Consider the following 72,089-nt stretch of genomic DNA (forward strand, 5'->3'; position numbering starts at 1 on the left):
CGAAGGGGTCGTATTGCTCGCCGTGCTGTATGCCTTCATCTACAGGGTATCCTACAGTGCGGCTTGGTCTCACATGTCGAAAAATCAGTCATTTTCAGGGCATTACGTTTGAGCATGTATTTTGGCCTAGAGTTCTGGATCGTTGCCTGAATACTTACGATTCCGGTCTATGTGTACTCCTGCTTGCCGTTTTCGTCGCCGCTATAGAAAGTACTTTCAGCCGAGTCTTGCCGCACATATACATGACATACACGCGCACCCACATACGCACGAGTACGCGCCCACACGTACGCACATACACGCACGATGCCGCACGCACAGACATATACATGACATACAAGAACACACAAACACAGACGCTTACACACTCACGCACAAGCACAGGCACACTTGTTGTGGGAGCTTTACTCTGCGTTTCTTTCACGCGCCGATCGGTAGCCGGTGGATACGACATAATTGAGTTTTGTGATTTGCCTTTGTTATTCGGTGTTCCTACTAAAAAGGACATTAAGAACTTTTAGCCTTTTCATTCTGGTGAAGGAAATAGAGCAGCGGAGCTGTACAATGTGCCGCCGTCGCTCATAGATCGCTGTAGTTGTCCAGAGGGTTGTGTTGAGATTTATTTGTCCACAGACACGAAACTGGAGAAACTTGCCCTTAACAGGTTCGCTGTAAAATTTATTTTGAGTTCCGGGTTGACAATGAGCATTAAGTTGTTGATCACATTTTCCCAGATCTGATTATACGTTTGCGAATGAAGCGGGTTGTTGAAAGTAAAACCCGGAGAACCGTTTTCTTCGAGCCCTTTTATACGTCTGCCCTCCTCGTCGCGTGTCCCGTCTGCTTCATCTTCCTCTTTCTCCAACAGATTCCCACCCCTACCGTGAGAAATGCAAGGTCCGTCTAATTTGCAAGCAAATGCAGATGTTGCATGGGCCCACGAATGACCTGCTTGCTTGCCAGGCGGATGTCTCAGGCTCTTGTTATCCCATTTCTCCACGGAAACATCTGGGAGACTCTGCCGAGTTCTCACATTAGGGGCGGTGTCTGTGTCGTCCACTATAATGACGACGTGTTCACCTTGTTTTCATGATACTTCCTCGCGAGACTTTGGTGAGCCGATGTAAGGAGGAGAAGAAATTCACGTTTCCATCGCTTTCATTGTGGCGTTATGAGTCGCTGACGGTACAGGATTTTCGTCCCAATTGACCTTTTGCAGAGTTTGGCCACGATCATGGCGCGCCCCCGCGGGAATCGCAGGAAACAGTATTGAAGGTTCCGGTACCGTTGCTCGGTGGTCCGCGCCAGCGCCAGGCCAGTCGTCGTTTCGCGTGCACCTTTTCGAAATGGCTGAGGAGCACCCTTGAAGATTAACGAAAGCTACTGTCTACAATACAGACGACCTTCTTCGTTTTTATACCTTCAAAGATGGATGAACCGCCGACGCCGCATCGGTTCCTACCGTCGACTCGGAGTCACTTAATCGTCACGAGGGTGAGGCGTCGTGGAAGTAACTGAAAAAAGGGTCGGCTTTCAAAGCAGAATGTTTTGTAAGGAAAGTAATGTTGACGAGTTTCGATCCCGACTCAATTATCCACCTTGTGAGGAGCTTGGGAGCTCCATTTATGAGGTCTGGCCACTTAAGACAAGTGATTCCGCACTCATTGAGCGCCTAACTTATTCAAGCTTATTGCGTCCCGTCTCTTGGCCGTCCCTTGTACCGCGCGAGCTCACGAGGCATCGCCGTACCCGGGAGCGGGCAAACAAATCCTGACGGGGTGAAATTTGGGCGATCTTGATATCGGGAAGGCTCGCTTGCACCGTCAAAAAGTAGGGAACGGTAAGGTAAAAACAATCTCTCATTGAAATCAGCACATTTATGAACCTCCAACGAAGTGGTCACTGCAAACAGGGGAGTTCGCGGTCAGTTGCCAAGCCGTTCCCTCAGTGTTCCGTCTCCTTAGGGCTTGAATCCATTTCTTACGATTTAATGTTTTCGCCAAAGACCGACTTTTTTTTTCAATTTTAACGTGGCGTGACGCGAATGCGTATAGCGCACGCCTGAAGAACAGAAAGCTTTATCCATTTATTTTTTCCTCGAGTATGTGGCACGTTATGATTACGTTGTACAACCTATCGTGACCGCTTACTGTATTTTAGTTGAACGCAGAATATCCCGTTGTCACGTTGAGGACCTGGCCACCTGACACGGAGTATTCACATCATGGGCTTCTGAAAAGGGAGGGAGGGGGGGGGGGGGAGGTCTTTTGAAAGCGAGGCAAAAAGTGCAGCTTGTTTGGCACCGTCCACCACCCGGAAAAGGCTGCTCATACTCTATAAAATGTCGCATTTCAACCATTTTTGCTGCTATTTGTGCAACTAAACAGCTGCGCCGTGGTGAGGCATAACGACTATGAAACCAAGCCGCGAGAAGAGCGTTGGGAGTGAAGCCGAACCAGCACTGTCGGAACGACCGAGCGGTCGAGAGAGTCACCAAAAATGGCACCTTTTCCTTTCCTCCCCGTTCTATGAGTTGGCGCATGCGCTCAGAGATCTCTGAAAAAGGTCGATTCTGGGGTTGTTGAGGCTGGTACTGACCCTGTTAACTTCGGTGGGAGGCTAACCGCTAGTTTATTACTAGACGAGATGGTGTTAGTTCTTCCAACTCATCGGGGTTCGTGCTAATGTGAGTGAGAGGTTTACAGTTTAAGGCCGCCTAGACTTCAAAGAGGGTAGTCGTGAGTTTCTAAAACGTGACCTTGTCATTACGTGAGGTTAATATGTCGCAAACAAACAAAACAAGCTCAAAAGCCTGCTTAACTAAAAGAGGAACAAAAACTAGGCTCTCTTCATAGTCTAGGTAGGAATACAAAGATAATAATGTCCTGAGATAATTCTTGAACGTTCAAAGAGAACATGCGGCCTTAAGAAGCCTTGTCACGGAATTCACGTGCAGGCTGTCGCTTTCGGACGCCATACAGGGCTCTGTCCAGATGAGATCATGCACGCGAGTCCGGACCTATAGTTTGTTTTCGTTGATTTTTCATACATTAATCCTCAACATGTGTAAAAAACGCAATAAAAAATGAGTTCAGAAAAAAAAAGTAATGTTTGAAAAGGAAAAAAACAAAACGAAAAACAGGGGTGAGTTACAACGGCATATTCGATTTATGAAGTTTATGTTTATGTCATATTTAGTGATGCTTATTATGCAAACTGCAAATATCAGAACTCTCAAATATTTTGACTTATAATATGGGATAATTAGTATTTATTTAGATAAGCACAGTATTGTGGAAGTTATATGTTTTGCATCAAAAATGCGCAAACATGGCTCCCTTGACGTTCTGTCACTAGATTTCTCAGCAATTCAATTGTCTAAAACAATTCAATAGCCACATCATTAAGATTGACGTGATACTTAATAAAACGCAAAAGATAACTTGCAATAATTTGAGGTCGTTTGATATCCCGTCGTCAAAACATTCCCTCAGCACCTTGACTGTTCTCCGTTTTGTAAAACAGTTCCATTATAAATATTCATTTATCATACTAGTGTCCTCTGTCTAGTATAATGAATGTCCCTCTAACTGTTACTATCATAAACACATACGAGTGAAGGGCTCTCACATCATAAAACCTTTACAGCTAGCATAACACGGGACCGTTTGTTAAGAAAATCGGTCACTACATCACTATAATATTTAAAAAAAATCGAAATAGCACAACACACTAGGACAAATCACAAGGACGGTTTTGTCCGTCTTTGTGTTTAGTTTTCTTCCCATTATTTATATTATCCTTGCGAGCACGCTCCCGATTCCAAGTAAAAAGCATGATAGTTTTCTGTAACACAAAAGTACCATCAGAGTAATAAATATATCCGAGGTGTAACAGAGCCCATCAAGCTTCGGTTCATTTACCCGTCTCCTGTTAGGTAATCGAGAAATTGCGCACAATCATTCTTATCCTTTCTGGATTAGGGGTTCGTAGGACTGATATCTTTGGCGGTGCGAGGAGAGCATACGCAGCCGAGCTAGTCACTAATCATTGTGACTACCCCGCGTATTAAGGCTATTCCAGATTGTCACGTCCCAGAGACACGACTTCGCAAGCCGCGGCTACTTGCTCAAGGTTCACTGACCAGGCTGCAGCGATTGGCCTCTCGACATATAGCTATGTGGACAGAACTGCCTAGAAGCGGAAAGGGTTAATACCCGCGTGACCGTTCGACGGGACGATGCGGGCGTCTTTTATGTGTCTCGCCTCTCTTATAGGGATTTCTAGACAGGTGGACGAGCGGCACGAGACGTCATTAAGTGAGCTCTAAGAGTCAGTGTAGGCGTAGGGAACCCATAGGTTGGGCATTTTGTCTCTGAGCAAATGCCTTAGTGCTTGAGCAGTTTGAAATGTTTAGCTACGGCCCCGGACTAGCCAGAATTAGGTATTTTGTTCTGTTTTCAGCAAAGAGTGAGTTGCGTTTTGAATGAAACCATATCGTTACTTTTGAATTTTATACTCGATTTTTAGGTAGTTAAGCCCGCCAATTTCTTCAGTGTAATATTTACCATCTGTGTGCACTGCCTAAAAAGGGCGTACCGTTTGATCATTTGAGCTTTGAAAAATTATTGCATTGTGCCAGAATTTAATGAATAAAATCTCGTTTTCTTGCCTCGCGCACATGTCTCACACGCTTGAGCAGGGCTACTGATTTAGTGTATGAAAGAAAACATTTACGTAAGGAATTTCAGTTTTTTTTTTTTTGTTACTTGACTTTAAAGGTTTTTTTTATATGCTGCTCACACATGCGGAGTTCGGTGTATGGCCCCGCGTACAAAATTGCATTCGTGCGCGGTTTTGTCTGGCTTCTGGGAAGACAAGATTGCTGCTTCGACTTCCTCTTTTTTTTTCTAACATAGTTACTTTAATGTCGAACGCGTAGACAGGAAGTCCAATAGAAAGTCGTTAGCCGGGAGACGGAACAAAGAGATTGCAGATAGCAGCGTGGTCGTTGCTCCCACCACCATCGCCGAGGAGGAACGCGCCGCCACAAATTGCGCTCGCACAAGCGTTCGAAGCGAGAAGCATTTGTTAGAGGTCCGTTTCAATGCCGCATTAAACGTCCATTAGCGCCAACACGAATACACCCTAATCGCAGCAAACCTTTCCGTTCACACGATAGGCTACGCCGCGAGAAAAATAACTGCGGAATGTAATACGTATTTGGCTGAACCCGCTTGAGTCGAAGTTATTAGTTTATCCAATGAATCCGGTAATTATTTACGAGCAAAGTGATGCAGTTCATTCGTTAGCGGAATTGATTTTTGGTGTGGTGTGTGGAGGGTTCATGAAACTCGAGGGATTCCAGAAAGCGGTTCAATGAACTGCATAATGAGGCGGCGTTGAAGGGACACTCAAGTGTTTTCTGTAGAAGCTTATTTTGGATGGCATAATGTTTGCTGGGCTTTAGTCAATAAAAACGACGAGTTCTAGATGCCCAGATATCTTAGTAAACTCACTGCAATAGAAATACGCGGACACTTTTTTTTTCTGGGGGGGAGGGGGGGGGGGGTGCATCCTCGCGTCCCCACCACCTTCATAAAATGTGATCACCTAAAATGGTTAATTGCGTTGAGATTACGAACGTTACCGTTATTCCTCTATACAACCGCGTTGTGCATTATATTTTGACAAGAACATCACGGCGCTCCCTGGCTCCCTGGTGTCAGCTCTATGGCGCAGAAAGAGGGACGTGTCATGATCCTTGATGATATTTGTAATAGGGACATCGATGACCCATGAGCGTGATAACGTTTTTCTTTCTCTTTTAAACACTTAGAGCCCGCAGATTGAGTTTTCATATAGATGATATCAGAGTCCTCCACCTGAGTGTTCTTTCAAGGTTTGTTCACGGATTTGTGCCGGGCTGTGGTGACCGAGTGCCTTGTGATCTTTTGTGAGTGCTCACGGCGAGAGAGCATGTGTCGGATCAGTGGAACACATTGGCACACTGACGCCGTCTGACAGATAGGCCTGGAACTGCGTGTAACTAGACCTTAGGTTTATGAATTCGGCGATAAAATTTGCGCACTATTTATGAGACATGGTCGCTCATAACGTTGTCAGAAAACATTTGAAGTCCACGATGACAAAATGATGCTGAAAAATAAAATTGGAAGGGAACACAAATTCGAAATGTGCCTTTGCTATTATATACATGGCGCCAGTAGGGCCTCTTATTCTCAGAGGTTATATCAAATTACAGCGTACTTGGTCACAGAAAAACGCAAACGTGTAAACTATAACCTAAAGGGAGACTAAAAAAAAAAAAAAACAGAAAACTTTCAGCCTTTCCACCCTGGTGAAGAAGGAAGACCAGCGGAGCTGTTCAATGAAAAGTAATGGCCGGTCGCAAGTCGGCAAGCCAAAGTGGAAAGGCTGCCGCCATCTATGAGCGACGGCGGCAACCAGATACATGGCTTTCCGCCGTCGCCCATAGACGGCGGTAGGTGTATAGAGTTCGGTGTCTTCATTTCTTTGAGGGGGACACGTCCTGGGAAATATAACCCTTAGCAGCTCGGCTGTGAAAAAAAGAAACTATTTATATTTCTGGGACATGTATTAAGTAGTAGTTTTTTACTTATAATCTGCTCTAACCCCACCATGGAGCTTAGCTAGCTAAGCTCTAATTCTTGGTTTTATTGGTGGGGAAGAAAATTGACGTGTGGGATGTTCGCTGTAATTTTCTTTTTTTTTTCTGTGATGCAGTTTATAGTCTTTTATTTGACATTGTTTTAATGTTTGGGAGACAATATATATATTTTGATGCAATCATCGCTGGTTTCAGAAATATTACGAGATCGTCTTTTGCGCTTTGGTTACAAACGATAACAAACATGGCTGCCGGTGTTTGCGGCCAGCTTTCCTCGTGCTCTGCAAAGCTCGTTGAGCTCGCCAATTTTTATGAGTGAGAGTCGTTCAGTGTTCCTCGAGGTGTCCAGAAAAGGTTATCTTCAACCGACGCAGTTTGCATAAAAAGCCTATCGCAAGTACACGCATTTGAAAGCGCTGCGGAGGCGATTGTTTTTTGTAGCTGGACTGACATGAGCCTAGCGTGTCACGTCAAATATTTTGCTTTATCTGGGTTGATTTTTTTTTCGTTTGTGCGTTTTGATGATGAATAAAGGTGTCAGTTATCGTTAAAGTGGCCCCGCTGGTCGAGAATCGTGCAACCCTCGTGATTGCGGCCAAACTTTTAGTACCGAGAGTTAAGATACACAGTTGAAAAATGGTGAGCCATTTCCAGGGGAGCAATCAGGTGTTCGCCACGTGTCAGGTTTGCAAGGTATGTTTTCGTCATTTCGGTTGGGAAGGGCGGTAGCTCTGAAGTTTTAAACAGTGCCCCTGATTTTCTAAAGCCAATATTTTAAACATAAAACATAAAACACGCGAAAAAGAACAATTTGCTAAAACACCCGGTGTATTCTCAAATGGTTATTGAACATATTGACTTTCTGGATTTTCTTTTAATGGGGCCAGAACGTACCTAAAATGGCGACGTTCCTCTCTGGCGCATTCTCTAGAAAGGTTGCAAGGGGCATTTTCATGGTAGCCATCTTCTTCGTACTCATTTTTGTTGCTACCTGTGGAAATAAATTAAGCACCGCTGACTGCATTCAGGCCGAAGATTCTTTGGTGTTAACATAAAAAAAAAAACAGCGAATTTGTTTCAATGTTAATTTATTTAAAAATATCGATCTATCACGGTGATTTCTTTTGAGACGAACGCTCAAGACTTGGATGATAAGTGAAGCATTCTAGTGGACAACTAGGAGTTCAGGTCGCAAGATATGGACTTTGACCGAAAGAGTCCTAGCTGGAGCAAAATTTTCTAGAAGTCGATATTTTTGTGTTTTAACTGATTCAGTAATTCTCACGCCAACAAACATGCCTCGAAATTTTTCGGTTATGCCGCTTTTGAATTTTTGACAGCAATGAATGTCTCTTTTTTGTTTTTCGTTTACGAGTCTAGGGCTTGGCGTCGATTAAAAGCTTTGCCCCTACAGTTTTATTTAGGCAAACATTTGAAGTATGATTTGCCCTTCATACAGGTGAACTCGTCCACGTTGGCGTGGTGAAAGCCGGTTAAAAGTTTAATCTCAATTAAGGCAATAATTGATTAACCGCTGGACTAATAGATCATTTGTACAGCCATAGTTTTATCTGGTTTTGTATTTTTGTTACAAGATAAGCTTAGCGGTGTGTTTTTATATCGAAAAATTTGTGGCCGAACTCAATTCGGTTGGTACCATTACGAGTTGAGGTATTTTGTGCTTTGTCCTTATTGGTGTATTGCACATTTAAAACGTTTTTTTTTCATATTTTGTATTTTTTGCAATGCTTAATGCTTACGTGTTCTTCATGTTACATCCGTCGCTGGTTTAATTTTTTTTGTAAAAGCTAGGTAATTATTACGCTCAATAAAAAACAAAAAACAAACAATGTACTCATTTGTTACGTTGTTTTATTAGAGAAAATTATAGTAAGGGTTCACGCAATATAATGAATATTTTCCACGTTGTATTAATCTGAGTTTGGAGAAGAAGAGAAACATAAAAATGTAGAAGAATCAAAAAAGAGATAGTACGACACCTTAAACTCACCTCTTTTAGTTTAGTTCACTTCCTTGTATAGTTTCAAACTTAAGGTTGTCTTAACCTCGACAAAAATGTAATGTCTATGCACTATAAGTGCGACAACCACCATCATACCTAATAATAATGGGGACAACCTTATCCAGCGATGTAACATAAATGGAATGCAGTAGAAAGCCCTGACTGCGGCTGCCTTAACTGTCGAGTGAAAGCAAAATACCTATTAACAATATGAAATAAATAGCCCCCTCCCAGGCAACATGCCGGAGAAACGACTAGATTTGCCGAAGTTTGTCAATCTTATAGAACTTACTTGAGCACAAAAAGTTTTTTTCCCCAGGGCGTTAGAACCAAAAAACTTTTCTTTGATTTTTTATGACTTTTCTTTGTTCCGACATATCATTGTCGAAGTGCCATGGCATGAGTCAAAGACGCGACGTATAAGCGAAACAAGCGGAAGTGAAGCGTAATTATAGCACTAGTTTGTCAATCTAGGTGAAACATTCCAGGCGACAATCGAACGACCAGAAGTGAAGCACAATACTTTCACTTTCTTGAAAATTGAGGTCAAAGAAACCAGCTGACAAGCAAGCCAGAGATTGGAGCCTAACTCTGGGCGATATGACGCACATTGAAACCAAAAAACTCATCCTCGGGTCAAAAAAACCTATTTTGACAGAAAAAAAAAATAATAAAGTCGACCCAAAGAACTCTTCAACAACGTAGGATGGTCTGGTCGGAGAAGCATCTTTCTCTTTGCAGGCGGCTAGAAAGGAGGTAATTTGCGTCAAATATCTCGCAGGCTGGTGACAGCTGCTCTTCCTTTCTGTCAGTTTCTTGAGCATAGAGGGTCCTTATCACGGGTCACCACACGACACAAGCGATCCATCAGACCACTTGACGTCTGAGTAGGAAGCACCATGCACAAAAAACGAGACAATAGTAAAAAAAAACAAAAAACTGCACGACTAGGACGAGAACAAAGGCGGGCATTACAAACGAGCCGTTATCGACATCCACCAGGTGCTCCTTGCTAATCGTTTAATTCGTTCTAAAATTCTTTTTGGTGTCTTTTCTTAGCAGGATATTGGTGTGTCCGATGTGATACTGGTCAAAGTACAGGCTAGCTGGTAGAAGTCAACCATTTCGTCGTTTACCCTTAACCTGGGTTTCTTTTTTTTTTTTTTGAAGAGCAGAAGTGCTCTTCAAAAAAAAAACCCCAGTCTCAGGGTAAGCGACGAAATGGTAGTGATACTGGTCGTTTGAACGCATATAGACAAAAAAAAAATAAGCGCCGCAATTTCGTTGTAGTCACCCTTTAAGACCAATCAATCAATCGAATAATCTACCAATCAGTCATGATAACAGTAAATCAATCAAACAGTCAATCTTTTTTGATAAAAAGATGTTGACAACTTTTGGTCTTCTGAGCGAAACGTCAAAAACGCGTATTTTTGCTTCTGCTGAGAGGATGATCACTCTACACAACGAGCACGTCGTATGTACCTCGAACAGGAAGACAAGTGATGTTGTGGCGCCGAGGTTTAAACCACATTCGCAACTCCAAAGCAGTTGCCAATGTCTCAATTATAGATTAGATTAATTACAACTTAGTCTCGTGCCATTACTCATAATCGTCATAATTCTGATCAATGGTAAAAATCTCAATCGAGACAAAATATTTATCCAGTCAAAATGTTCAGCAGATCACGTGACAGGCCAGTCAAAGTGTCTATCAAAACAAATATCCAATTAGATCAAAATGTCCATCAAGACAAAAAAAATGTTAAAACCGATCAAAATGCTCAGCGAGTCGAATCTCATTTGAGACCGAAACATCAAGATATGTTACAGTGTTTATTACAGTCTTTGCCGAACTAAAGGAAAGAAATGGTGGCCCTGCTCTAGACACTTTTGTATTTTTTTTAAATTCTCGTAGTTCGCTTTGGGCTAATATCAAGTCGCGCGTGTTCTTTCTCTGCAATTACGTCTATATATTGCCGCACGCAGGGCCCAGCAAGCTACGCTCGGTATCGTCTTTTCGGCTTTCTCCTTCCTGCCCCGGCTGGCGGGTGCTTTTTTTTCTCTTTCCCCCTCTTCTTTTCCGCTAGGTCCACTCCTCTTTTTCTCACACTCCGTGGGACTCAAACCCCTTTACATACCCCACGCCCCTTTTTTCCTTTCCCCACTCCCCTTTTCCCTTCACCCCTGAGAATTGCAGAGCACCGTGCTTCTCGTCATTAAAACCCTTTACGTTGCAAGTCGAAAACTGTGTTGTTTTGTCCGTCCTTTATGTTTGATACTTTCTAGTATTTAACATTATCAATGACGCGCTCATAAAGCATGGGAAAGATGAGTTTCTTAATATTTTTAAAACTGCGCCTCTTTGTTCTGAAAAAGAAGTGATAAACGCCACGAATTTTTGTATGTATAAAAAAAAAAATAAAAGCAATGCCAAAGCCACCCTGATTCCTGAAAAAATCCACGGATCTTTCTGGGAGTCGGAGGTTCAGACTGGTCACCTTTGCACTTTTCTTGCAGTAACGTAAATTACACCGTCGTCTCCCTCAACGAACTATGGTGTTTAGTTTGCTTTCACAAAGGGCAGTACCGTTTTAAGAGTATTGTAATGTGTAGGCTTGTCTTCTGAATTTTTATATCCACAGCTTGAGATTCGCGAAACTATGGTCTAAGTTCCAGAGCGGGTCCTTTACAGTGTTAATTGGCGTCATTATAAAAGGTAGATACCGTCCGTCAGGCACACTCGTGCTAAGCACTTTTTAGAAACGACCTTTGAGAGCTGCAAATTTTCTTTACAATACGGTAAGTGAAAGTCTTTTTCCAACGTTAGGCTACTCGACATTATAAGCCGGTTGAGGTTACAAAATATTTCGTTTGTTTCGATTCACTTGGCGTGTTTATATTACATTATTACGTTTTTAACCATAGGCAAAGTTACCGAACGTATTAATAATAGGATTTTGTGGAATTAGCTTTAAAATGTGAACATATAAATATATATATATTCAATGTGGAACGCCGTTTAACAACAAAAAAAAAAACATTGGCCGTTATCAGGTTATTTATTTTTCACTTTTTTGGTTTGCATTAAAAAAAAAAACGAGAACAACAAACATATCATGAAATTTTGTTTAGTTTGGCCGAATACTTTGAAGTCGGGGTCTAACTTCTTATACAAACATTGACTTATGCAAACACCAGTCGCCGCGACGTTTGTGCTTTTTTATTGCAGGTACCAAGCTACTCCTTGAATTGGTTACCATGCGACATCCGAAGGACAGCTTCCGTGAAGACTCGCTTTTCGGAATGAACGAAAATATTTTGTTAAATTTTTAATGCTGTTCAAAAGGTGAAAAAAGCACTACTATCTTATAAATTTGCAGCGAAAAAAGTTCGATCCCTTATGATGCATGCGGTATTTTACAAACACTGATAACTACTTAGAACCAGCGCGCGTGGCGTAACTGTGTTAGTGGGACGCAACTCGGCGTCAGCTGGTCTAGCGAAGGGCAACCATAGATAGATAAATTGGTAAATATATTGTATTTAAGCGCCTGCTAACAGCCCTGTGGCCTGGGCAGCAGTGCATTGTCCTGTATTGATACAAATATAAAACTGGAGTAATAAAAGAACCAAATTACACAAATAATGTTCCTCTGAACTAACAAAGTATTTTGCGTCCGTCGTAGACGTGTAATGCGGAAAATGGCTGGCGCATCAAGATAAAAGGTGTCTCGGCACCTTTTATACCTTTCGCCCCAATTGTATACGAAAGTTCTGCGCCGCTAATAACTCTGAGCTTCTACACAGCCGCGCACAACTTGGCGCAGAAAATACGTATATATTTCAACCCTTTTATGGTGCAACAAAATCAGGCCAAAGTCCACCAGTAGATTATTGTAGCCTGAAAAGCGACGGCGGCCAATGTGCCTATCCTTCAACTTTGCACAAACTTACGTGGATCATTTTAAATTGAATTTCTGCGTGACACCGCTAGAAAGTTGAATACTACCCCGAGAATTCAAGGTGCGATCTAACAAGTTCATAATACACGATTAAAAAACATTCGGAATTATGAAATTTTTTTTAAGCCGCGAAATGTCGCTCACGTGGCGTAGTCCCTGGCTAACAATGTGCGAGTCATGTAGACGAGGATCTAATCTAAAACCTAAAAAAACGCCAAGGTCGCCGACGGGAAATACTGGTATTATTTGTACCAAAAATAAAATTTTCGAAAACTAGGTTCGAAAACTAGGCCTTTCTTTCTTGTAAGATATATGACCAGCGTCTTTTTTAGGTTTCTTTGCGGTCTATTAGTCAAACACCATTGCTCAATGCAGCGCACGTAATTTTGTACTAATAAACTGTCATTCTAATTGTCTACCTGATGGCTGATGATGACCTTTTTCCATTGGCCAAAAGACCATCGCCAGCCAATGACCAATGCTTGGCCATGATACGTGTCGCTTGGGCAGTCACTCCCTATTAGTTCTGATAGTCAGTCTAGTCTTGGAAAATTAATATCACCATAAATGTGCACTTTGCGTTTTAAAAAAAATATCAGCTCGGTCCTCAAGGTCTATAAAATGATCGAAAAAAATTCTAACATAAGAATTCGGCGTAAAATAGTAACAGCCACGAAATAGTAACACCCAGCTGTCTAACGGCAGTATTTCCAACCAAACACACTCCTCTCACATCTCAGTGTCGTCTCGCCTAAGTGGGTAAAAGATAGACTTGGAAGCTCAGAGAACACCGTGTCCCTATTTGACAGAATCAGTGTAATTTCTGCCTGCCATATAAACAAATAATTCACCTGAAAAAAAAACAAAAAAAAACAACTAATTTTGCTAGCTTCATTGAGCCACGTCTCTGAAAGGAAGGAAAATAATATCATAGTCAAAGGCAAGTGAATGAATAAATAATACTCCACTCTTCGTCCTGAGATATCTTGTGTCCGCCTAATTTCCTTTACTTTTAACAAGTGTCCATCTAATTTCCTTTACTTTTAACAAGAAAATTTTGTTTTGTCAAAACGACTACGAGGGTGTGGGTTTGGTGGAGGCCGTCAACGCAAGGCGAGACGAGCTTGGTCTGAACGTTCTCTGCAGGGACAATCCAGAAGTCGACATACGGTTCAAAAGATTGCATCACCTCCACTCCGTGCCGGACACCTTCCACCTGGACTTGGCCGCCGACATGTTAGTAGACAAACAGTACCTGCAGCCACTGAACGCCTCGCGCGTCGACCAGTTTAAAGGATACGTTAGACGGTATTGGCTTACGAACAACGTGGTCACGGGTATCTAGGGGCAGTCTGGGAACTGTGTAAGAGTGGTAACGTTGGTGAGTTGGTGATGCAATACAACCAGAAAACGCGCTTTTTGGTTGTAGTTCGGCCACCGAGAAGCCAGGGCGACAAATCCCCTTGAATACTGGCGTAACGGGCTCCACAGCCGCCTGCCCAGCGGGCACCCCTACTTGGTATAATTCCTCCAGTCTTTGAAACAGCTGCTCCACGCCTCACAGAACCGCGTACAAGAGTTCCTGCTTGATCCTCTGACCTTGGCGAAGCATCCGCCTAAGCTAATTCGAGGCCCGAACTCTCGACTGCATCTCCAAGTGGATGCATTTGCATCTTTCCTTGGCTGCCGGTCGTCCTCTTTTGTTATGTACTGTACGTAGTTATAATGACCGAGGCGCTTGTATTGGTATGCTTGCAGCTGCCTCTTGAGTGCATATGTTGTGTGAATGTTCTGTAACTTTTTTCTATGCGCAATAATAAACTGAGTGATTTGCAATGCGTAACGCAGTATATGTTCAGTTGGCCTTAAAAACGTAAGGTAAATTCACCATGCACTCTCTAATGTGCTGCATGGGGATGCAGTGTGCTTAGGACTGCGTGTTTCGAGAGTGCGTGCTTCGTTGCTGCCCAAATTGACAACTCCCGCGTCACGCAACGATGACAGAAAGACTATAACTCCGGCGCCGAGAATTTTTGCACTATTGGCACCGAGAGGTTTCTGTGACACTCAGAGTAACGATACTTCACCTTGTACTGTTTTATGCAAGCACCAAACTCATGATAGGTGTAGATTGTACTATGACAATAGGAAGAATCACTGAAGCGCCGTCAGCGTTCTTCCCGCGTCGTATATAATAATCCATTTGATAAATTACCCAAGCAGCAAGCAGCATGCAAGGAGCGTACTCGCATGCGCTGCACCTTCTCGCCTGTTCTGTAGTAAAAATTTGAAGAAAATTACAATAAAAACTCGTTGCCGAACGCACATGCAAACAGCTTCTGTATTAAATTTCGCTTCCGATTAGTTACTGCTGACAACTCCCATTCGTGCAGCGTCTGAAAATATACTAGTTTTGTGCGCATTGCGTCGTGGGTAATTTGTGAAAGTATTATTAGAGAACACAGCCCGCCCAATAAACCGAGAAAACCGCAGTTGTAAATATCGCTCTTTTATCTATTCAAGCCTTCGGTTACTGCTGTTATTGTCATACCATATTTAAAAAAAACGTATGATTCTTGCCACAATCTTTTAACAGTACTGAGTTAATTCTCGGTAGTAAAAGAAACGAAATATAATTCGTCACCGATGTAAAAGCCTCGTCATACCGTAGGTGATAAGATAATAGCAGTTTTAATATTGACGAATCGGTAGCATGTTCACAGCGTCTAAATATGTCGATATCAACACCGGTCAGAACGTAGATCCTCGATACAAGATGTTCAAAGCGTCAAAAAGTCTAGCGACAAAACAATGATCATCGAGTCAATATGTTCAACGAAACGTAATTTCTATGGAGTCGAGATGTCCTTCCAGGTCGAATGCTCGCTGAGGGAGAATTTCCACGTAGTCAAAACGACGATTCAGGGCAAAATTTTTAACGATACAATATGATCATGGAGTCAAAATATCCAATATTGGACACTTTGTCTAGATTGACATTTTGTCTCGATTGCTAATGTTATGTGTAATCTACTGAGACTAAAAATATAAAAACAGATGTCCTTTTTTTTTTTTTTTGCTCCTGGCAATTATTTATTGCCCAGACCCTTTTCTTTTCTTTCCAATTTTACTAATATAGATTGGCTATTGTGGAATCTTCAAGAACCCAGATATAACGCTCCATGCATCTGCACACATGTAATACGTTTTTAGTCGTTGCAGAAATCTACTGCCCGTAGTGAGTCGATTGGAAGAACGCGTGACCGTAATGCGAGCACAGACATGGCGAAGAAATAGTCAAATAGAAACTGATCGAGGATTCGTTTGAGTCAGGAGCAATACCTGCCAGGCATATTCTCACGAATGACAAATCATAAGACGACAAATGACTGAAGGAAACTAAGCGTTTAATGGGATGAACTTGTGCCGAAAACAATCTAGAAGAAAGCTGGCGTCGCAAGAGTCGACTACGGCAAAACAGCAGGCTCGAGCGCTGGGGGGGGGGGGGGGGGGGGGGGGGGGACTGTGCGGCTCGGGGCTGATTCATTTGGGCCTTCCCAGCGAGAATGAAATATATTAAACTGTCAGACTCAAACTATACGTTCTAAACATGAACAAGCTAGACGGTTCTTCAACCTTCTTTAATGTTTTACTTACATAAAAAATATATATATATAAAAGCGACACGCAGTGCGGAAATCGAACCCGAGGAACGTGCGTGTCAGCCACTTTCTGCCGACTTGGTGACGTAAGTGCGCCGCAGTACCCCTGAGCCTGCTGGAAGATTATTCTTTTGCATTTAGCGCGACCACCAACTTCCGTGCATTACGACGGCCGATTTGAAGACTCGCAAAAGTTATCCGGAACTTCATTGGAAATCGGACCAAATACGCATAATAAAAACCGCTGGGCACACGTGGCACTTCACACACAGACAGACGGCTGCCTTCAAGGAAACTTGGAAAGAGCGTTCTCTCGAGGATTTCGCTATTGGAAAACGAAAAAAAGTAATCGCCGAAAACCGCGTTTTATTTTTTTATTTTTTCATTTTTTATATTGGAGTGCATCTCTTAGGCGCCCGGCCGTTTCCGGGTTTCGCTCTGCATACCCGCAGCGACACAACACAAAAGTCCGGCCATCTCTTTTTTCTAGGCCGCTTGCTATGCCTCCAAACCCGCCTGCCAGTGATGTCATGACACTAAAAAGCGCGGTTATAGTTGATTGTTCATTTCGAAAATCGCTTTCGTTTCACAATTAAAAAAATATTCTCAATTTATTGATACTAAGTAGCCTGTCGGAAAGGACAAAGGGTGGGTATGTGCAATATAGTTGGTGTACTAAGTCGTGTTAGATTACAGCATTTTCTGGAGAACTTCTTAAACTGTCAACACGCAGATGAGTGGGCAACATGCGAACATAGTCAAAAACCTCGCAGCGGTAGAAAAAACAGAGACTACAAGAATAGTGTCTGACGCAATGTTATATATAGGACTCTGTTTTGCTTGACGCTTTCGCTTTGTCCCTTCTCTTCCGGTTATTTTTAGTATTGTAGTGTTGTAGTGGACAACCTTTCAGAGATTTCCCCAAGGTAAGAGTCTACCTACAAGGGGACGGAGCTGACCTAAATTGGTCATTCATTTCGGGAGGAACCAGTCGAACATAAAAAGGAAGGAAGGAGATGTCCTCCCTACCTGCCTTCCATCCTTTATTTCTTTCCTTTTTCTTTCCTTATTTCTTTCGTTTTTCCATCCTTCCTGCCCTCCTTTCTACGTTCAGCTGGTTCCAACCGAAATGAGTTGATCGTACACGGTACTGTAATTGCCTCCGAGCAGCATTTTCTCGCATGCATGATTATGTAATCTGATCGTTACAAACAAGTTATTGCTTAGGACACAGTTGTTCGACAAAACAGCCAAAGCAGTAAGAATTTTCCAATAAAGCTCTCTCCCTGTCGCTCTCTGTCCGTATATTGTTCTTTGAAGGATGTTCGGTTAATGTCCTGCCGCAAGAAAATAGAAACAATAAGCTGCGTGTAATAGTGTTCCTCTGTTGCATACGCCGCTGTTTTTCTTTTACCTTCTAATAGACTGTTTAATTGTTCACCTTAACAATATACGACACGAGCCATCTGAGCTGGTTTCTAATGCGCAATTTTCTACGTAGATAACTGTCACCCTCCAGATCTACCTACCCTCCCCCCCCCCCCCCCCAAACACGCCACAGATACACAAAATAAAAGGAAGCAGAAATCCATTGTGTCGAAATCGCGTACCGCACAGTAGACCCTGCAACACGCTCCAAAGTATAAAATTGAACTATCCGCAGTATGGAGCAATTCACGAACAATAATCTATACACCAAGAAACGAATACATTTACTACTGCGAATATAAACTAAGAGGTCACAATGCACGTTAGAATATTCAAACACTAATGGCGTTAAATAGTAATTTTAGCAAGAAAATAAAATAAAATCGATGTAAACCAGTATACTAGCATTTCATAGTTGAAGAATAGATACAATATTCATATATAGTCGAAAAAGATATTTTAGTAATGTATCGTGACTGTGATGTTCTCAGGGGAGATCCATGTGCACTCAATAACTGCCTGGCATTCCAGTTTCGTAATAAAACTCTCGCAAGGTAAATAGGGTCCTTTTTGAAGACAAGGCCGAGGTACTATCCACATAGAGAAAAGCAGCAGCCGGCACCGCTAACGCGACACCCAATGCCTCCTTTTTTTTTCTACTTGCTGAAGCAAAAAAGGAAAGCAACAAAACAGAAAGATAGAAAGAAAGGTAGGAAGAAGGAAAAAGAAAAGAAAGAACGAGATGAAGATTCTGCCGGGAGTCGTCGCGTTATGGCAGTCCTTGGTTCAGTATCTCGGTTGAATGGCTTCGGAGCAGACAACATCGCTACGAATTCCCGGGAAAACCATCCCAGAACGCTTAAGTTTCCTGATCGCGTGCAAGTATAGAAGGCACACCGTGCCTGTCCCCGTGACTCTTCCGAGAAAGGGGCGTGAACACACGTTATGTGCTCACTTCTCCGTCTAGTCGAAGACTCGGGGACTGCGAGGAAGCCCTCGATGGAAGCTTCTTTTTCCTTGACCCAGATGAAAAGATTCCTCCACGAATGGCGTACTCTCACGCGCACAGTCGTCCCTTGCGAGCACGTCAAGCGCTTTCAGGAGCGCCAAAAAGCACGCCAGAGAAACGGCTGTCACCTTTGAGAGCTACATTTGTACTTCTCAAGTGGGTGTGTTCAATATCTCCATACGTTCAAACCCGACCTCGAGCGGACCTTGTGCTGGATTGCAAACACTAGAGAGATTTGATGTAACTTCGCCCCGGGGACGGTGCGCTGATCAATGCGGGTGTCTCTCCCGGTATTCAACTCGCCCGTAAAAGGAATTTAAACGTCACGAGACCATCCTCACTGCAGAGAAGTACCTAGCAGTCCGGCTGATTCAGGTAAACAGACGTGAGGTTTGCCTGGTGATTTTCACTAATTTTCCCTAAAAACGACGATTCGTAGAAATAGCTTAACGCACCGCTCCTAAAGTATGCAAATGCTCCTTATTTCACTTACATTTTAAAACTTTTCACTCTCACTCTCCGTGTGACATCGCTGCTTGGGGATGATCCCTATGCGAATCCATTGAATAAGACATATACGCAACGCGCTTTTATTAAAGATTAAATCGTTACTCGCACTTATGCTCGTTTTAACCGCAAAAACTGTAGTAAAAAAAAAACGTCCGGCCTCTTGCGGAGCATAACTAATTCCCTCTTTATGTACATCATAATATATCTACGTGCATTTAGATTAGGGTCATTCCACGCCAAACCGCACCGACGAGGTGGCTCCACCTCCTCCGATCTTCACCGAAAAGTAGTCAGCGGCCCCATAAGTAATCCGACAAAATATTTCTTCTAAGTATTTGTTTGTTTTGTGGCGGCCATTTTTGAAACTTTAAGAAAAGTGCCTATACTATAGGTCATTTCAACATTTGTGCAAATAAGTAGAAATTTGAGAAAATTATTATGATATCGGAAGAAGACTTACAATATAATGCTTCTTGTGTACCTTTATTATCATAATAAAATAAAATATTTTAAAATGGTTTTAAGCCTAAGAAATTTAACACACATCATGCCATATTCATAGAATTATTAAGTCAACTTAAATCTTAGGCAGTAATTTGAAACTTTCTTTTTATGAACAGCTTTCATTGTTATTTTTTTTTTTTTGAGAGCACTACATCTTAGGAACTATTTCTTTTTATTTTAAAAATACATGAACTACATCAGTTTTCGTAAATAGGCAATTTTCGGAGCAATAAAAAAAATGTGAGCCCTCAGTCTCGAACAAAACATATATATCAAAATATAGCTCCAAGCTTCTACAATAAAATATAAAACAAACTAGACCGTTACTTTTTTTAATTTTAGAAATGACTTCTTTTTTTCGGGTGATAAGACGTAATCTGATGTGACGCTTTAGAGCAGGCTAGTTGCCTGGTAGAACAAAACACGCGGGAATGCATTTCAAGTGGGGAAGACGATAATACTACGAAACGTAGCGAGCACCCTTTACAAGTTATTTTATTGATCTTTAGAACACCAACAGTCACCCGTTACAATAATAAAACCTTTACTGTTCATTTTTAATGGGCAGTCGGTAAAGCAGACGGAGGATACCATGGGAGCGCCAGCTGGCATGCCGGAATCACATTAATGAGTGAAAGGAACTTTACCGAAGTAACAAAACTGCAGTTGTGTCAAGCTTTTTGTATTTCGTTTTAGACTGCCGCGCTTGCGGAAGTTAAATGTATATATATATATATAGGTGAAGTAAGGTAAATGTAAATACAATGGACCGGGAAAAGTTATAACTCAAGGATGCGTACTGCCGGAGTTACTAATTCGAAATTTATTGCGACATTTCGACCGGGAACCGCTCTTCATCATCTCTCTCTCTCTCTCTCCCTCTATATATATATATATATATATTAATCATGTCAATTACCCTAATCTTTCCTGTCCACTCTATGATCCAAGAAATTTGATTCGTCTTCTTTTAGAGCGGAGCTCTTAGGCACCTGTTTCCGGCTTGTGCGCCGTCGCCATCGCTGTCGCCGTCGGCGTGGGCGTAACCACGAGTATGGTCGCGTGACCTCAGGGGGGGTCTCGCAGGATGACGAGGTCAGAAAGACCGAGGAGGGGTATACACCCTCCTCAGTATCCTTCCATCCTCCTCTTCAAAAGCTGCGCTCTAATTCAGCGTTACAGGGTGTTTTAAAGGGCTTTTGTTTTTTGCACAAAGCACTCTGCAGATTACCTGCTGCAATCTTCGTAGAGCTTAACGAGAGGCGATGTTGATATGCTTAGACATTCGAAACTTATAGATTACTTGACAACTTCAATGTTTCAAAATGAGCACTTTTGTTCCCAGGAGGCACTTCGGACACGGAGGACTTAATTAAGAAACGTACGTCCTTAGCACATGCTCTGTTCTCCATTTATTGTAAACCCTCAATAAAAAAAAAGTCGAAAGAGGTTTATGATTATCTGTAATGCCGAATTCGAGCGCAGCCTTTGAAGAGGAAGATGGGAGATATGTCCATACTCCTCCTCCGTGCCCTCCCCTCTTCCCTTCCTGCTTCCCTTGCATTTAGCGGGGAATTTTCGCTAAATTTTCCTCTAAATTAAGCGAAAGTTTCCCAGCTAATTTTAGCGGGGAAATATTGTCTCTAAATTAAGCGAGAAATTTGCCAACATCTTTCGCTAAATTTATCGGGAAATTTAGCGAATATTTGTTTGCTAAATTTAGGGGGGCACTCAATTGGTGTTGAGGTCAAGTGACGTCCATTTCATCGTATATTTAGCAGAAACATTTCCGCTAAAGGTTTTTATTATATTTAGCTTTGCGTCAAGAAGGCAGAATTTTCCCGCTAAATTTAGCGAAGAAGTTTTCCGGGAATTTTAACGGGAAAATGTTACCCTCGTGACGTTACGTGATGTCAGACATGACGTTGCGAGGGTGAAATTGGGTCACGAATGTCACGTGGTTATGAAGGCACCCTCGTGACGTCACGTAGGTACCCTAATGACTCACTGACCCAATTTGTCTCTCGAGACGTCAAACTGAGGTCACGCGTGACGTCATTGTGGGAAACATCCAATAATGCAACGCGCGGTTACGCCGACGCCGACGCCGCTCAACCGGGAAATGCGCGCGTAAGAGCTGCGCTTTAAAAAAAAATCGATTGTTAGTGTCAGGTGTTAGAGAAAACGCAATAAACCCGAGTTTTTTTTTAGCATTGCCTCTTCCACACTGCGCCTGTACGGAACCCAGACATGCGATCTTTTATTGGCGCATGGCAAGGACGCTCGTGCAAAGCGTGGAGAACGCAAGGGTAGCTCAAACGCGCAGCGTTTGAGTTAGCCTGGCTGAGCTGTGAAGTGATGCGCAACGTCTCATAACACACAGCACAACAAAGCAACAGTGCATGATCGGAAGGCATTCCACAGCCAAGGAGTGAAAGGTGGCGGCGAGCAGGAGGCGATCTTTGGAAAGTTCTATACGCAATAGGAAAACTTTCCCAAAATCTGCGTCGCCACGTCCATAGACCCCGTTTCATATGAAGTCCGAGCGTAACCGAACCCATGATCCAATCTAGCCAATCACGCGGTGCCCAAAATGCATCGCCACTCTGCTTGTGGTTTTTTGTCGCTTTTGCTATCATTGCCGAAACTAAATACGCGCTATATTTTTTTATATTTTTTCTTGCTAGGCTTAGTTGGTTTAGCGGAGTACAGTAAATGCACAAAGACGACGAGCGCCGCGACGATGCAGTTTTAGCGCCGCTTTGACCACTTAAAGTCAATAGATAAGAGCTTCCTACATGTTGCGACATTCGTTGAAGCACCGACTGCGCGACGGTGCAGGTTTTTGGGAAGCGAATGTTCCAGCGGAATGTGTTTTCTCATTTGTATTGGTCGTCGTTACTTGTAAAAGAAGTATCATGTGACTTATGGATACTCCCTCCTCTAGATCGTAGCGTAGGCAACTTTCGAAATCGGCGAGAAACGGAGCATAAATCGGCAGTCGAGGGTGCTCTTCACTGTCATTGGAGGCAAAATCGAATTTTCGGAACCGCACCGACGAGCAGTAAGTGGACCTCGTCGCCGAACAAGAACTGCTAGGGGAAGATTGATTTCTAAAACAAACAAACAAAGTTGTTCGCCATTCCTGCTCTAACCGTGCAACTAAAATAAGTCATTTTATGGCACCACATCGCTTCCCAGTTTTAGTTGATGCACTTATGTCTGCCGCCTTGAATTCCTTATTATATATGATCGTTTAAACATCACGCCAGAACGATTTTAACCTCGTGCCTGCTTACGTTAGATAAGTAATTTTCTTGAACCACATCGCTAAACTAGCTTATAAAAGTATGTCTAGCACTTTGCCTAAGGACAAATTAGAAGTAAAAAAAAAAAAAAAAACAGTGATAGGAGCCGCTAGTAAAAAAAGATACACATTTCTGCCTATTCTTATTCTTGCAGTTGTGTTCTTCTATTATACTAGTCGAAGCTTGCAGTTCTTAAGGGCATTGTAAGTCCAATACTTTTGTTGTTTCAGCAGGAGAAAAGTAAAACTTGATTTTAGCGTTTTCTTGGTGGTGATTTTTTAGAGGGTTCTCGAGGACGTTGTCATTTCTTTAGTCCACGAAAGAGGCTTAAGGGAACATACGAATTATTTCAAATCCTCACTCAGGCACGAAGCTTGGCAAAATGTCGAATGATCAAAAAGCTTTGTCTACGGCGCCGACGATCAGCCCCAAAGGAAAGCAAATAGCACAGGGGTAAACATTCTTTCGGGTCGCCAGGTTCGGTTTTAACAAGCATTCCGGAATCCTCTTTTGCCGGCGGCTTGTTTGTTGTGAGCGATGTAGGAAAAAAGTACAACAACAAACGTCATCTACGTGGTGGAAGGTGAACAAAATTTCAACTTGCTTGACTTGATCCTTCTGGTAGACCATTGGAGCACATAATATGCCGTCTGCTCATTACATACACATTAAGACTCATGACGCATGGCTACAGGAATATTTGCGTGTCTCCCGATAAACTGCATGCAAGGTACACTTATATCCTCAAGGGGTTTATTGGAATGGTTAAGACAACTTAAACCTTGTTTTGGGCGGGGGTGTAACACACGCTGCTGACCCCAGGGATTCTAGGTTTAATCCCCATCCGTTGCCCTTTGGACCTGAGTGAGCATATTACAGACGCGCGGTCGTGTATCGCTACTGCGCAATGCACGTTAAAGACCCCAGGCTAGCAGCTATATTATATACATCAGTGAAACAATACAATATACTAGCAGCGATTCTCTTCGCGGCGAGAAGTTTTGATATCGTCGCCTTGTGCAATTTTTTCCCAACCCAGGGTGAGGATACTTCAACTTCCTCTGTTGGCACGAGCACGCACAAGCACGAGCAATGACAAGCTTCTATGTACTTTGAAATTTACAACACAAACGCGTGGGTAGCATGTGCATTGTCCATAATGAGGAAACCAGAAGCGCCCCTAGCGAGCTTCTCACGGCAAATACTGGTTAATCTTCTTATTTACAGTGTAAGCCATTTTGGCGTACCTCAAAGGCAGACCGGTCTTACCACGTACAAACACAAACTCCAGATTTGTTCTTTTCATAGGTTGTGCCTATTCCGAAAATTCGTGTAGCTCCTTGTCCTTTTAGTTTTCCTTGATTCAGATAAGTCCCTCAAATGGCTCTGCCGTCAGGTGACGGAAGAGATCGTGCGCAGAGGAAGTTTATCGAGCAGAGGAAGTTTATCTTGACTGCTGTGTAAGTCGTGAGATCATACGCCTGCCGCACTATTCGTTGGTGCGTTAAGATCTGCCTCATGACGTCGTGAGATGACGTGTGGAGCTACGTTTTTTTGTTTTTTTTTTTTTTATTTGGGGCCCAGCTGCGCGCGCCGACGGCAGTCTGTTTTTGCGGGCTCCCTTGCGTCATACTTGGTCCCGCTGCTTCCTCTCTTCTTCTTTCCTTCCGGTATCACTTAGCAAAGGCGGCGAGCTGTGGATAACACTGTTCAGAGTTCGATTCCCACTGAGGCGATTGTCATATATCGCCAGTTGCAAGTAGTGCGGCTACTTACGAGTACGCATGGTTATTTATGATAAGGAACGCCTTCTCTTGATATGTTCATATGTTGGCCGCTATAAGCTGTGTATTGTTTATCTTGCCTCCACCTGCGCGTCATACTTGTTCGACACATTCGAGCATAACGCTTTTTTCGTGAATTCTAGCCCATGAGCGCTTTTTGTAGTAAAAAGAAATGAATACTGTGCCCCTCCGGATTCTTTTTCTTATTGCCACGAGTCTAATCACCCACAAGTTTGGTGGAAGCCTGCCTACATTTGAGAGTGATTTCAACCGCTCTATTTTGTCGACTTGGTTCGCGGGCAGCAATTGTGCATCTTCAATAGAAGAACGCAGGCAGCCTATGACCCAGTGGGTCGCCTCTAGGCGTGCGCAGCGCGACACTATTTGCGCGAACAAGCGATTTTTGGTTCTTCAAGTACTTCCCGTAGAATAGAAGCAGTGTCATTAAAACTAGTAGTCTCGTAGAATATGCCTATTTGGTGCACAAACCTAAGGTGTAATAGTAACAAAAGCCAATACCTTAACAAAAAAAAAAATCGCCCATCTCGTGTTTTGCGGTAACAGTGTTGCGCAGTAAACATTTCCCAACTCTGCATTCGAATGATCCAGCCGTTAATACTTTTTTTTTATTCTTGATGGTTCGTCGCCTTTGAAGTTAAAACATTTGCATATACTTGCATGAGGACACTATTGCTCTGGTTTTTTGCTTTACATAATAAAGTTGACACTATTGTGCATCATGCTAGTTTCTGCAACGGGAACTATAGAAGTTATATATTGCATTAAAATATAATGACAATACTTTTTGTAGCGTTCAAACAGTAGTTTAACTTTGTTAAAACCAAACCTATAAATACTGTATACACATTTACTTATGGTGACACTATCAACAGCTTGACACAAAATGTTAACAATAAATAATTGTGAACGATTCGGTAAATTAATCATACGCCTCTGCGTGCTGTTGTCTATATTTTCTACATCTTCATCCTACGATGAACGCGGCGCCGTGGGCTTCACTGTCAAATCAATGGCATTGCAGCTGTTTTGAGTTGGAATATACTTTAATACTACTACTAAACTACGCCTCTAACGAGGTAGCGGGGCTTCGAGCGATAAACTGGTATCCCATCCACCACGCAAAAGTGCCCCCCCCCCCCCCTTCATGGCTGTTGCCATGTTGTACAATTTTGACATCTGGACACGTAACCATATCAAACCCTGAGCCTTTTATGCAAACTTGAACCGAGGTTTGTATTGGAACCGCTGTGAAAGACGTGATAAACTACGTTTCAATACTGCTAGCCAAAGAAATTACTGTCTAGCTCCGATAAAGAAAAAAATAGAGCACTGCGGCTGAAGGCATCTAGCGGAGGCATTGCGAAGCTGCCCGCGTTTTTGTTGTAAAAGCACAATTTGTAAATAAATGAAACATAAGTTATCTTTTCGGTTGTGTTATTAAAGATCAATCATCAATTATTTGTCCGCAGTACTTGGTTAAAATCTAGACGGGAGACTATAAGGTCACGTGTCTGTGGTCAAAAATGTGCAACATGGCGGCGGCCAATTGGGGGTCACTTTCAGCGGCCAGTTTAGCGCTTTAAGTTCTCTCTACCTCGTTGTACGCCTCGACCTTAGTCCGAGAATATAGTGCCTCGAATACGTCTTCGTCTGGTGTGTTTAGCGTCCCATTTGCTCCCCTTACGTCAAAAGTGGTCCCGAAGTGTCAACATATGACGTCACGGAAGCCGTAGTGTCATTCTGTTGGATGTCGCGGTCCTGGCGGTCTGTCGTAGAAACGCTGGCGAAGAACACGAGAGAACGCGAGTGTTGCTGTCATCGCGGCGTCCCAACTTCTAGCTTCTAAAGCTTCCGTGGACTGTCACACCAGAAAGCGACCTGTAGCAGAACAGGCGCCTGCTGATTCCCCCACCGCTGTTAAAATACCGCCAGGATCGCGATCGGCGACAGCGTGATACTTTTATGACGTCATCAAGAGGAAATTGAGAGACTACGCTTTTGGACGCGGTAAGCTCACACCAGTCGGAGACACGTTTCAGGCACCATACCCAGACTGCAGACAACATGCATCGTCACGGCGCCCATTTCAATAGTGCGTTTGCTATTATCGAGTAAAGCAGTAGATACGCCCCGATCGTGCTCAGTTTTCGTGTGTAATTCGTTTAGCCGGTGTTAAACACAGACTTTCAACGAGCGCCGTGAGGATGCATTTTTAAAGCTGCTTGGTTGGCTATATTGTATCGTAGAGGTCGGCGGCGGACGGACCGAAAGTGAAGCGAATTATATTTATCAAATCGCGCGATCAACCGCTGAGCAGGAAACGAATCACTCACAGTAGCTATGCACGCGCGTTGTGGCACCTCTCTTCAAAACGATAGGTGAGCATAAAAAGACGTCGCTAACAATGCTTTATTAAAAAAAAAAAAGAAAAAGCAGAAAAACCTTAACAGGACGAGGTCGCTTCTGTGTCGAACAACCGATAAAATGCGGCAAACGCAGCGATACGTGCAAGACGTCAGCCATAGTGTGCTCGCGCTGCAGAACCCAGGGGTCCTGGGTTCAATCCCCACCCCTGCCTGTTTCGATCTGGATGAGCATCGAACCAGCGTGCGGTCGTGTATTACTACTCCGTAATGCACGTTAAAGACCCCAGACTAGTGGTTGTACTACACTGGCTAAATTGCTCATCTACAGCTGGGAGACTCGTCGCCCATTGAGGCAGACCATGTTCTAAGCTGCATAAACATACACACAACCCATTTTTTTTTTCAGCCAATGTGTTCCGTTTTCCGACATGTTACCAGTGTTTATATAGCTAGTGTTTCATGTTTTGGGGTTCTTAATATTTTTTCCTTAAACTTTTGTGCCGTGTTTTATAGCGATGATGTCTATGGCCAGGGTTCCGTGGATTTTTATGTGCGTCAACAAAAACTCGCGCCCCTCTATTTGTCGTCCTTCCAAGCGCTTGCGTGCCTAGTTTTTTCCGCTCTCCCGGGGTGGTGGTCTCGTCGAACGTGTCTAGTTTCGTCCGGCTCCTCGGGGTGGCGGTGGTTCGTACGTTTGTTAAAAATTGTGTGTCACGTCTGCGTCGTGTGCTAAACAGCTTCGGTAGTCATCCACCCTTACAGAGTAGAATGGCTCATGATTTTTGTTGTCAACTTTATTTTTTGGACGAACGACTCGAAAAAAAAATGAAGCGGGTTTATCGGGGTTTATATAGAAGAATGCAGGACGGGGCACAGGATTCCCTTAACTTGAGGAAACTTGTGACCCGAATGCTTAGTAAACGTTCCCGCACCAATAGAAGAAGAATAAAATTAAAGGGGCAAGAAAAAAACAGTTCGGATCCAGCTCCGTCTGAGTTAACACACCGTAGTTAAGGTGTAGTTCAGATATCTTCTTTTTTTTTTTTCGCGTGAAGGTTGTGACTGCTTTTATTTAAAGACAGTTCAAATTTGGGGCTTTCGGTTTTCTCCGGCTTTGATAAAGACAGCTTCAGGGTTATTTGGGGTGACGAAAATAATCCATGGAGAAGGGGAACAAGAGGGACAAAGGACAAACACAAATCTCCAAACACAACAAGGTGACGGGTGCACGACCGAAAAAATCCGCCTGGTCCGGGTATCGAACCCGGAACCTCTCCATTACAGGTCAGGCGCTCTACCAACTGAGCTAACAAGGGGTTAGACGTCAGTAGAGCAAACGGGTTTTATCAGCTGCCACCAGTCTGTGGCAGTTGATAAAACCCGTTTGTGGCACTCCAGATGTAACGAAGATCGGGCCTGAGCTCTTTCTAATTGCCACAACTTTTTTTTTAGGTGCAGTAGTTCCTAAATTAGTTAATCACAGCAATATCACTATTTGGAAATTATGTTCCTAATGTGTAGTGTGCAGTTACATACAGTGTCAGACGGAAACTGGAGAGAAACCTCCAACAAAAGAGGCGCCTGCCCATGGCAGGGACGGCGCCAGCATGACAGCCTGCGACAACATGGCACTTTTATGACGACAGCAAGCTAAAATTAAGATATCACTTTCTAGGAAGCGGTCAACACACCAATCGTAGGAACCTTCCAGTCATCATGTAGACTCAGTTCATTCTTAATCTAAGGCTGCAGCCAAAGCTACAAGTGAGAGATGACCCTGGCTCCTAGCTTTGAGACGTGCGTTTCTATAATTCGTCTCGCCTTTGCATGGACTATTTTTAGCTATTATTATAATGCAATTAAATGCAAAGGTGCAAGCGAGCTGGACAAGAATGACGAAGGTAATCCCTGGAGAAGGGGAACAAGAGGGACAAAGGACAAACATAAATCTCCAAACACAGCTAGGTGACTGGTGAGCGACCGAAAAAATCCGCCTGGTCCGGGTATCGAACCCGGGACCTCTCCATTACAAGTGGAGCGCTCTACGAACTGAGCTAACCAGGGGTTAGACGTCAGTAGAGCAAACGGGTTTTATCAGCTGCCACCAATCGAACACCAACAAGGGTGAAGCTTGCAATTTAAAGTTATCATTATATTGCAATTTAATGCAAAGGTGCAAGCGAGCTGGACAAGAATGACGAAGGTAATCCCTGGAGAAGGGGAACAAGAGGGACAAAGGACAAACATAAATCTCCAAACACAGCTAGGTGACTGGTGAGCGACCGAAAAAATCCGCCTGGTCCGGGTATCGAACCCGGGACCTCTCCATTACAAGTGGAGCGCTCTACCAACTGAGCTAACCAGGGGTTAGACGTCAGTAGAGCAAACGGGTTTTATCAGCTGCCACCAATCGAACACCAACAAGGGTGAAGCTTGCAATTTAAAGTTATCATTATATTGCAATTTAATGCAAAGGTGCAAGCGAGCTGGACAAGAATGACGAAGGTAATCCCTGGAGAAGGGGAACAAGAGGGACAAAGGACAAACATAAATCTCCAAACACAGCTAGGTGACTGGTGAGCGACCGAAAAAATCCGCCTGGTCCGGGTATCGAACCCGGGACCTCTCCATTACAAGTGGAGCGCTCTACCAACTGAGCTAACCAGGGGTTAGACGTCAGTAGAGCAAACGGGTTTTACCAGCTGCCACCAGTCGAACACCAACAAGGGTGAAGCTTGCAATTTAAAGTTATCATTATATTGCAATTTAATGCAAAGGTGCAAGCGAGCTGGACAAGAATGACGAAGGTAATCCCTGGAGAAGGGGAACAAGAGGGACAAAGGACAAACATAAATCTCCAAACACAGCTAGGTGACTGGTGAGCGACCGAAGAAATCCGCCTGGTCCGGGTATCGAACCCGGGACCTCTCCATTACAAGTGGAGCGCTCTACCAACTGAGCTAACCAGGGGTTAGACGTCAGTAGAGCAAACGGGTTTTATCAGCTGCCACCAGTCGAACACCAACAAGGGTGAAGCTTGCAATTTAAAGTTATCATTATATTGCAATTTAATGCAAAGGTGCAAGCGAGCTGGACAAGAATGACGAAGGTAATCCCTGGAGAAGGGGAACAAGAGGGACAAAGGACAAACGTAAATCTCCAAACACAGCTAGGTGACTGGTGAGCGACCGAAAAAATCCGCCTGGTCCGGGTATCGAACCCGGGACCTCTCCATTACAAGTGGAGCGCTCTACCAACTGAGCTAACCAGGGGTTAGACGTCAGTAGAGCAAACGGGTTTTATCAGCTGCCACCAGTCGAACACCAACAAGGGTGAAGCTTGCAATTTAAAGTTATTATTATAATGCAATTAAATGCAAAGGTGCAAGCGAGCTGGACAAGAATGACGAAGGTAATCCCTGGAGAAGGGGAACAAGAGGGACAAAGGACAAACATGTGTGTCCTTTGTCCCTCTTGTTCCCCTTCTCCAGGGATTACCTTCGTTATTTTTAGCCCCGCATGCTAAAAGCGCGAGCTGGTTGCTTTGAATGAAGCCTCGCCGGCTGCACGAGCGCTCCTGCAGCGGGTGCTCCAGTGAAGGCTGTCAAGGCTTGCCGCTCGCGCTTACACAGAATTCGTAGTGAGTCCGTGTTAAAATAAGACGAAGTATAGCGCGATCGCTCGCTCTGCGAAGGAACGCTTCAAAGCAGCGAACTCGAGCTGTTGTGCTGCGACATTGGCCGCACGGAGGCAAGCGTTGCCTTATTAGTGCTAGAGCGAATCTGAACGAGGGTAGCCTACAAGATCGTTGTTTCACCTGAGACAAGAAAAAAAAAGGACAACCGGCTACGACAGATAGAAGTGTAAAGATTGCTTTATGTAGTACCAGGGAGCGCACCATTAATTAAGAGATCCTGACAAAAGCCACGGTTCAGACACTTAGCACAGGGTTATTATGAACACGTGGATAGTCCCAATGAAACACTGCGATTACCCCAAGGTTCACTACATACTGAAAAGGAAATATTTGCGATTTCTATATTTTTTACGGCATGACGGTCTTGGATTTTCGCTTGATTGCGCAGCGGCTTACAGTAGTGTGTAATCAAAATCACTCCGAAGCGGCGCTTTAGCCGTAGCCTTAACAATGGTGACGGAGTGAGCTTGGTGCAACGACCGACATATGGCAACCTCAGTAATGTATATTCCTTCCGTTTTTTTTTTTTAAATTAGAAGTAAAAACTTAGCAGTAACTAAAAAACACATGATGACCATATCTTTGTGTGTATTTTTTCAATGCTGTTGCAGTAACTGTATAACATATCGCGTAGCAGTGGCTTTACTTTGCGCAAAACGCAGATGTGCACCAAATGGCACAGCAAGCGTCAGCACGGTTGACGGCTCTGCTCGTGAGGTACGGCACAATTGCTCGAGCTACGGCGTGACAAGTTGAGAAGAAATCACCGTTCAGATAGGGCCACTGCTCGAAGTGTCCTCCCGGGATCTCCTGCAAACCATCAATGGAGTCCCGAAACAATCCTTCCTTACAATTTGTTGTCTTAAAGCGGGTAGTAAAAGAAACGAAAAAAAGAAAAAAAAAGGGGAGCTCTTCTTTGAATAGTTTTAGGCGAGCGATGTCTGTTCGATCCTGAAGTGATTCTTTTGCTGTCCCTCACGTAAAAATGGACCCAAGACACAACTGACAAGAGAACGTATCATCTCTTTCGACTTTTTGGGGGGAAATCACCGGAGGTCGCTGCCCCTTTTGCATCGCTCCGACAGGACGAATTACAGTTGTTGCTCTTCTGCTCATTTCCTACATGGAAGAGGTACTTCTAAACCCGTCTTTTGTCTGAATCGGTGAGCACTTGAGCGATGGGCAAACAAGACGGATCGTTGTAGAATGAAGCGACAGAGAACCGATCTTTCAAAAAAGCGAACTGACGGGAATTTGTTTTTGTTTTTGACGGCAGCACTTATATATCTGAAATCGGCAATCTCCAAAACAATATTCTAAATAAAGATGATAATTTGTTTTTGCTTTACTTAATAATATGAAGCTATGGAAATTTCTGCCCTCTCAACAAAACCTAGAATAATCAAAGCCTGAGAACCAGGACTTTTTTATACCCTCACAATGACACCGATTGAGGACGAGTGTTGCGTCAGTCTTCGGCGGCTCCTCTCCTCCAGTGGACGCGTCCGAGGTCGCTTGGCACGTGGATTGGGTCCAATTGCTGAGCTGGCAACATCCGACAGTCATGGCCTTCCATGGAGAAAGAGAGTATGCTCGAAGGCCTCGATTATTCCAGGTGATGTTGACTCTTCAGACCATTTGCTTCCCGCAACGAGGCCAGGCATGACAGTTTCTTGTCCAGGAGCGGGCCTCGATGACAAGCCTTGCACTTATATAACGGTCACTGATCCCTCTCCTCCCGGAAGCTCTTGTTTGCTTGTCGAATCTATTCCGGAAAGGGACAATCCTTTGTACTGCTCTTAAAGCCGTAATCAGCATGGAGACGCCGTTGTGGGAATTTGGAGTCCTCGGGCTATCAAGGTAATAAAACCGATCTCTCGAGTTCTTTGACCCATGGGTGACATTTTCTTTGTGAACGCTCAAGTCCGGTGTGAATGAGCTTCCATTCTAGCGAACGTTTTGTTGCAGTGTAAATAAATTCAATTCAGCTGCACTCGTAATTATAGACACAGTCATTAAAGTGAGTCGTTTGTCTCAAGCCGGTTGTAACGTCTATCACCATGTCCAGAAAACAAACAAAAATATAAGACACCTGCGTCGAACCAGCCTATTTACATGCTCCAAGAGACGTCATACATAAATAACTTTTAGAATGTGCCAAACCAGACATATACTCATTAACAATTTAGGCTTACTGTCTTGGAAAAAAAGAATGAGGTCTACTCTGTTGAAAAAAAGAAAACAATTATCAATTCGGAGCAACCGTCACCAGCTTGAAGGAGGCCCTGCATAGAAAGGTGCTTAAAGCCCTGCCTAAAAAGGTTTTTCCGCAAGGTAGAAAAATCCTTCTGTCACACTTCCCATTTGCTCCTCTCCCACCGCTATTTTGACGGCGGGGGAACTCCGCTTGTTGCTGCATCTTGGGGCTGGATGAGCCGGGAGCTTATCCCGGCCTATCCACCCTCACGATGCAGCAACAAAGAGCCCCCCGACGTCAAGAGAGCAATGGGGTAGGGGGAAATAAGAAGGGTAGCGAGGAGGATTTTACTATGCAGCCGAAAATGATTTTGTAGGTGGGTCTCTGAGAAGAATTTCGCTCGAAGCTTTTGAGCGCTCCCAAAGCTGCAGATTCGAAGCGCGCATCTTCCGCTGGAAGATCCGGCACAAGTGGGTCATCTTCCGCTCACAGATATGTGGCGTCGCCCTCTCCGTGGAGTGCCTCCAGCCACGCCGAAGTTAATCCCTGGAATTTGATGGAATTTTATGGAAGTCGACAGAATGGCGCTACTTTATTTCCTTTCACTCGTCGGTGCGCATGCGCGGCAAGATCGCGGGATTGACCGAACCGTCGAGTTGCATCTGTTCGGACGCCTCGGATGCTTACGCGGGATTATGACGGCTCGAAAGCCCGCACCTCGTTGGATAGGAGATGCATATAGGCAAGACTAAACCGTGGAAACGGGCGCAAAGTACGCGTTTTCATTTTGCTGCCTGCAACAGATTGTTTACCTTCTTACGCTGCGCGTCGCCCGCCTTTTTCTTGCTCTACACAGCAATAGCAGGTTTGCTCTATAATTGTGTTTATTAAATTCTTAACAGCAATCCGACTTCCACCGATGGAGATCGCTGTGCGTGCCCGCTGCTCCAAGGCGCCCGAAAGTAAATGTGCCGGAGCAGAAAGCGGATGTCCTCCAGGATATTTGTAACATGTGCTCCGTGGAACGGATGACCTAGCTGTCGGAAAGGCAATGACCTGGTTGTCGGAAAGCACAGTCGGCTTAGGGGTCGGTCGGCTTGTGAATTTCGAGCAGCTGCCATTTTGAATGGCAGACCGTTTCCGGCGTGTCGCTCAAAAAATGCGAGTCCATCTTTCGTTCTCATTTCTGAAGCGGGTCCCACGGAGTGGATTCTTGACTACGTCGAAAATTTTGGAAGAAGCTCCGAATCTACCAGCCGACTTCATTGTTAGCGGACGAAGAAAACGTTTTAGGCTAAACTTTCTAGGTTACATTCATAACAATATTATCGTGATAAATACGGAGGTATGCTTTCAGAGGAATTGTTTTATGTATCATAAGAGCTGAACACCCCGAAACAAAATACCACTTTACTCCTCCCACGTTGATGTGTTTCCCCCCTCCCCCCCTCCCATGAACTATTGAAGGGTGGAATAGGCCACCTAAAGGTGTAGCTTTTACAAATTTTCAAAATAGTTTTTGAATAATTATTTGGCTTGTGTTTGATGTATGGTGCTTTTATTTTCCATGCTGGTCTCTATATTAGCTCCTACATCGCAGTTCTGCTGATAGATGTATTTCTTTAAACAAATACAGTGGCGTTTTCATTTAAATTTGCGTGCACGAGTTTTATTTAATACTAGTGGCGCTAGAATAATTTTTATGTATATATTCCAGTCATGTTGTCTGATTGTTAGTAAACCCCGGCCCCTGCTAAATTGATTCACGTCAATGCAGGCATTTTGTGAATAAAACAAATGCGTTCCCATTAATCGCATTGCAAGTACAGCCTACACGTACAAATAAAAAAAAAAACAACGCTATTTTCTCTAAAATAGGCTACTACAAACGCCTGCAGTTGTGCAAGCCTTGTACTTTATGTCGGAGATTTCGCAGACAAGAAACCCTGTTGAAATACGTTGATGCATAAAAGAAAATTACAAAAAAACTCCGTTCTTTTTTTATTTTCATGTGTTCTATATTATATTCAGTTTCTAAAAACAAAATGTAGTTCCCATTTATAGGTGTGAAAGATCTTGATTAGTACGAAGTCTATCCAGGAAAAATTTACTGCAAACGCATTTAATATTTCGCCATAGAAGACTTAGCTTCTATGGTTTTTTTCACATGCCATGCTATTTTACAAAGTTTACAAAGTTATTCTATTTTTTTACACGCCATGCTACCGCTGAGTAGAGCCATTTTTACAATTCCATCAAGCAACATTGGTTGCGATTTCTTGAGGACGAGGTGTATGAGTGGCTCCGAGCCCTCGCCAAACGCACGACGAGCGCTGACGCGGTCCTCGTGTCCAATGAACGACCTGAGTGCGTGTCCAAAATAATGGCTGACTCGAATAGTTGGAGCAACGGCTACGAGATGGCGCACACTTTTGTAGAAGGGTCTCTTGTGCCCTGTTAATTTTTTTAGCGGGTGTAATGTCGCACAGTAACTTTCACGTCTTAATTTGCAAATTTGCGCCTAAAATTGCCAAGATTGACACAATTTTAGAACATTTTTACGCTCCAGTCGGATGCTTGGTACTCCGCACTCCCAGGAGAGGAGCATTTTTCTCTCTGCTCTCCTTAGTGGAATGGTCTATAATCACCATGTTCATATTACCAATTTTTGGTTGAATCATTTTCGAAACGTTGCTTGTGTTCTAATGAGCCACTAAACAATGTTTTGGCAGCTTTGAATAATTTCGCCGTACGCTACCTGCTCACTTATGTCCGTTCTAATGTCTTTCCCTGTCCTACTCAATATAGTATATACTATGTTCAGGATATAATGAAACCTTTTATATCTTGCGAGTAATTTAAAAATAGAACGTTAGTTAAATAGAATTGTATATATGTATGGGCCCCTTCTGCCCCTTCATAATCAAATTATTTTATCAACATGCAACCCCCAAAAAACAACGCTGGCAATCAAAGCTCACACAGCCAGCTCACTTAAGTAAATAAATCTTCACTCATGCTAAACTGCACGTGAACTGATGATGCGCAGGTGAGACCATACTTTGATTAGCACTAGCTTATGCCTTCCAACAAAGCCTGAATAACTGCCGTATTTAACTAAACTACTAAGTTGATTTAGAAGTTTTTTTTTTTGTTATATTTGAACAAAGTATGTTTTCGTATCGGCGGAATTTTGTTTAGTTCTGTAACGCTTGGTCGTAACAACCGGCTCTAGCTGCTGTCTGCACCAGCCGGCCGTCTGTATCCATCGGTGGTAGCGAAAAACCGACAGCGAAAAGTATTACGCCCATAGGAAAGCATAAAAGAGGGTTTCAGTCCCCCGGCACATTTGAGCTCACCACTTTGAGATTGTAAGACAAGTGTCTTGCCGATTGAGCTCGGTGGTACGGGCCACGCATTCGCGTGGCGTTGGAATGAGGTCCCGTGCTTCGTGGCCTTTAAAGCTATAGCGCCATCCCACGGCGTGCGTCAGAAATGAAAGCGAATCTTCGGTAGGCGGTGCCGTTGAGACGCCTGTATCATCTTCCCTGGAAGGCCTTTAGCACATTTTGTGCTATTCTGTCGTTATGAACAGGATGAAGGTTGTATAATGAAAAAATACGAGATCCGCGTAATTTGCAAAAAAAGGATAACATTTAATATTTTCTTAACATGAATGTGAGCGCTGCGTTCAAGTTTATGTAGGGTGTGTTCGCCCCTTCCTGCCAACCATGAGGGGGAGAGAAACGTTATACCTGATATTCTATTTTTACTTTTTGCTTGGTTGGGTGTGCGGCGACTCTTAGTTCTTTAGCGAGCAACTGCCTGAGAGCCCTAGAAATGCCCTCGTGTTACGCTTTTGAGTTGCCGGTGCGCACCGGCACAAACAACATAGCAGAAGTGAGGTTCCTCGAGTCGAGGAACGCGGCCGAAGATTCAAGCCGCTGAGGACTGCCAAGCTTGGGTGATCGCAGGACGGCGGCGGCGGTGCTGGCCTACTTCGATGTGGTACCGGCAGATGGCCCCACTGGACAAACGAGAGAATGCGGTGGGAGGCGACTAGTCCGGCCACCTCCGTAGAACGATAAGTTCCAACGGGTCATTACGGCACGGAGAAATCCAAGGCGACACGAAACTCTGGGAAAGCAACTTTGAATACCAAAGCAAACAAGTCAAAGCCTGAGAAAATTGTACGTCACAGAGACTCACGCCACGCTGAAGGAAGCATAGTAAAAGTTTTCGGAAGGGCGTCTGGTGATCTGCCTTGACCACCCCTGAGGTCAAGCTCGGCGCGTATCTTCGGCGCCTGTGGGAGGCAGGTGCCCATCACCGATGCCTTGCCGTTCCCGCCGTCATTTAACGCGTTTAATAAACTCTGGGGTTTAATGTCGTTCTCAGCTATCTGGACCAGGCGGCTCGAATAGATAGTCGTGAAGATTCGCCCACGATACCGTCGGCAGATTTGTAAATTTTTTAGGCACAAATGTTAATTTTTCTTATCCACGTCATCAGCAAGGCTTGTGGATTCAGCATGAGTAAATTTCTGGAGGTGCCACATTTGGTCTTCGGCGAAGAAACTATTAAAGAACGTGCTAATGATTGCGTGTTCTCCAATCAAGCAAGAACAATGGTCAAGAGGAAGCAATATACTATTCCCAAATATTCGATCATGTTTGCGTTTCTTTACATTGTACACCCTATATAGCTTTCTTTTTTTTTCAAGTGCTTTACATGTGGTGTGCTCCGTTGAAAGCTGGATTTATGTCAGGTGTCGTTATTTGCTTTTTGTCTCTATCAACGTGTTGAATGCCTGGTTATAAAAACGGAGAATAAAACGATAAAATAAAAATGACGGTTCAAAACAGGTGAACTCCAATAATAGTAAACCGGAGACTGGCAGGAAATAAAACAGTGACTATCTCACACATAACTGAATACACATCTTCTGATTTCATTCACACCGCTTTTATAAATGCGACGGGGAGAAATAAAGCGAGTAGCCGTGTTTTGAGTTAGTGCGCTGCTGCCCTTTTTTAGTTTGCTATTAGTTACGGTCGGGCTTACACTTATAAACAAATAAGTGCTGCACTACACAACTCTCCTACATACCGGGTTCGATCGAAGAAATGATACCTGTTTTACCGGGCCGCAAGCCGGAAACCCATCAGATTGCGGTGCTACTGGTGGATTTAAAAGAGACAAAAGTGTGAGAACATAACGTTATTTAGGTAAAAATATAAAAAAGAAAATACGAAACGTGTCTATCAGCCGCCGCTCGCCTAAGCATAATTTCGCCAAAACGAGAAATGACGTTATGGCCGCCTCTGCATTTATTTGAATAAAACGAACTTCTCAGTAAGGAAGATAACATTATTTGCTTTAAGCTCAGAGGGTTGTTTCATTGAAATAAATGGCAGAGACGCCCACAGTGTTCTTGTTTTTTTGTTTTTTTTTTTTTTTATTACAAGATCCGGAGCAATTAAGGTAGCACTCGCTCTCTAAAATTGATGAACTGCCAGTCGCTCTTAGCCCGTTTACTGTTCGCCGACCCAAGCGCAGAAGGCGCTTTGCTCTCTAATCGATTGTCCCTGACCCAGTGCCGCGATCGTGGTTCAGGGACTGGGCCTTTAAGTGCGAAGATATTTTCAGAACAACGGCGAGACAACCAGGGGGAAAGGGTAGAAAGCATTGTTCCCCTCGCTTGCTGGCTGTATCTACGGGCACGTTTGTTCTAAGCTCCGGAAAAGCAAACAGCTCACAATAATATGAAGGGTAACGGTGGGTTAGATCGTTTTACTTCAGATTTTTTGCTGTGTTTATATATATTGTGTTCCTAATATCAATGAATTTAACGAGGCAGCTAGGAGTGAAGTAAGATAAAAAACGCAGGCGAGCTGGTGAAGCTGTGTTAGAGACTTCGTTGTTCTGTCCATTTGTCTATTGTCCCTACGTCTCAGGGTTAGTATGAATAGCATTATATTTTTTAAACTTCGCTCCTTTGGCGTTCCGTATTTTAGGCTGTGCATTTGATAGAGTGATATTTTAGAAAATATTATTTATTGTGAGAGCCGTGTAAGCGTTTTCTTCAGGAGTGCTTCTTGCCTACCCTGTCTTGTAAGCATATTTTTTAATTATATTTTTACATATAATGTATAATGTCGTGTTCGTTCACGTTTAAAATTACTGTAATGATACTAATAAACTTTATAGAAAGTGCCTAAATCAATCCGAATGGTAGTTTGATTGGTGCACCTCCGTAGAAGCACTAGACCAAAAAACAAAAAAACACACAAAAAAACACATAATACTAAGTGAGTCACACTAAAAAAAATTAAAAAAAAACAAACGAAATTAAATTTAGCTGAAAAAGTCAATCACTCATTGCGTGGAGGAATACAGTTGCCGATGTTCAGATGTCGTTACACTTTAGCGGCACTGTTACACAATAGTGGCGACGCTGTTGGTAAGTGACTAGAACAATAAAGTAATTCTTGCAATATCTACTAAACTAGCATTTGGGCGGTATAAAAGAAAAATTTCATGTAATAAAACCATTTTGGAATATGTACTTAGGCTATAATTTGTTTTGTTTTAAACGAACGAAAACTAAAACTAATAAATTAGTCAATTCAGCTATGAATATGACACTGAACGAGTTCGCCAGAAGTTAGAGAAAATATTAGTCCTTCAAAATCGAATATTTTGCATGCTCGGTGATTTTCAGGGTAACTGGTGAGACTTGCGTACGAATTCACTGTTTAAAAAATTCACTATGCTAAAGGTAATAAAATATATTACTTTAAATTACTTCAGCTTATCCAAAAAGAGAAGCTATACATAATCCTGAAGAATGTTAGCTCAGATCATGCACTGAGAACAAATACCTGGAAAAAACCCAAAGTAAGAGCCAAGTATGGTAAGCAACAATTGAATTATCAAGCTTTTCCTTGCTAAACCAAATTAAAAAAGGTAAACTTTCAGTGTTCTTTTCCGACTTTCAAGAGAAATCGATCAATCAATCAATTTTGTTTTCTCTCCATGTGAGAGGGGAAGGCAGGGGAGAGAAGCAGCATTTCACCACTTGACGAAGCCCCCGCCTCCTCTTTACATCCGCAGAAGAAACACAACACATGAGTGATTGAACAATTCAACATATATGAAGAATAATAATGGAGTGTTTATACAGGACAGTGGTGTCAATTATATACAGTGCAAATGGTTAAACAAGGTAAAAATAATTCGGAGTTGCACACGTTTGTTCTGAGAGTTTATTAAGGAGCACAAAACAATGCACATTGACTTTCAATATTATATACACATCTGTGGTTATAGCTTCACATCATGACAACATCTATTCAATAGATCACTCAAAATGGCCAAGAATTTCCTTTTTGTTTGTGTATGCCACGGAAATTCCCTTTGCTTCAAGGTTGTTTAAAATTCTTGGGAGGGTAAAAGCCAGTCTCTGGTCATTATAGTTGGCTCTGGAGCGTGGTGCGGCCCATTTTCGAGAATCACGAGTGCTGTATGTTGCGTCCCACGACTTCAAGCCTGAGACTGAATTAAAAACGCTAACAGAGTGGAGAGTGGTTTAATGATTTCTTTTTTATATGACATCAAAAGCTTATAACTATAGTAATTCGTGATTTTTAACGTGTCAAGCTTTTTTAAACAAGGCTTTTGTGGAGTTAAAGTGTGTTAAAGAACTCCTGGTAGAGAGTGATATCCTTTATGATTGAGGAACATAATGTAACTAGTATTATTTTTTAATCGTGTTAAATCTGGTACAAGTGTTTATTATGAATTTGTTTGGTTCTGTATGTGCATTGGCAGATGTCCTGCTTTGCGCTGTACTATAAAGGGAGGTAGAGGCCTCGTCAAGCTGCAATGGCAGCTTTTTCCTCTACGTCCCTTCCTCCCCTTGTTGGGAGCGAAATAAACAAAACTGAAAAAATAAATAAATTCCTCAACCAAGTTTGCGAAATACAAGGTTAAAGACCAGCCTCTAATCATCTTCAATATTGGGTACTTATTTGATATCTTTTGATACGAATGTTGAAAAAAACACATATCTTCTACATATTAACCGGACCCATTCATTTGAACGCCGCATGCAACCTCTATGGATAATCTCGAAATAGTGTCCCGCGTAGTTTGCCAGAGAAACGCCTTTGATTAACACGACCTTGGCAATCGTAGGGACCTAGCTTGGGCCTAACGCGATTTTGCTCCAAGGCGTTAGATAGTGCCAGTGTAATTTTCTTTTGCATTGTATGTTTTTTTCTTTCTCGCCAAATAATTGCCGCAGTGCCAGACTTTATCAAAAATATTATTCGTATGAAACAAGGAATCAGTAGTGAAGCATAAATCCTGCAATTTTTGGCGTTTATGCCCCGAATTGCATCATGAAAACCTGACCACCAAAAATTTAATGCTATGTGAGGCACTTCCACACCTGTGAGGCACTTGTTTAGATACTTAGACCTGAAGATGCCTGATTACAGCCAGACTACCAGCAGTGGAAGTTAAACCTGGCACTTGTATGGCAATTTATGCCCATATAAATGAAGTCTTACTCTGGAAATTGCTCGGCGATTTAGGCCCCGAGCGTCCTGATAACGGCCGAACTACAAGCAATTTAACTTAACTTTGCCAATTCAACGTTTGCTGCATAAGAGCCAACATACCGAAACTCTGGCCATAGAAGCCGAAGTTTTGCTTTCCCTTGTTCTGTTCAAGCCTTTAAAGACCTTGAATTCCAAAACTAATGCCATATTTGTTTTGACATACGCAAAAAGCTGTGCTGCCGTGGATAAATTTTAAAATTCAGGAATGGTTGTTTTTATAAATTGATATTCAGTTAATTCGTCCCCATTATCTGGGCACTTCGTCAAACTGCACAATTAACGTGCACTCTACAATTAAAAAAAAAATAAGCAAACACTTTGAGATAATATTAACCAACATCACCAAGAGTGTAGTTCTTTGAACCAGAATTTGTTTGTTTTTTCCCTTAAATTTAGACGCCTGATAGCCTCAAATATTCAGTGTATACTCAAACTAGATATCCTTTTTCCTCATTCGTTTCGGTATTTTCGCTCTACATTTTAAAGTGTCAAAATTAAGTTTAGTACATCTTGTTGTTAAGTGTTTAAATGACAATTGTAGGCTTCAATTGCGCAAAATATGCTAAAATTAAGGTTCTGTTGAAAATACATCAAACTGGTCGAGTACCAGCGAAGAAGTGTTGATCAGCACAATGGCAAGACTGCGCACGAGATCGGGGCCTGCGCTCGTGGACGGCGAGCGTGGAGCTCGTTCACTTTTTTTTATTATCATTTTTTTATCACATCGAAGGCACGTCGGAATTAAAGCTCTTCAGTTTTGTGAAGATGCCGCCGTTCCTGGATCTTCATATCAACAATTTGGTGCCGAAACCCGGGAATCAAGGTCCGGGACATTACACGAGAAGACTCGGCAGCGCAGTGGATTCCCATGGAAAGGCTGAAGACTAAAAGAAATACCCGACGCGCGCAAAACACACGACTCATCAACGAGGCAAATGCTCTCTTACAAGATCAATATTCAACGATTAGCCAGATTACCACCGTCGCCGAAGGATTGCGCGCCAATAACAATGAGCTCAGGAGGTTGAACGAAGTGTTTGAGGGGCACATACCAGATGGTTTGTTCGAAAACGAATTTCAGGCAGTCGTCCAATACGAAGATGAAGCGACTGCCACCATCAGTGCCCTCCAATGCAGAAAAGATCTCCTAGATTAGATATCGTCTCGAGGGGCCCCTAGGGAACCTAGTCGTGACCCAAACGACACCCGAGGCACCAGACAAGCTGGAACTAGGTTACCGAAGATCACCATTACGCCATTCAAGGGTGAAATATCAAAGTGGTCAGCGTTCTGGGAACAGTTCGATGAAATTACTCACAAGAACGGCAGTCTGTCCACCAGCGTAAAGTTCGGCTACCTTCGAATGTGCTTGGGCGGAGAAGCGGAAGTAGCTGTGGCTGGATTACCAAGGTCAGAGACTTGCTACGGGGATGCAATTGAGATCCTCAATCGCCGTTTTGGAGAGAAGAAGCGATTGAAGCAGGAATATTTCTCCAGTCTGAGGCTGATTTCACCTGTCAAGTCCGCCAAAGATACCTCAAGTCTACGAGCTATGTTCGACCAGGTGAAAATCAATATACGAGGCCTCCAGACATTGGGTGTAAATAAGTCAAGTTTTTCGTCGATGCTCTGCAATATTTTGATGCGAGCTCTTCCACGTGACATCGTCGAAAACTACCACAGAACCGCTCATTTGTCTGTGGCAGCTGCCATGCCTGGCTCAAGCAGCCAACTTGACCGCTCAGAACTGGATCGACTACTTGATTTTCTATCTATCGAAGTAGAAAATCGGGAGGAAAGCGAGTTTAAGATCACAGAAACGAAGAACACAAACATCTCAAGATATGAGGACAACATAGCTCGACGTGAATCGTCTAGAGCGACTTCATCGGTACTCTAAAACAGACCCTCACCACATAAGACGAGATGCTGTTTCTGCAACGGAACAAGCCATAGTTCTGCAGACTGTTCTTCCTCTCTTCCCCTGGACCAGAAGGAACTGCGGTTGACAAAAGAGATGAGATGCTTCAGGTGAACTCTCAGTGGCCATAGAGCAAGAGACTGCAGACGAAAGATCAGCTGTGTCACATGCGGTGGAAGACACGCTAAGTTCATGTGCGACCCGACGCGAATCAAAGCTAAAGAAGGTAAATCAAACCCACAAAACAGCATGACGGTTTGTACTACATCAATTCACCGAGAATTCAGAGAGTCCGGAGTGGTACATTTGCAAACCTTCCGGACATGGGCTGTCAGCGGTAACTCATGTAGGTATGTTAGAAGTGTTATCGACGGAGGCAGCCAACAGCCGTTTGTCACCAAGGATCTGTCAAGACACCTTCAACCTAAGTGCGTTGGCTACACCAAGATGGCGCTCAACACGCTTGCTTGTGCTTCAACTCAACAGTGCAAGAAGCGTCGTGTAGTGGAGCTTGAACTTAGAAGCCAATTCAACATGGACGGATGCAAGATCGAAGCGACCGAGATCCCAGTGGTATGTCAAGACATATCTACCTTAACGACGGATTCAGTCTTCGTAGCTCACATGAAGAAAAATCGAAAGTGGATTGCCGATCGCCTCATGTTTCCAGCGGTTGGCGCACAACCAGGCATCAGTATTTTGATTGGCTCTGACCAGATGTGGGGCTTTATGACTGGTGAAGTCACTCGGAGTAAGACTTGCAGCACCCTTGTTGCATTAAACACCAAGCTTGGTTGGACCTTCCAAGGACGGACATCCGTCCTGAAGTCACAAAAAACCCACTCGAACTTGGTCGTCAGTGTCCTGCAGATCGCCGGTACAGAACAAATTGAAGGCGCTCTCCGATCATTCTGGGAGTTAGAAAGCCTGGGAATCACAAATTCAGAAAACCAGAAGTCCGAAACAAGCCAAATGATGCGCCATTTCGAGCAGAAGATTCACCCGTCTGGCACACAGTACGAAGTGGCATTACCTTGGAAGGAGAATATAGCGGTCCTTAAGGACAACAAGCAAGTAGCGATGACGAGACTTAGGAAACCAGTAGGTCGACTCAACAGAACTGACTCTCGAATACTTCATTACGGCGAAGCAATCAGAAAGTATCTGATAGCGGGTCACGCTGAAGTGGTACCGAACGAGACAACGGGTGAAGAAGGCAGACTATTTTACATGCCACATCGCGAAGTCATCAGAGAAAATGCGCTGACGACACGAACAACTTTTGGAAACGCTGGCAGCACGAATACTTGTAGCAGCTTCGATCGGCGCACCACGTGCAACCAGTTTCTGCGTCAGCCCTAAATGTAGACGACGTTGTTCTTGTGGGTGATAGTAATGCACCAAGACAATTGTGGCAAATGGGAAGAGCACTGAAGACCCACAGAGGAAGAGACGGTAACATACGGTCCTGTCACGTAAAACTGCAAAATAGATTGATTATCGACCGAGCAGTTCCACGCCTCTATCCCCTGGAGGTCAGCACATGACTCATTTCGCGGTCGGGATAGTGTTGAAAATAGATCAAACTGGTTGAGTACCGGCGAAGAAGTGTTGATCAGCACAATGGCAAGCCTGCACACGAGATCGGGGCCTGCGCTCGTGGACGGCGAGCGTAGAGCTCGTTCACTTTTTTTTTATTACAATTTTGTTTTATCGCATGGAACGCACGTCGGAATTAAAGGTCTTCAGTTTTGTGAAGCTGCCGCTCTTCCTGGGTCTTCATATCAACACTTCACTGTTGCTTGCTCGGTTTATCCATGGCTTGTTTCGCTGATGTTTGGCTCTTTGGCGAATATGTGTCGAATCAAAGAAAATCTTAGAAAAGCAAAATATGTACTTTGGTACTATCTAACGCCTTAGACGAAGCGTTATATTATTAGGTTTAGCCTCTATAATTGCGAAACTTTGGCAAAGTTGGGCTTTTCTTTGGCGTGCTGCCTAGCGTCTATTGATGGTGGATGGAAATAACTTTATTGATTTATAGAGGTGGAGGCGGTTATGCCCGCGCTACTTCGGCAGTTAGCCGCACCTAGTGGCCGAGATCGGCCTCGGCGACCTCGGCAGCCCGACGGACCCCCTGTAATTTTGTGGTCAGGTCTGAGCTGCGTAGCGCAGCGTCCCACCGCTCCTCCGAGGGGAAGGCAGAGGGGGTGGGGGGAAGAAGGGCAAGCCCATAATATATGGAAGAGGGTAGCTCTGGCGCTGCAGAAAATGCAGGTGGAATAGCAAAGGAATGGGTAGATATGAGAGAGGAGGAGAGCGCTGGGGAAGGGGTGTGTCTGCAGCTGGCGCCACACTATTTCTATTGAGTGAAACATTCACTCGGTGTCCCGATGCTGGAATTGTGATTAAGGAGTGATCAAAGTTAGAAAGTTAGAAAACCATGAACATACATTGTATTTTTTATATTGCTAAATATTGCTTAAACGTATTCGTTGGTGTTGGTACCATCTATGATATAAGTAATTAGACTTATCAGTAGCTGGTAAAAATAGTGAAGAAACCCGAGATGTTACAAATGGTCGCAATTATAAACCAGGGGACGTCTGTCAAAACGTGAACATAATTTAGAAGCGATGGCATAATGCAGAAAGGATAATAAGATTCGTCAAACCCCAATTATTTTAAATATCTCGATAAAATAAACTAAACGCACAGAGCACTGAGACTTATATCCTACGTAAAAAGTAACGTATATACCGGTCACCAGATTATATTTGCATAAAACACAGGATGTGTCAACTAACTTGTGCCGAAATTTAAAAAGGTGCTCTAAGCGTGTCGAACCAGCAGAATATTCTTGAGAAATCTACTCAGCAATACAATATATACATTTCGATCGGTAAAACAGGTAAACAAAACAAGCTAACTAGATAGTTTTAATATTAATTTGCGCGCAAAACCTTCCACTGCAAAAGTTGTAGAGCGTAATGCAGAACATTCAATCGTTTTTTGTTTTTTTTTTATCAAGAAACCCTTTGTGTGCCTACACGCACTAAAAAGTGCCCAAGTTTATTTAAAAAAAAAATTGCACGTGACAACGGCGATTAAGATCACAGTTCCCTAGCAGGTAGCCACACGGATTTTTTTTTAGATTTCAAACGAAATACTCGCGTTTATTTCTTTTAAGTTGATACAAATTCGACATACAAAGGCTAGCTTTACGGAAACGAAACAATGAAATGTTTTTTCAACACGCCGTATAACTTTTTTTATTAAAAGATGTTTTTGCACAAACCAATACTGAAAGACTTCGTGAAAAGTTTGCATATATTAGTCGGGTCATACCATCGAAAAAATAATCTTGACTTTCTCAACAAGATTGTGAACAATACTGCATTTGTCCCACACGTGTAGCGCGCGCCGCAATTCTTCGAAGTGGCGGCACAAGTTAACTGAAACACGATGTATACGTTGCGTCGAAGAGAAGAGCTGTCCTCCTTGTCCTATCTTCGCCATTTCATCTTGTGCTGAGGTAGCTGTCCATCAAACCTTGCTGGCATGATGGACGCCCGGGGCCATTTTCGGGTTACCAAAACGGGTAAGATCAAACTAGGCCCGCTTCATTCTTGGATGCACTCTATCACCCGGAAGCCTTAACGCCCTTCGTAGTCAGGAGAAACATTGTTACTTCGCGGCGAGAACAGGAAGGCAGCATATTGGGCTGAGCCGGGGCCATCATATAAGCCTTTGCAGAAATCGCCTTCTGCGGCCTGCCATCTTTGTTCTGCGCCCTCCCATCTCTGTTTCACATTACGTCCCACAGCATCTCACACTAGGATGCGATGGAGGAACTTAAGCACCGTCAAAAGTGCATCGTCATGCCGCTCGCCATCATAGTGAGTTTCTTATCTACAGACAAGCAAATCACGCACAATAGATAAAAAAGAATCCTGCGCTGTTTTTTTTTTTTTTTTTTTTGTGGGCGTGATTGGTTTAGGCACTGATGAACGCACAAAGAAGACAAGCTCCATGACGATGGAAGTTCGGTGCTGAATTATTCACTCCATCGAAGGGTAGCGTTGACTGTGTCCCGACCTAATGGGTTCCACATTAGGTCGGGACGTATTTAAACAATTAAGGATGGAAATTACAGAGAAGATGCAAGGGAGCTAGTGAACTTTCAACATTGTAAAACCCGAGACGTAGGACAAAAGGAGAAGAAAAAAGGGGACAACACAGCGTCTGTGTTGTCCCCTTTTTTCTTCTCCTTTTGTCCTACGTCTCGGGTTTTACAATGTTGAATTAAGGATGTGTTCTACTTATTTCTGTCGTATAATTATTACTTAACCAGACACAGTAACATAGACCCGTATCGTAAACATGGCAGATTGAACTGAACGAATCACCGGTATCAGTACTACATGATCGAAGGTTTTAACTAAAGATTTTAAAACTTTCATTTCAACAGCGTCCTCCAGGACTACGAAGAAATTTCCGAAAATTGCGACAACACTCCAAAAAGTGAAGATAAAGTTCCGAAAGCTTGCATTTTGCGCAAACTGCTCACACCACATTTGTACTTATACTGAGAGTTCGGCAAAGCGTAGTTCACTATATCAAAAAATTTCTGGCGGGCTATTTGGTTATACAAACCGAATTACAAATAGCGCTGAGACAAGGAGAGACGAGGAAGTGGACAGGACAGGCAGTAGCTCACAACTGGCGGCTTTATATACAACGAGCAACCAGAAGGTGAAGGAAGTGGCTGGTGATGAAAAAAAAAGAAGAAATAATTCTATTTTAGCCATGGCGTTCTAAGAAAGGAGCTTGCTAGACGAATAAGACTAAAACAGAGTAGACCAAAACGAAGATATTGAAAATTAAACAAAGGTAATGAATTTGAACAATATACGATAATATTTTTGAAGGATAGAAAATTACCTCAAGGCCATGAAAGACGAAAATAAGTATGACAAAATAATAAGTGATCGCTCATAGGTCGCCGAACGGTGCCTCGTACAAACTGTATTCCGTTTTGCACCCGGCAGGCACCACAGCTAAAGCTATACCGGCGCGAGCGCGAAGACCCATCGGTTGCACCACCTCACGCGCTTGCGTGCAAACGTAATTCCGAAGATGGTCATATATAACGGTTCAAGTGCTGAAACTATTTCTCAGTCAACGGCAAAAACGGTGTAGAGACGCATTTCTCTATAATGGCTTCTACGGTCTTAGGTTGAAAAAATTCCATTATCCTCTTGTCTTGGAAACGTCTGATCACTTTTGTGTCCGAAAGCAAAGGTTTGTATGAGCCATTTCGCATATGCATTGCTAAATCTCCAGAAGTTGTTGACTTCAAAGTCAGAGCATGATCTCTTAGTCGTGTATTGATGTAGCGTCCAGTCTGTCCTATATACACTTTCCCAAATATAAAAGGGATTGCATACACCACTCCGCTGCGGCAGTTGACATACCGGTGCTTGTGGTTTATGCCGCACTCGTGATGTTGTTGTTTGACATTGTTGATCTTTGGGCACATTCGTTTTCATTTATTGGGTGCCGATATAACAACTTGGTCATCAAACGTAGATACTACCTTTTTTATGTTGTGTGAAATCTTGGGGATGTTAGACACCACAGCCGGACGGCGTCTCTTCTCTTTAATTCTTTCTCTTCGGTGGTTCTTTGTCAATAATCTTTCCGCGATATCAGTCAGAACCAAAAAGGTGTAACCCCAAGCCTTAAAAAGAGTCACTTGTGATTCGAAACTTGATTTTGATGTGAGCTCACATGATTTGCTTAACACCATGCTTAAACAATTGGACACTATGCCTCGCTTCACAAGTTAAGAATGGGATGAGTCGTAGCGCAATAGCCGGTTTTTAGAACGTGTGTGGTACATACAGCAGGTCTGGCTCTTGTTGAAAGTAATCTGCAGGTCTAAAAAAAATTGTAGGATGCCGTCCGTTGGTGCCTCAATGGTAAAGCTCAACCGATCGGCTTGTTCCAGAAATGTGCTACGCACACTGTCGATAGGATGACTGTCACATTCATCAGGACGAATTGGGAGGAGGAGCAAGTAATCGTCGACATATAGAGAGGTGCTCGAGGCTTGGTTGGTTGACAAAGTCTTCGTAATAGGCTGTCCACAATGTGACAGGTAAATGTCCCATAAAACAGGTGCAACGCAGGAACCTATGCAGATTCCTCTCTTTTGTAAGTATGCGTTTAAATTGGAGGAGACCGCAGTGTAACAGAGGTAGAATCTCAAAAGTTTTAAAAATGACCCTACTGATGTTCAGCAGTTGTTTTGGAAATTCACCCTCCCGTTAGCGTCAATGCAATCGCTTAGTGCTGCATACAGTTTATCATTAGGAATAGAATAAAACAAATATTCCGCGTCCAACGAAAACCCAAGTCTGACTTTTGTGGGATTTTCTTTTAAAGCTTGATTAGCTATTCACAGTTGGGAATTAGAACAGGATCACCCAGCTTGAGGACAGAAAGATGGCGCAGAAGAAATCGAGGAATGTTCCCTTGCCAGCTTCCTTTCTCAGTAACTACTATACTAAACGTTTATGCTCGCTTGTGTGTCTGACGGTGAAGAACATCTCTAACGCCTCCTTTTTGAAGTGGTATTTTGATTCTTTGTGTTAGGTCAAGTCTGCGGCATTATTCACTAGCTTTGGTCTTCACTTTCCTTGCATTGAACTATTGAATATTTTTCCAGTTCTTTTGAATAACTGTTTTAGCCTTTTCTGGGTAAATCCTTAGGTGCTACAACGAATCCGCCTTCTTTGTCAGAGATTATGGAGTTTAAACACAAGCCAGCATGCGCGTTTCGTGTTGTAGTTTGTGAGAAAGGAAGCTGGCAGGAGAATATGCTTAGATTTTTTCTCCGCCCTTTGTCTCTCCTCAAGCCGGGTGATACCTTTCTAATTCCCATCTCTGAAGAGGTAATCAAGCATTTGAAAGAAAATTAAAGAGGAGCGAGATTTGGTTTTCGTTTGACGCGGAACATTTGTTTTATTCTATCCTCCACGATAAACTGTATGCAGCAGTAAGCGATTGCATTGACGCTAATGGTAGAATAATTTAAAAAAAAAATAAAACTGTGGAAGAACAGTACAATCATTTTTAGAATTTTTGAGATTCTATCTCCGTTCCACTGCAGTCTCCTTCAATGGAAATTCCTACTTACAAAAGAGAGTAATCTTCATCGGCTCCTGCGTTGCACCAGTTTTATGCGACATTTATCTGTCACATTGTGGCCATGCTACTATTAAGACTTTATCTACCAACCAAGTCTCGCGCATCTTTCGATACGTCAACGATTACCTGGTCCTCCTCCCTATTCCTCCTGATGAATGTGACGGTCATCATATCGACAGTGTGCGTACCACATTTCTGGAACAAGCCGATCAGCTCAACTCTACCATTGAGGTACCAACGGGCGGCAGCCTACAATTTTAGACGTGCAGGTTACTTTCAACAAGAACCAGACCTGCTGGATGTACCACCCACGTTGTAAAAAAACGGATATTGCGCTATGACTCATCCCATTCTAAACTTCTTCAGCGAGGCATAGTGTCTAATTGTTTAAGCATGGCATTTAACAAATCATGTGAGCACACATTAAAATTAAGTGTCGAATCACAAGTGACTCGTTTAAAGGCTCCGGGTTACCTTTTTTAAGTTCTGAATGACATCGCCGAAACATTATTGACCAAAAACAACAGAAGAGAAAAAAGTAAAGAGAGGAGAGGCCGTCCGGCAGTGGTGCCTTACATCCACAAGATTTCACACAACATGAAGAAGATAGCATCTACTTTTGATGTCTAAGTTGTAATATAGACACCGGATAAATTAAAACGAATAGGCCCAAAGATCAACAATGTTAAGCAACATCATGCGTGCGACATAAACCACAGGCACCGGTATGTCAACTGCCACAGCGGAGTGGTGTATGAAATCACTTTCACATGAGGGAAAGTGTACACAGGACAGACTGGACGCCTTCTGCATATATACACGACTCAGAGAACATGATCTGACTTCGAAGTCAACACCGTTTGAACATTAAGCAATGCATGTGCGAGATTTCTCCTGTGCACCTATGCTTTCAGATGCAAAAGTGATTAGACGTTTCCAAGACAACAAGATACGAGAACTTTTTGAAGCTAAGACCATAGAAGCCAATAGAGAGAAATGCGTTTCCACACCATCTTGGGCGTTGACTGAGAAAGATTTTCAGTACTTGAACCATTATACACGTCAATCTTCGGAATTACATTTACACAAGAGCGAGTTAAGTGGGGCACCGGTTGGGTCCTCGCGCTCGCGGCGGTATAGCTTTGGCTATGGTGCCTTTCGGGTGCAAAACGGATTAAAGGCTGTACGAGGCACTGATCGGCGACCTATGATCGATCACTTATTTTTTTTATTCTTATTTTCGTCTTTCACGGTCTAGAGGCCGTTTTCTATCCCTTCGAAGGATATTATCGGATATAGTTCAAATTTATTACCTTTTTCTAATTTATAATATTTTCGATTTGTTCTACTGTGTTTTCGCTATTAGTCTAACAAGCACATTTCTTAGAACGCCCTGGCTAGAAATAGAATTATTTCTTCTTCTTTTTTCATCACCAGCCACTTCCTTCACCTTCTTTATCGTTCTATATAAAACCGTCGGTTGTGAGTTAGAGCCTGTACTGTCCACTTTTTCGTTTCCTTGTCTTAGCGCTATCTGTAATTCAGTGCGTTGTTCACTTTGTCGCTTACAAAAGAGTTTTTCGTTCTTTCAAACACCCGGTATAAGCTATTCGCCTGCACATGTAGCAGAAGTCTGCACTGAAAACGTGTTGAGAAACAGGAAAAGGTACAAACTACGAGGTGTTGTAAATGAGAAATGTAGCGAAAGGTCGACATCTAGAAGAAGCAGTGCAGAATGACTGTTGGAATGCAACGTCCAGTCAATCAAATAAAGGAAGAAATTACTCTTCCTATACTACTACCGAGACTCTCTTCATCTTCAAATAATGCGACCTTTTTGTTAATATGTCTATTTCAGATGAAAGGGATTTCGTTTTATATGAAGTTCAAAGTACGATGGAGCAGAAAGCACTGTGGTAGAAAACCAATGTTCTTTATTTTGCAGCAAATTTTGTTTGGACACAAGAAGGTACTGCGTTCCAATAATTCCTTGGTTATAAAATTTAAAAAAAGACATGAAAGATGAAAATATATAACCGCTCCGTTCCTTTAAAAAATGTATATTTTTGACATCATCTTGTCTGCGCAATGTATGTTGTTTATAAGAGAAAAATCAAAATGGGTGTCCTTGTTCGTTCTCCGATTTTTTTTTTCTTTCTGACAGAGGCATCTGTCCATCTATTATGAGGAAATGATATATGCATGCAGATATTTCCCCGTGGCCTAGCAAGCCCAAACAAAGTACAGACTGGCTTGCGTCACTCTTGGTCATATTTTATCACGCAGATGGCTTCAAGCCTCTCAGAGCAAGGATGGTACTTGATGATTTTGCTCGATATCAAGAAAATGCATACTGGGCTGTGCTAAACCGACAACAGGGCAGTTCCGGTAGAGGTTTGGTCATTTCCAACTAAATTGTCATACTTCTAATTTGATTTGGCGCGGTGATTTTAGTTGGAGTCCCACCGCTTCCATCATTTTTTTCTTCGGGGGTCCGTTCTTCCAAATTCCGGTCACCACAATTCCTATTTTTTAATTCACCGCTTTTTCCTCTTGGCGTCAACAATATACCTTTATCAATAAATACTGAAAGTCATTACTGGTCCAAGCAGGAAGGGCAACAAGTGGGTGGAACATATCTAATATAAACGCAGAAACAAATATAAATGAACAAACCAGAGTGATATTACCATTTTTTTTGTGTGTTCTCACGCATAGTATGCACTTGTACTCTACCAATAGCGCCAGCAATTTGTTTTCTATTACAGACACAAGCCTAAAAACAAATCACGTTAATAACTAAAAAAACTATCCTTAGCATGTTCACATGGTCGATTTTGCCAGACAATGAAAGGGCTGCACGAGCCGACAGAGAGCCCTGTTGCGGCTGTGACACTATATGCTTGGTATTTGAGGCAACGTGCGCCGACACTTAACAAACACTGGAACACTGCACGCTTTTCGAATCTAAGCTGCTTTGCTCACAGCCCGATGAAGCAGTTCACTTTATTTTAGCTATGTGCAAAAGTGTCTAATTAACACAAATCACTGGGCTAACTTTTTAACTATTGACTTTTTGCGAAAACGTGTTCGATAATGTTGCAGTGCCTGTTAAGAAACATCCACCTCTTCGTTTTCATTGCTGTTGCCTGAGCGTTTCTAAGTGTTTCGAGTTTAAAAAAAAGCACGAGATTTAAAAATAATTCGTCCTGACTAGCCTCGCCGAAAATACGATGTGTGACACGCAATTAATTTTTTTCTCGAACTCGCACCCTTTTGCTGATGCTTACAACGCATTTTAAGAGGATAAAAAGTAAGTCACGAGGGCTTTCTTAATAACAACCGCACGATGGAATGTTTTTAGGCACTCTATGCGAGTTTTTTATGGCAGGGTTGAGAAACTTTTTTATATTTGAAATGTAAGTTAACAAGGTTTGTTTGGCACATGTAAAATATATGGACTAGCTCAAAGTGAACTAAAATATATATTGGCCTGCTAAATAGGGCTGAGAACAATACCGCACTGCTTCGACACGGGCAGTGTCCACGAAGTCAGTTTTTTTTTTTTTTTCTTGAAACAGTTTTGCTGGAACACCTAGAATTGTTACCTCGGTCGTAATACCTGAGGACGTCCCCGTGTCGCCATTATCTAGTCGCCACCGTAAGAGTGCGAGCCTGTTAGGCGCAATCCTCGCTGTGTTCGAGGGTATGCTGCCCCGGATACCGGTTACAAAAGGACACCGCCACGAGTGGCCAGAGAACCTCTGGGCCGAGGCCGGCCGTGGAATGCTGCATGCTGAGTTCTCCAGTGTTCCACTAATCGACCAGCTCATGTAATATTAAATGTTCTTTGTTTTCATACTTTTTCCGCCGTATGAATACGCTGCGTTGCATATGCAGCAAGAGAACGTCCCCGACACCTTTTCGACTCGTTTTTCCGTTTCGTTGGTGCGTCTTTTGTCTTCTCTGAGTTGCCATCTCTAGAAATGTTTTCTGCACTAAAATTGGAGTATGTGCTTTGTAGCATTGGGTTGTTTGTTCCTACGGTGTAACTAAGCCTGTTGTATAAACATGACAGTGTGCGAAAACCACGAAAACCTTTGATAAACAACTAAAATATTCAACAGAAGATTTTGAAACTTTCTTTTCAGCTCAAGGGTATCAGCTACGACGTCCGCTAATTAAGTACTTTGCAAATACCAAAATCTCTGAGGACTGCGTTTAGGATGTGTGCATCTGTCGAGTGAAATTTCTTGCAACTACGGAAAAAAAAAATGTTATGCGTACGTAATTAAAACAAAATGCAGAGTTATTTTACTCTTTGAGGGTGGATGACCAACGAAGCCATTTAGCAGACGACACAGACCCGCTCCGAGGAGCCAGAGGAAACTAGACACGCTTGACGGGACCGCCACCCCGGAAAAGTGGAAGGAAATGAAACTAGGCACGAAAGCGGGCTTGGAACGACAACAAAGCGATGAGAGTGCGAGCGCAGAAATGGCCGACGCTGGTCGCACAGCGAAAATTTTTAGAAACATTTATTATCAAGCTTAGAGTCTACTGATTTTGCTAATAGTGCCTATTGATAACTGAGGTACTGAATAGACCTATTGCTAAAATACCCATGCGTCAAGGAGAATGCAGGGAATGATGTTCGACGCCCCTCCCATTGAAGAAATGAATAATAAGGTTATTTTGAGTTTGTAATGTATTTTATAAGAATATATTACAAACTTAATTGAAACTCATTCAGCATTTGTGTAAGTTGCACGTGCTGGCGTCTGCAGGAGTAACTGCTCTAAAGAAAAAACCTAAATCAAAAGGCACCTAGCACGCGCGTTCGTCACCGATTTAATTAGGTTATTTACTTCGAATTTTTATATGGGGAAGGCGTGCGCGCGTGCGGTGGTATGCGTGCCTAGTTTTTCCCTACGAACAGCAAAAATTCACGGAACCCTAGACATAACGAGCTTTGTTCTAAAAAAACATGCGGCATGTTTGGTTATTCTTCTAAACGCGCTTAAATGCGGTAGCTTTATTGGGTGTGTGGTGTTCGTTGTTCGGTTGGTGCCTACGGTAGGATGACCCTCAAGGCTAATTCATACTAAAGTAACTGGACCGGGGAAAGTAGCGGCAAGGTCCCCGTTTGTTCGCCACTTCGGCCCTGTAAATAAGCATCTTCTCCTTGCCCTCTCCATTTTTTTTTGTGAGCCGATCTAAATTTCTTTGTGACGCGTAGCTTAATAGAGACGTTTCTTGTATACAAATAATTGGCCAAGAACACACCGGCGAAACAAGAGTAATCTTTGTAACACCACCACCTGCGGTGTCGACACTTGGAAGCATTCAAAAATACATATCCAGTTTTTAAATACGCAAGAAGAACAATATAATAGTAAGTTAATCTTGAAGATGGGCCACATTGATTACTTGATTTGCATATGCAGTGCGAAAGATGTGAATATTGTGGAGTAACGCCTTCCCTATGATTATGCTCCGTGGTGATTTTTGGGCAACTACAGGGTCCGATCGAGAAAAGTAAACCCTACTTTTCGGCCCGCGTAAAAAAAACTATGCATCGCAGAACGCTCAAACTCCGCTAGAATGTAAGTAACCCCATACAAAAATGGTCTATGGACGTCTATGGAAAATCCTATGGTGAGCTATCACCTTCTATGGCCCTCTATGGTCAGCCATAAGAAACCATAAAACACGCTATAGCCACCTATAGAAAAATGTATGTCTTCAAAGCTTTAGAATCTCGACCATTCCGATTTCTATACCTGGCTATAGAATAATTTATGACTACGCAGCTATAGACTCGCGACTATTCAATATTCTTTAGCAAGCTATAGACATATGTATGTCCTTGATGCTATAGATCCGCGACTATTGAATATGCTTTAGCCGGCTATAGAGTGGTGTATGTTTCTAAATCTATAGAATCGCAACCATTGAATTTTCTTTAGCCGACTCTATAGCATTTTATGTCACCGAAGCTATAGGCTTCTGACCTTTCAAAGTTCTTTAGCCGGCTATAGAGTGGTGTATGTCCCTAAACCTATAGACTCGCGACCATCGAACTTTCTTTAGCCGTCTCTTTAGTGTTTTATGTCACCTAAGCTATAGGCCTCCGACCATTCAACGTGCTTTAGCCGACTATAGAGTGGTGTATGTCCCTAAATCTATAGAATCGCGACCATTGAATTTTCTTTAGCCGTCTCAATAGTGTTCTATGTCACCAAAGCTATAGCCTCCGACCTTACAATGTGCTTTAGCCGGCTATAGAGGGATGTATGTTTCCCGAGCTATAGACTCGCGACCATCCAATTTTTTTAGTCGGCTCAATGGTTTGCTTAAACTATAGGTCCGCGACCCTTTTTTTTTTATTTTTACTGCAGATGTACGAAAGTGGAAGAGAGTCATTCATGCGCTCGATCGGGGCGAGAATTTTTTTCAGCCAAATTAATGGGGCGTACGTCGCCGCGGCTATACGCCCGCGATCAGAAAAGCTTCCTTAGCTGCCTATAGGACTATTGCAGTTTTGCCGGCTGCTTTCCCTGCACATTGCCTTATTTCGGCGTTGACGTCATCTCAATCTTCCGTTTTTTAGCTCTAATTATCTGTCGTTTCCAGTGTATTTTGTAAGTATATGTATTTCATAGCGCGCCTTCTACTTTGTCCATATCCCTGCCATGTTTTTATTTCTTTCTGCCTGCTGTGTTAAATATATTTAATGTTTTTTGTGTATATTTCGTCGTTCTCGACGCGGCGTCAAGAACGCTGCTTACGCCACTACAGAGGTGAGCTTTACTCTTGCCACGACGGTTTATCGCGCTATAAAGCCGTCCATTGGACTCGTATAAAGTCTCGAGAGGGCGGTTTCGAATGCCGGTGCACATGTCATCGGTGTAGGTAGAGCAACGACGTAGCAATCGCGACGCGAGTGCTGACTGCGCCTCGATCTGGCCGGCCGCGCTCGCTCTGTGGAAATGTAAGCTTGGGACTCTCGAGCCCTGTTAGCTTACTGAAGATGCAAGACACTACTTGGTCGTCGCGAATCCTTTGCCCATCGAATGGCTTCGAAGCCGTTCCAGCGCCCGGCGTATACCCTACGCAGTGTCCTCCAACAACCGTTCGCACAGCATCGGAACCCTCCGTCTGCGAGCCGCGGCGGTTCGCCGTCGCGGGGGTTATGTTCGCGGAAGTTCATGTTCGCGGTGTTTCATGTTCGCCGCAGGAGTTCATAAAATGCTCCCATTGAAGTCGCGACGATAAATCGTCGGCGCTCGCAGACTGCCAGTAGGCTCCGGGCGGTCGCTGACAGGCGCTGCTGCCTAGGGTACGCCGAGCACTGGAACGTTTTCGCCGGCGTTCGCAGGACAAAGATTCTCAACGACAAAGCAGCGCCCTGCATCATCAGCAAGTTAACGCTGCTCGAGAGTCCCACGCTCACATTTTATCAGAGTGAGGCGCAGTCGTCTCTCACTTCGCGATTGCTGCGTCGTTGCTCTGACTAAACAATTGACAGTTCTCTCGAGACTTCATGAGCGTTAAATCGACGCGTCTATAGCGGGATAGAGTGTCGTGACAACAAAAAAGCTTACCCCGGCAGGGGCGTGAGCAGCGGTGCAATCTCCGTCAACGCCCATGTCGAGAACGGCGAAATATACACAAATAACAGCCGAAAAAAAATTAATATCATTAGGCACGCGCTACCCTAGGTGCGTCCTATTATCTCTCTGTTCTGCGAATTCAACAAATCAGCAAGCGCTGTGGCTAATTTCTCTTCTTTTTCTTTAAATTATGAGACATTAAAGTCGTTAGAGCTTCTTGGAGCACACATCCCCACCACGTGTCATCATGGTGCTCAGAGATTGTAATTGATGGCAGTGATATAGACTGAACTCACGGATGAAAAACGTATTACACAAATTTCTTAAACCACGCAATCATAGATGCCACAACGATGCAAAGATTCCCAAAATTTAAGTTTAAAAATGCGAACCTAACAGTGTACACATAATTCAAAAGTGCTTGGTAAAAAAAAAGACATATATATATATATATTTATTTATTTATTTATTTATTTATTTATTTATTTGTTTGCTTGTGGACATCCTGCGCAAAAGAAAAGTATTCGCCATTAATTATTCATTTTAAATTATAATGTGGGCTACAAGGCGTAAAATATGATATCTTCAAACCTCCCTCGTTTTGGGTCACTTCTGGGAAGTGCAGCTTTAGAAAAAAGTCCAAAAGCTGGGGGGCCTTCATGGAGCTGTCCTGTTCACTCGGTAGTGACAGCAGAGTAGGCGCTATGCGTGTTTGAGGCCAATCACGTCTCGGGTTAGGGTCCCGTGACAACTGTCTCGAAGCTGGTGATAACGCTGGACACGGCACCTGCCTTAAGCCCAAGGCCACACATAGCATCCACTGCACTATCAACCTTGGCTCGAACTGTCAACAGGATATAAGTGACACATTCTCTCGCTGTGTTCATTGTTGGTATGCCCCTGAAGATTAGTCTTTGTGATCGCACCCCCGTTTTGGCCTTGAAGAAGCCCCGCTTTTCAATTTTTCTGTTTTCTCTTTTTCCCTAAGCTAAAAGCATTGTAGAAGGTGCAGACTCGGCGGACCAATCAACCGTAGACTTTTTATCGCTTCACTCCGCTCTCTGTGCGCATGTAACGGAAGGAGCGTGATCACGTGGTTTGACGGATGACGCATTAGCCACTGCCAATCCCGGAATGAGGCTGCTTGCGGACCTAGTTTCGCGTGTCGTGCGGCCCGCGGGGCTGCTGTGGATTTCGCTTCTATGGTAAAAGGTATCCCGATCGAAAAGTCCTACCCGTATGTCGGCAACAAGCGATTTCTTCAAGGAAGCCCAAGACATTCTTGTGATGCTTTCAGTGTTCGGTTCGGCAAATGACAGCTTGTGCTACATCGTGGTGAATCTTCATGGATCCCTTCCTTCTCGGTTTTGTGTTTGAGCGGTTGGTCTGCAGTGCCCGTGTCGACGTATATTTCGGATTACATCTTTCAAGTCCGGTATTTTGAACGTAAGTGCGCTGCAACCTACTTGGCGACAATTGACCGTTCTGTAGTGTCTATCTCCTGGCAGTGCCTATCTTCTGACAGCTGGGAGAATAATTTCCCCGTAATTCTAACGCAGTCGCCTGCCATTAGCTCTCTGAAATCATGTGAAAATTGTAGTTAGAATACTGACATTCTTATTCTCCCAGCGTTTTGTGAAAAGACGTTTCATGGACACCTTTGCGTGTTTCATGGACACACGTTTAGTCGGCACTCGTTACGCGAATTGCACGCTGCAGGGACATTTCGTCGCGCCTGTATTCCTGAAGCGCGTGCTCACCGACTCAGCCCACCTGTTCACGCCACTTCTTGGCAAATTATTAAAAAAAAAATACATATTTTGAGTTGTTTATAAACGTCACGTGTTGATGAAACGATCTCGATGAAACGTCTTTTGATAAACTGATTGCAGCGCCAATGAGTGGCGACTGGCATTAGAATTTCGGGGGGAAGGGGGGGGGGGGGAGAATTCGGCCGGCTGCCGGGGGACTAGACACTACCCAGGAATTGCCTTTGGTTCTTGTTTGCTTTGCAATATTCTCAGTTGTATAACAGCTCAGTAGTACCTCTTCACATAGTAGAGATTGCTTAATGTGTGCTTGTCTACAGAATGGGCTGTGTGTAATAAACTTCTAGGAGATTTGAAAACAATACCTTGTGTCTGTTTACCTGTGCTTTTGCAAACACCTGAGTGAGTGCATTTGTTTTTTGTTGTTGTTTTGTTGAAATGTTAGCTATTTGTTTTAAATGGGGCTATGAAGTTAGGCACGTCTCACAAGGTTTTTTTTTAAAGATGTCCAGTGACAACAAATGATTTGTTTCACATTTCATACGATTGCGGTAAAAAGAAAAACTACAGGCAGCTTTGGCACGATGGCAAAGAGACTCATAAGACGAGCTATAGAATGAGCTATAGCGGACCATGCAAAGAGCCATAGGCGGCTAAAAAAACTATAGGAAAAGCCATAAGCAGCTATAGCACGGTGTCTAAAAAGATCCATAGGGTAAGCCATAGAGATCTCAATAGCAGACCATGCAAGAAGCTATAGGCGGCCGTAGCACGATGGGTAGAAGGAACCATAGGACGAACTATAGAATGAGCTATAGCAAACCATACAAAGAGCAATAGGCGGCTAAAGAAAGCACAGGAAAAGCCATCGGCAGCTATAGCACGGTGTCTAAAGCGAACCATAAAGTAAGCCATAGAGATCTCTATAGAAGACCTTACAAGAAGCTATAGACGGCCAAAGGAACCAAAAGAAAAACCATAGGCAGCTATAGCACGGTGTCTAAAGCGAACCATAAAGTAAGCCATAGAGATCTCTATAGAAGACCTTACAAGAAGCTATAGACGGCCAAAGGAACCAAAAGAAAAGCCATAGGCAGCTATAGCACGGTGTCTAAAGCGAACCATAAAGTAAGCCATAGAGATCTCTATAGAAGACCTTACAAGAAGCTATAGACGGCCAAAGGAACCAAAAGAAAAGCCATAGGCAGCTATAGCACGGTGTCTAAAGCGAACCATAAGGTAAGCCATAGAGATCTCTATAGAAGACCTTACAAGAAGCTATAGACGGCCAAAGGAACCAAAAGAAAAGCCATAGGCAGCTATAGCACGGTGTCTAAAGCGAACCATAAAGTAAGCCATAGAGATCTCTATAGAAGACCTTACAAGAAGCTATAGACGGCCAAAGGAACCAAAAGAAAAGTCATAGGCAGCTATAGCACGGTGTCTAAAGCGAACCATAAAGTAAGCCATAGAGATCTCTATAGAAGACCTTACAAGAAGCTATAGACGGCCAAAGGAACCAAAAGAAAAGCCATAGGCAGCTATAGCACGGTGTCTAAAGCGAACCATAAAGTAAGCCATAGAGATCTCTATAGAAGACCTTACAAGAAGCTATAGACGGCCAAAGGAACCAAAAGAAAAGCCATAGGCGGCTATAGCATCTTTTCTAAAGAGACCCATAGATTAAACCATACGAAATTCGATAGCCAAATTTCTATTGAAGAAGCTATAGACAACCATAGGGTAGACCATAGGAAAAGCTATAGACAGCCATAGAAGCGGCTATAGCTAATTGGGCCAATTTTCTATAGCCGGCCATACAAAGGATTTTCTATAGCCGACCATAGACCATTTTTGTATGGGACCCTAGCTGTCCACACAAGATGCCAAAGTTTCAGCCCAATCCGATACCTTATTCAAATGTTATAAGTGATTTTCTGGAAAGTTCAATGGGAAAATGGCGGCCGACAGAGTTTTCGAATACATGGGGCTCTATGGCACCAGAAACCGAAAATGGGCAAAAATGGGCTCCATTTTCCCTTTGAAATTTTTATAAAATCACATTTACTTTTCAATAAGGTGTCCGTTCGGGCGGAAGCTTTGGCATCTGGTTGTGACCACTAGGGTTACATTCTGGCGGAGTTTGAGCGTTCTGCGATGGGTAGTTTTTTTATGCGGGCCGAAAAGTAGGGTTTACTTTTCTCGATCGGACCCTATAGATTAGAACGACGCTTTCAAACCTTCGAAGATTTGAAGGGGCCGAAATGGCCATTGCCATAGCAACGGAGACCGATGAGCCCATCACCTCACAAAGATTTTTCGTCCGAATGTTGGCATGTGTTTGTGTCCTCCTAGCAGGCGGAAACGCAGTGGCGCTACTTTCCCAGACCCCGCGACTTTAAGTTCACACAACCCTGATTTTTTTAATTTACGTGACGAAGCTTAAGTCAGTTTACGCGACAGGTCACCTGGAAATCTGTGTTTTATATTAATCGTGGCTACAAGTTAAAAAAGATAGCCTGGTAGGCGACATTCAAGACACCAATGCTTCGATTACTTATACGTGACAGAAGAAAACGTAAGAAAACAGTTCCGTATGAAGCAGCCTATAATCTTTCAGTGCCTTGGGTGGGTGGTGCTTGTACATAAGGTGGTGCCGTGGTCAGGGTATTGTATGTAAGTAGGATACGTCACATCTCTTTTCTTTATTAAGATGCGCGCGCTTGCCTTCGGCACCACTCGGATACAAAGATGTCGCGCTAAATAGTTTAGCTTACCAAGAAAAAGGGAGCGCGCTTTTCTGCCCTTTTTACTGCTCGTTCAGCGCGCTCTTTCTACGTCAACTGTCTCTCCTCCTCCCTTTCTTGCCCTTTCCACCCCCCTCCGCTTCGCACCTTTTCTTACACCACCTCCTTCTGCTCCTCTTGTTCCTGCGTGCTGGATCTGTAGCTCAGTCAGCAGTGCACTGGGCTTTCAATCCGGTTGCCGTTTCTCTCGAGATCGTTTAGCGGTCTCGGTCTGATCGTCCTACACAGTTAGTGCTTACGTGTCTGCTGAGGTTGGTTGTCCCTGTAAGGCTACAGCTTCAAAGGGTTCATGAAACCCTAGGGTGTCGGTTCTATTTATTCTGAGGATATTTCTTGACACCTGTCACAGTCTTCAGTATGTGTTATCAGAATTCGTGAAAACAACAGTACACCACAAAAATTCAGAAATCATATCGAAAACGGGCTTCACAATTCATATTCTTTGTAAATAGGTATTTGAAAAGAAAACAATTACAAGACGAGCCGTAACGTAATATGTGGTATGCACGTAATTTTAGAATTGCTGAATAACTGGGAAGTGTCGAAATATTTGTGCACACTCCGAGAAAGGAGGCTTCTCCACTGGCCGACTAATACGGAGGTGAAGCCATTTTTGCTTAAACGCTGCAGGACGTACGTACATTTCCATTCTCGTGGCTTTGCTTAATGAAGATAAAAATAACTTTTGACTTTACAAAAAACACAAGCCTCATCGTTTTACATACATTTATGTACAAAATGTATCTAAAAGCACAAAGATCCTACAGTACAGCATAAAAAAAAACATTTAAGCACTCGCTGTTTTTTTTTTTTTATGCGGATAGGTTCAGATATAAACGCATTTATCGTGTGCGAATTTTTACCTGCTTTTATCTTAATGCAACCAGCACAAAATAAAGTCTGCCGATAGCCTGTTAGCTAACCCTACCAAAAAACCCTGAATAAATTTTCGCTATCTACATTATGGCACTGGTAATCTATAAAAAGTCTATCTGAATTTCTGTTTTTTTTTTCTTTTTTCTTTTACAATCCTTTTGTCCGTGATTTAGATTTCAGATTTCCAGAAACAGATTTCCAGTTCCATAATCCAGATAGTGCAGTGCTATACTGGGTTTTTCGCTAGGGTAACCCATAAAGCAAAACCTAGAGCACGATTAAAGCACGTTCAATGCCGCATTTTCATAGCGCAGGCCTTAGGCGCTCGTTTCTACGGTTAACGGCGTCGCCGTCGCCGTCGCCGTCGGCCTAGCTCGCCCACAATATTTAGCGGGGAATCGAATTGGTGTTGTGGTCACGTGGCGTCAATTTTCCCGTTGAATCTAGTGGAGAAACTGAATTCGTTCATGGGGGACGTGACACAAAGTCAAGTGACGTCATTTTCCTCGCTAAATTTATCGGGAAAAACGGCGTCCCATGAATTCGTGTCACGTCACCGATGAAAAAATTCAGCGGGAGAGGGAGGAGGAGGAGAAAAGGAGGAGAAGGAGAGAAGGAGGAGGAGAGGTGGAGGGCGAAGGGAGAGGAGACAGGAGGGAGGGAGGTGGAGGAAAAGGGCGAGGCAAGAGGAAGAGGGATAGGTGTAGGCGTAAAAAGAAGGAGGAGGAGGAGAAAAGGAGGGGGAGAAGGAGGAGGGGAGGATGAAGATGATAATGAAAGGAGGGGAGGATGAGAGAAACGGAGGAGGGCAGGGTACCGAGGAAGAGGGACATACCCTCCCCTTCGTACCCTTCCGTCCTCCACCTCAAGAACTGCGCTCTAGTTTCACGTTACAAAGGTTTGTAAACGTGTTTCATTTTTTTTTTCTAAAAAATATGAAATGATTTGCATATTTTATTGCAGACGAGAACAATGAGTTTTAATATCCAAAATAGTTTTCTTGTGGTATCACGCAAACACGAATGGGTATACGAGTGCCGAAACCAGAAAAAGCTTGCACGGGATATCCAGAACTTAATCTTGGATACTTCGAATAACCATACGCTCGACCACAATCTCAGACCGCATTTATTGCCTTGCATTGGTTGATCTGTTCGCAGCCGACGCAAGGAAACCTGACGAATGCCATGGAGTATTGGTTCCGAGGGTAAGTAAGTTTATTTTCCCGTCAACACTGATAGCGGAGGTCGAGAAAAAAAATTATAAAGTACAGCTTGACAAGGTCCTCGACCTCCTACATAGGCGAAATAGCAGAGGCAAAGAAAAAAAAAAAAGAACACATACAAAAAAGATATTCCATACCAAAACATGGTTCAAGGTGAAACAAGGGGAGACTTGGTTGGTAGTCCACATGCTTGGTTGTCCCCATGAGCTCGTAGCTGTCACATCGCTCGGACTTAAAACGAAACGAAATGTAGAGGTCTTCTAGACTTCAACAGCTATTGCAGCCAAAAAATTGGTTTCTTAGCTTAATTAGAAAAACTGAACACACTTCAAGTATAGTTTGCTAGCACGTCTGCTGCCATACTTTTTCAGGAAATAGGCCCAATCATGCATCGCTGCTTCGCATGAGCAAATGATAATTTAGTCAGTCGCCTAAACAGTGTGTTCCCACGCTTTCAGCATCAAAGTGCGTGCCCTGAGCACTGGCCGCTTTGGCGCATAGCTGGGACGGGTGTGGAAAGAGGTCCTTGGGACTTTTTACTAACGCAGTTGAGGAGGGTAACGCCTCCCGATCTACTGCATGTCTGGTCTCTTTTTTTTTTTTGTTTAAACGGGTTTAAATGTAGCAGCTTTACATGGCTGCTGGTGTTCTTAGTTCGGGTGGTGCCTATTTGTAGGTTGACCCTTGAGGCTGGTGCACACAGCCCCGTTTTTGTTAAGTTACGTGATGACTAAGCCTACATCATTTCACGCCGTAAATCACCTGGACATATGTGCTTCACACGAAGCGTGTCTTCAAGTTAGACGTCCTGACGCGTGAGTCCAATGGATAGTTGGCCCCTTGAGAAAATTGCATTATTTGTTTTTTTACGTATCAAGGTCAGAGTTTGTAGAAAAATTGCCTACGATGGTGCATTTCGCGTATACAAATATCAATAAATAAGCATAATTGAGTAAAATTTAAAAACGAGGCGCGTGAATTCGCTTGCTGTGACGGCCGTCCTCAAATAAAAGAAGTATGGGTGACTCAAAGCCGAGAAATGGCGGCAGCCGCTCACAGATCGCCGTAATAACCCGACAATTTAAGATTTATTATTCAGTTAACGTTGATTCAATATGTTTTGTTAAAAAAAATATATATTTCCCTGAAAGCACAGACACCGCGCCACAACTGACCTAAAAACAACATCTGCTAGTGGAGGTAAGCGCCTGTGTCCTAGCTCGTACCAGCCTCCACGGTGTAGCTTTTCCTTCAATCAGACTGCTTTTGCAAAAAAGACGGACGCGCTAGGTAGCAAAATCAATCTTTATCTTTCGTACTCTTTACTCAAGTAAGCTTTTTTTTAAAATTATGTTTCACAAAATTCATCATCTTCGGTTCCCTCTGCACAAAAAATAAATAAATAAAAAATAGCGTGATTCGCAAAAGAAACACAATTATTTGGGTCCTCTGTAGAACCAATGTTCAAATTGGCTCGCGCGCTACAGTAATAAATTCAACAGAGTGTTTAGCCAAATCCATAAAACCATTTTCAATGTATAATTTAAAGTAGTTCCGAGACTGTTTTACAACTTTTAAATACATGTCTTATCAGAATTGTGTTGCCTGTCTCTTTCAAACGTTAAGCAATTCTTTGTTATAAAGCCGCATCTGGAACCAATATAGAAAACAATTTCTTTGGAAATACTTTATTTTCAAACCGCTCGCCGTTTTTTCATTTAGTACTTGCCTTGTTCCATTTTGAACCTCTAGTACTGCGTGAATGTTAGAAAACAGACGGACAATAAATATGACTAATAGAAAACAAATCCTTAGGCCATAAGTTAGGTTGAGTTAAATGTGTTGCATGGAGGTCTAGACGGCAGCATATACTCTTGAATGAAAAACTGCCAGGTGTCGCTGCAGCAGGGGGCGCAATCGGCCAGTGCAATACGGCTGCTAGATCAAAACATCATTAAAGCTAGACTTTCCACCGCAAAAATAGACAGAAAATATGTATTACAAGCAGTATAATTACAAATACTTACACCAATTCATACTAAAAACAACTATTCCTCTTGTTTCAAACTTATTTGCCACAAATATGTTTGAATTCATAGATTTTTCGACGACCATTATTGTATCTGCTCGAACAGAAAATAACGATACCTCCGCTTTTGAGGACTGTATATAAGTGCGACTTGTGTCTATGTGATACAAACATATGATGTTCCTTACGTCAGTGCGTGCAAACCATAATGCCATTGAGTGATCACTTATTTTCAAAAAACGCTTGTTAGTATTTAATTTCTTTTTGGAACATTTCTTACAATATATAATCTCTAAGTTACGATTGGTTTTATTTGTCGAACCTTGCTTTCATAAGTTTCCTCTTCGTTCTTCTCACATTTCGTTGTATGTACATCTTCAGTTCTAAACCGGCACACAGTAGTAACGCACTACAGCCCATATGGACTCCCATCCATCCAGTGTTTTACCTGAGTCGAACCGCATTTGAACATTTTAGTAAACATATCACTTCGTATTGAACGAAGCATTTTTAAGATTTTATTTAATTTTCTCACACTGACCCTCTCCAATTCTCTCCTGTTATGCCTTTCCAAAAGATACTCCCGAGGCAATAAAAAAAAGGTGTTAATATTTTAATAACAATGTGATTATTTATCCCTCCAAAAATATTTTTTATCCTCCGCATTGCCGTCTAGGTTATTATAATTTTTATGAGGACTGAATAATGCGTAGTAAGAAAAATGAATGCAAAGATTATCTTCGTTTGAAAAAGGACTAGGCCGTGCGCCAAGATGAGCAGATTTCTCATCTTACTTGTAGCTATAAACAATGCGTAATAATATTTTATTCTTTACGAATGCCATGCATATCATTTTAGGGACAAAAAAGACAAGTTGTAAAGCATACAAATTGTCCCTGAGCGGCGGACCAAGAAAAAAAATAAAACAGAAGCACATTTTTACTGGAACTTTAGCCACAACGTTTCTGCAATCGAATATGAATGGCCGGTATTAATATGCAAGTTTCTAAACAGCGATGTTTACTCATACCAATAGTACAAAGAGAAGACGACCGTCATCTGTAGAGCTTCCTTTCTCAGGAAGGTTATTTTTACACTATGCTCTGAGAGCCAGATGTCGTGGACGTCATTTTCTGAGTGAAAGGCTCAGCGACATGTTCGTGATAGACGAAGACCGCTGAAAGGTCGCTCTTGACGTCAGTAACCCTGTGTCCTCAGGAGGTCCAATTTTAGTTGGGTACATGAAGCTAGGAACAGGGGACAGAACTATCTTGAACATCAAGGTTCCTGGGATTTGATATTGGTCAGCGTGAGAGCGAGAGCAAGATCGTTTATGGTACGAGATGAATATTGTTCGCCGACGACTTGGCTGTTAACGCAAGCGAAGTATAGGGATTCGCCGGCAACGCGTTATCATCGGCAGACGGACATTAAACAAGAAACCTTTTAGTGTTAAGTGCTCACAGAACCAAAGGAAGGGCATTGTCTGTCATAAATCGGGTCTCGCGGGTGACTTCATAAAAAAAAAATCTCGAATTGTGAACAATGGTTATATCTTTAACGACCCAATCAAAAATTCATGCTCGCTTCGCGAAGCGCGAGTAGTTTTGTTACCGCATACAGATGCTGAAGTACGCCGGTGATTTAGGAAACATAGAGTATGAGCTCAGCAGTGGCTGCGAGACCAGAATCACCATACCCACGTCACGAAAAGTGTTAATCAAAACACTGCCCAATCGTGGACGCGCGAATATAAACACCATTTCTCATTGGTTGATAATGCTCGTACAGGAAAGGGGGGACGATCCGTCCTACCACCAGCGTAGAAAGCTTTAGCTTTAAAGAGGGATCATAATTTGACCTTTAAGAAAAACATTATAAAAAAGTATGAAAAAATACATGAATTATCTAGCTATCAAGAATATATTCCTAAATACCAGAGTTCAATGGTCCGAGATTCCGTTTAGACTATTTTGATACCTTACGACATGAAAGCGCTAAAATCAACGTAGAAGCAAACCTCATGATTTAGAGTGAGTCTCGGTATTCTGGCCCTAGATAGTTAAAAAAATGCACGAGTTTAGGTGCTACTGCTGCTTTTTGTGTGTCTTATGACACACATAAGAGCCTCAAACCCCAAGAAAAGGCCAAAGTTTTGCTTCAATTCCTGATACTTAGAATGTCACGTGGCATGTTTGGCTGAGCTGCAGCATTTTAGCAGTTCTTTTGTAAACGAGAGGAAAGCCAGACAAGCTTTCTTTGTATAATTAGGGCCACAAAAAATGCATTGTCCTTAACTTGCCAATTAGAGAAAAACCTTATTAAGCTGAAGTGAAATTATCTTAGATAGCCAAACTTGGTCAAATTTAACGTTTATCTCTTGAGCGCTGCCTGGGTTTTTGTTGGGTGATACGTTATTTTCGAAGCGTATATTTATCGTTTTACATTTCTTCCGAATATAAATTTAGTTTTTGGGGTCCTTAATAACTCAGCAGTAGATGGAGTCGTATGTAAGGTCCTGAAGAACACAAATGTTCTTATACAAATATAAAATATCCATCGACGTTGAGATGTTCTTGGCAATACCCATCGATTTTGTTACGTCAACAATTATATGCAGTTGGAACAAAATAACATAGATCGCGATGGAGAGAAACGTACCACTGACGACATTATTGCGACATCACAGATAGTACACTTAGCAGACAACGCATTATAACGCTTCGATGCGTGTTTTTTGCATGGGGGTAAAGAGGACCCACGCAAACATGCATGACTGAGATAGATAGGCATCGAGGGGCCCCATTAAAGCGGCGCTCCAGCCGAAAATAAGCCTGCTTTGTGTACCATATGAAATACGATAATTACACTCTAGACAGCTCAGTAGGGCGCCTCGCAACGCTTCCGCTTGATGTCCCGCGAATGATACACTACCCCTAGAACGGCGAGTTCCTATGGATGCTTTAACGTTGTGTGCATTGGCTCAGTCATCAACTTTCTGCACTTTTTTTACAGCGGCAGCTGTTTGTGGCCCGTACCCAAGCTTCTCGCCGGCGTGAGGATAAACAAACGGTTTCCCCGCTAAATTTTGGCGGTAAAATTGACGTCACGCAACCTGTGGTCACGGGACCTACACAAAAATTCTGGTTTCCCTCTAAATTTAGCGGAAATATTTACGTCATGTGACTAACGTACCAATTCAGTTTCCGCGCTAAATTTAGCGGGAAGATTGACGTCAAGTGACCCAGAAACCAATTCAGTTTCTCGCTAAATTTGGCAGGAAACACATCACTACCTTCAAATTATCTATCCCCCAACAACGTGTTGAAGCTAAATCAACGAAACGTCCTTGTAATTTCAGATCACCATATGACACACGATCAGTACAATGACAATCAATCGTCGTCGTCATATCGTCGAATAAGCAGCTCAGCTGCAGCCGTCTAAACGCATCACAGCTTGAGATCGTCGAGCAATTTTTAGTTTCCTTTTATTCCTTTAGCATCACAGACTACGCAAGACAGCTTCTTGACCTCCTAGACACCGACGCGTTTTTTTTTCTCTTCAAAGCAGGTTCTTGTGCAAATTTGTGATTGTCCCTTTCAGTGTCATCTCGGTGAGGCATTATGGCAGCTACGGAGGCTCAAATAGACATGCGCTCAAGACGTCTATTCATTGATCTGAAGCGCTCTCCGACGTTTGAGGAACGCGTAATTCCTTCATTGTGCATGCTTTTTGTCTTTTTCTTCTCCAGCGAGCTCACAACATGCCCTTCTTACTCTAATGGTGCTGAGAAAATGAGCTTACAACGGCGGAACAACAATTCGCAATCTTTTTTTTTTTTTTTTTTTTTCAATTTACGCGAGTCAATAGGCATTATGGGAACCCAAGTACACTGGCGCTCAGCGCCTCTGAATAAGACATTTTTTCTCTAATATTAATAATCAAGGCGAGAGCATTTTTTTTTTTACTATTTCTTTATCAAAACATGATGACGTAACTCGGAGTATGCCGTGTTGGCATAGAACCCCAAGTGGAGACATTTGAATGCGGCCTATTGATTCGACCCGATCATTGCCTTAGCATGCATTTGATCTGGCTCGTGATAATCAAGGGCTCGAGAAGCGTTCGTGTAGTGGCTCGTTCCAGATCGCCGCAATGCCAATGCCAAACCCAATCAATGTCTGGAGCTCAGCGTTTGTGATGGGTTTTCTAAACGACAGCGCTATGCTATAATGAACATTGAAGGCGCATAATCGGCTCCAGCTTATGTGGCCGGTCGTTCTTGGTGAAAGCGCTGAGGAAGCGAACGCTGCTTCTTATTTTTCGTGTTTCGTTTTTTTTACTACTATTGCGTGGAGAGAAAAATCTAACGCGGGTTTCGAATGTTATGTTAATTATAGAATTACTTCTATCCGGGATTTCCGCAAAGTATAAAAATAGTTGCGCCGCATCTTTAAGGTTCAGTGACCTGCCAACCCCCTAAATCACAGCATCCTGACAGGACCATTTTGTTGGCAAGAAATTTCACAAAAATATTTACATCGCTACTTTCTAATGGTTTTCCAGCAGGACCTCTTGTTCAGAGTTTAATTCAAGTGCAATTCCCTCTCACACTGCTCCAAGAAACATAGGTGCCTAAAATAAGTTTTTTTTTTTTTTTTTGCTAAAAGGCTAGCAGTTCAGTTCTATTATCATTGGAAGAACGTTCTATTTCGTATGGAACGGGTTATACTATATTTTTAACTTTTCTACTTTCATTTTTTATCTTTTTTTTATTTAACTGTTGTCGGTTTTACAGCTGTTGGTATTGTTCTTGTTTGTGTATTATTCTACGGGGCCTTTTTTCCCGAAGCATTATTTTTTTTTTGTTTTTTTT

Source organism: Ixodes scapularis, unplaced genomic scaffold (genome assembly GCF_016920785.2).
Source record: "Ixodes scapularis isolate PalLabHiFi unplaced genomic scaffold, ASM1692078v2 PGA_scaffold6__148_contigs__length_123643588, whole genome shotgun sequence".
Classification (NCBI taxonomy): domain Eukaryota; kingdom Metazoa; phylum Arthropoda; class Arachnida; order Ixodida; family Ixodidae; genus Ixodes; species Ixodes scapularis.